The 72089-nt window shown below is 33.9% G+C and overlaps 2 protein-coding genes and 3 non-coding genes across 6 annotated transcripts in view; 2 read left to right on the plus strand and 3 right to left on the minus strand.

The window, feature by feature from the left end:
• Positions 1–10544: 10544 nt before the first annotated feature.
• LOC140044457 (uncharacterized) lies at positions 10545–38595 on the plus strand. The gene is made up of 5 exons (XM_072088979.1): positions 10545–10815; positions 16236–16493; positions 17703–17963; positions 36231–36351; positions 38251–38595. The coding sequence occupies exons 1-5, from the start codon at positions 10545–10547 to the stop codon at positions 38291–38293; spliced, it is 954 nt and encodes a 317-aa protein (XP_071945080.1). The 3' UTR covers positions 38294–38595.
• Positions 38596–42544: 3949 nt separating this feature from the next.
• Positions 42545–42616, minus strand: Trnat-ugu (transfer RNA threonine (anticodon UGU)). The gene has a single exon. It is a non-coding gene; the product is annotated as a tRNA-Thr (tRNA).
• Positions 42617–43268: 652 nt separating this feature from the next.
• On the minus strand, positions 43269–43340 carry Trnat-ugu (transfer RNA threonine (anticodon UGU)). The gene has a single exon. It is a non-coding gene; the product is annotated as a tRNA-Thr (tRNA).
• A 7661-nt stretch (positions 43341–51001) lies between these two features.
• Trnat-ugu (transfer RNA threonine (anticodon UGU)) lies at positions 51002–51073 on the plus strand. The gene has a single exon. It is a non-coding gene; the product is annotated as a tRNA-Thr (tRNA).
• Positions 51074–59875: 8802 nt separating this feature from the next.
• LOC140051067 (solute carrier organic anion transporter family member 3A1-like) overlaps positions 59876–72089 on the minus strand; it is a 14899-nt gene continuing 2685 nt past the window's right edge. The window contains exons 2-9 of one of the 2 annotated variants that reach the window (XM_072097300.1): positions 70309–70623; positions 69237–69401; positions 66132–66339; positions 65485–65653; positions 64748–64941; positions 63626–63690; positions 62840–63063; positions 59876–62406 (exon numbers count right to left, since the gene is read on the minus strand). In XM_072097300.1, the coding sequence (XP_071953401.1) occupies positions 62347–62406; positions 62840–63063; positions 63626–63690; positions 64748–64941; positions 65485–65653; positions 66132–66339; positions 69237–69401; positions 70309–70623 (1400 nt within the window). In that variant the 3' untranslated portion in view covers positions 59876–62346. Of the gene's footprint in view, positions 62407–62839; positions 63064–63625; positions 63691–64747; positions 64951–65484; positions 65654–66131; positions 66340–69236; positions 69402–70308; positions 70624–72089 lie in introns of both variants that reach the window. The other variant, XM_072096538.1, reaches the window with a different exon arrangement.

Below are 72089 nucleotides of genomic sequence, written 5' to 3' on the forward strand. Positions count from 1 at the left end.
ATAACGAAGTTTCCTGCACATCTACAGCTACAGGTCAATCTTATGACAAAGTTATGTCTACAAACATTTGAGATATAGCTGCAACAAAAATCCGGGAAAGAAAGAAGAATAAAGATGAAGAAAAAGAAACGTGACAATAACAAGGGTTATCCGCAACTTACTAAGTTGCGGATAACCAACTAGATTTGAACTCGTCACTTTGACGAGTTCGGATTATCCGCACAAACGCAACATGCACATACTTTAAACTATATGAACTTCGACAATTATTATGCCATCCTATGACATGAATTAAGAATGTTTACAGTGCTGAATTGTACCTATTTTGTAGCATACAGCATATTACAGTGTTTACATAATACACTGTATGTTATACAGTGTAGCATAGACAAAATTACGAGACCCATCTTTTAAATCCAATTATTAACACGATGACGTCATCAAATCGGCATATAAAAATAACAATTTTAGAAGATAATTATCTAAATAATTACATTAATACAAATTTGAAGAATTTTGGTCACGTGAAAGTGAGATGCGCTCTCGTTTAAACGCAATGAACTTTTACGCAAGAGATGAAAATATGACTTTTTTAATTTAACTGGCCATATGATGACATCACAACATCTGATTGGCAAAATGTTTACATGAATTCGTATCTACAATCCAATAGCTTCCAGAAAACGTTTTAATCATGATTATCAATTTTTCTTCTGACGAGCTATAACAGATTGAAATTTTCTGTAAAAATGAAGTGACCCACGTTATTTACATATTTAGATATGATGACGTCATAAAAATTAAAATATTTTTAACTCGTTTGAAAGATAGTTGATTGACGTAGACAATACTAAAATCTCGGGGGAAATGGAATACGTATAAGCAAGATGCGCTCTGTTGAATGTGATGAGCAATAACGAAAGAGAATTGAATTTCCTTGTTGAGGATCAATAAAAGTTATCTTATCTTATCTTATCTTATCTTATCATATATTTTACATTCGTGTGGCCATACGATGACGTCATAACATCCGAGAGGTAAAAATTTTGTATGAATTCATCTATATATAAATTTACGTAAGGGCAAAATTCGGTAAATCGCACCTTACTTCTAGAATTTTTACTCGATGGTATATAAAGTTGGTTCGTACTTTCGGTACTGATTTTAACCACCTGATGTAACCCTTTTACTAATTAAATTAAGTTAGACAATTTCAATATTTAAGGCTGCTTTAACAAAACACTATATTTCATGTTATGTATAGTTTATTTGTATTTTTCTTGGATATGGTTTTATCTTAACTGTTTGTATTGTATGGAGTGAGTGCAGAATCTGTTTGGGCTTTAGCCTATTCTCATTCCTGGTTATTTTTTACATTGATGACCGAATAAATATTATTATTATTATTATTATTAGTTATTGACGATTAAAACGAATTTAGGTTCAACGATTTGCCCCAAATAGGGGTGTTTTTCGATCGTGGTATACACTGTCTAATGGATGTCCATCTTGAAAATTACCCGCCACAAAAAATGCGAGGAGGCTTCGCATTTTCCTATCTCCTCCTACGATAATTATTTTTAATAGCTGAAAACTGGTTGAACAGCTAGAGTACAGCATCATAATGTTGAAGACAGGCCGATTTTCTTTAAAAAATACTATTTTGATAGATTTAATATACGATTATACAAATGTATTGATTTGCAATGAATGGAACATCCCAATCTCTCAGTCTGCCAGAGTTTGGTTTAACACAAGTAGGTAAATGTATGAGCCCTTGGTTTAACACATACGGTAGGTAAATATATGGGCCCTTTGAGAATAAACTTGCAATACTTTGACAATACTGTAAATACCTATTAACTATTTTTGATCCTCATTTGAATCGAACATTTCTTACTGTGAATGTTCGTACTGTTAGATGTAATATAAAAATATATACAAATAAACTTTATTACTGAGATTGTGGTTAGGCTCTACTGTTAGATATATAAACACATTATTATATACAAATAAACTTTATACTGACAGTTCCTTCTCAACGTTTGTATTAATTAATAATTACCAATAATATAAACGTCGTAGTGGTGTATAGTGACATGTACTTTAATATTTCAATCGATTATGACAGTGACAGTTTTAACAAAGTATTAAATCGCAAATGTTTTACTGTATTTAGAGGTATATTATTTATAGGCCTATAAAACATGAACAAAATATTTCGTTACTGAGTGGATAAAGAATATATTTAAAAATTGTTCCTCTTTTTACCTATCCGCTTTCCCATCTCTCAACCCTAATGTTACATACAAAACACAAATTGAGTTTTTTTAAATGAGTCCAAATCAAAAATTTGGACTCATTTTGTGATAAGTTTCTCCTTCGGAAGTTAAGACCGATTTAAAGTGTCTGCGACCATTAGTTACCTAAATTAACCCTAGATTGGGTCAAAGGTCAATAATGGTATTTCTGGTTAGTTTTGTAAAATAAGTTCTATTAAGGTAAATATAAACATGTACATGCTGAATAAATTGAGACCAGTTTGAGGTATCTGTGACCAGTAGTTACTGAGATATTGATAAGGTCAGGTCAAGGGTCAATTGGTCATAAAACGGTATTTCCGGTCATTTTTTGGAAAAAATATTTCATTAGAGTAAATATAAATATCTATATTATGAACATTTAGAGACCAAACATAAGCCTCTACCTTCATTAGTTACCGATATATAAGAAAATTTGGTGTTATAGGCGGCCATTTTGAAAAATGAGAATGGGCTCAAAATGTTAAGAAAATAAATCTAATATTTAGTCTAATAGAAACTTTTTTCCAAAAATTACCATAAATTAAGCTTTTTTGACCCTTGACCTCTAATGTTTGAATATGTCGATATCTCGGTAACTATTTGTCCTAAAAAGTTCAGTTTGGTGTTCAGAATATACACATTTATACTTGCTCTAACAAAATATTTTGTCAGAATTCAATTGAAAATGTCAATTTGAGCTATGACACATTGTTTTGCATATATTTAGCAATTAATAATCTATAAAAAAAAAAGAGGGGAGGGGGTTGGGGTGGATGGAGAGACATTATTTGACATGTTACACAAATGTTAAACTCTGTCTACACTATAAAAAATGTGATGTGCCCATATATGGACACGATGACATGATATCACTACCATATTTGGACACATCACACCTTTTTTGTTAAACTAGTTTATAGTGTAGACAAATATGTAAAAAAATATGTGTTTCTCCATCACCCCAACCACCTCCCCTTCTCTCGCGTTTCCAATGCTACTGCATGCATCTATACACATCAAAATAGCTGGAATTGTACTGGAAAGTTTTTAGCTACATTTGAAAATAAGTCCCAGAGGATGGGTGTATTGTAATGTTATCAGAATTATGGCAATTGTTTGTAATGGGAAAGTTTCAAAACTACATTTTGAAATATTTGCTAATAATATCACATGCTATTATAGATATACTTATTTCCCCTGACAAAGTAATTTTGACAAATATTTCATATGCAATTTTAATGTCACACATAATAGTTATTCACTATTTCACCAAAAATTGGATTGAAAAAAAATTATATAGGCCTAGTGCATACCCAAAAAAACTGTAATTCAAAGCAAAAAATAGGCTGGAAGTCAATGTGGTTTGGTTAAATTAACTGTTTATTTTATCTTTAAAGTGATATTTACTCTATTTTTTAGATTAGCCCTTTGATTAAACACCTCTTCAAATGCAGTGAAGATCTTAAGTGTCGCCTTGTCTTACTAATCTTCCTTAACTACTCTTTTAACGATCGTAATCAATATTTGTTGAGGTATAATTATTCCCTCTAATAATGGTAATGCCTGTTTTATTGAGTCAAATGCTTTCCGATAATCTCTAATTCAAAGATTTGGTGATATTCATTTCTTTTTTATTAGTTGCGTGGAAGCGACTCTATAGTTCACTATGTCGGTAGGTTGGTCGGTCTGTCGGTCTGTCGGTCTGTCGGTCCGGTATCACTATGCGTTTTATCGCTTTCTGACCTTATCTTGATATCAGTTTAATCTAGCTAAGTAATTTTTTCAAAGTATATTCCTTATGGCCAGGAATCGATGTGGTTATGTTTTCACGGTGCGCAATAAAAAATTACGCGGTCTACGCACGATTTAACGAAATCACGTTTGTAATCATATCTTCACAACCATGAATCACAATTAAATAAAATTTGGTACTCATAAATTTCAGGGCATAAATCATCATATGGCAATACAATTACGTGCGTAGCGCATGTAACGCATGCGTACGCGCGCTTAAAATTTTCAAAAATTTATTTTCGACGAAATAAGAGTACGTTTCAAGCAATTTTAAGCGTTTACAAAATTGCCATGAGTGCGCAGATTTTTGCGCGCGCACTGCGTGTTAAATGTTGTAGTGCACTCTTTTTGCCCGATTTCTGTTTTCTTGACTTACTTTTCAACTTGAAATTACGTTATACGAGCACGTCAAAAGTGACAGGCTACGCACGTGTAAATTAAAAAAATATAACTGTTTTTAAACATTTCAACATTTTTAAACATGTTCAGTATTTTCGGTCAGTTGGTAGGTTGGTCAGTCGGTCGGTAAACACTAAGCACGCGACTGCAGCCATCTATTCTGCATAATTTGTATTTGAGTAAGTGTCCTTTTTGACCTCTACTGACCTTAAACATGGTTCAATTAATTTTATTAAAAGTCTATATGATTAAAAAAACACAAATGCTACACAACGTCACCAAGATCATACTAATTAGATGTTTGATTCTTGGGTTATTGCTATTAATGTTCCACCCTACCCCAAAAGATGTATTTTTATTGCAATTTTTAACAATAAAATATGATAATTTGTGTATAATGAACTGCAATTTTAATCTTGTTAACATATATTTTCTTATTCAATATGTCAGTAAGCACAAGAAAAACACAATTAAGATAAAACATATTGAAAATTGTAGATACTACTGTATGTTGAAATTTATCTATATTTCGGCAAAAATGTGCATTTTTGTAAAAGGTCAATGACTTTTGACCTCTACTGACCCTACTAATCGTCCGATTAATTTTATTTAAATTTTATAAGATTTTAAAAGATGTATGCTACACAATGGTACCAAGATAATACTAATTAGGTGTTGGATTCTTGGGTTTTTAGGATAAATGTTACCCCCTACCCCAAAAATGTCTTTTTATTGTAATTTTGAAGAATAACAAAATTACATGACAATGGTAATAATGCAGTGCAATTGTTTTCCTGTTAACACATATTTTGTTATTCAATATGTCAGTAAACACAAGTAAAACACAATTAAAATAAAAAATATTGAAAATTGGAGATTTGATATTGAAATGTATCTCATTATGGCAAATATTTGAAATTTTGCAAAATGTCAGTGACCTTTTGACCTTTACTGACCTTAAAAATGGTTCGATTAATTTTATTCAAAGTTTATATGATTAAAAAACATGAATGCTACACAACGACACCAAGATCATACTAATTAGATGTTTGATTCTTGGGTTATTGCTATTATTGTTACCCCCTACCCCAAAAAATGTATTTTTATTGCAATTTTTAACAATAAAAAATAACAATTTGTATATAATGAACTGCAATTTTTATCTTGTTAACATATATTTTCTTATTCAATATGTCAGTAAGCACAAATAAAACACAATTAAGATAAAAAATATTGAAAATTGTATATACGATATTGAAATTTATCTATATTTTGGGAAAAATTTGCATTTTGCGAAAGGTCAATGACCTTTTGACCTCTACTGACCTTAATAATCTTCCGATTAATTTTATTTAAATTTAAAAAAATTTTAAAAGATGTATGCTACACAATGTTACTAAGATAATACTAATTAGATGTTGGATTCTTGGGTTATTAGGATAAATGTTACCCCTACCCCAAAAAATATTTGGTGATAAAACACTGATGATCATTACAAATGACGCAAGTACATACAATGCATCCCTATATTTTTCTTGTTAACATCGATTTTTTCACTCTATATGTCCGTGGGAAGAAAATGATACCAAAGAAGTTTAACTGTGTGGGGGGTGCACGGTAACCCCCTCCAGCCCATGGACTATATATCATTGCTTCTCTTCATTTCTTCTGGTTTCAAAGATGTTGTTGTATAGTGTTATGAGCTGGATGTGTTATTGCCTCATCAAGCTTCATCGTCAGTGTTGGAGCTTTGTTTTCTTGCATTTGCCTTAAAGCCTCTTTCATTTTCTCTACAAGAATAGATGGTAATTTTTTTGACTGCTCACTGGTTCGTTTTCCTTTTATATTCCACTACAGTATGTTCTTGAAAAGAAATCAGCTTTGTAATTAATTTGTCTTTGATCCTTTTCAGATTTCTAATATTTCAAACATATGTTTTTATTTTTCATTCTTTTCTTAGCTTTTTCCTCACTGTTTTCGACATTTCATTTGTTCAGCATACTTCAAACAATGAATTGATAATTAGGTTATGTGTTTTATGAGTATCAAATCGCATTGGTTAATTCTTCTTTTCTCTCTTTAAGATCTTGATTTTTTTTTTATGTTATTCAACTTTAAGTTTATCTAATTTTATGTTGATATTAAGTGTTGCTCTTACGGTGTAGGCCTACCATGCAATTGAATTATATATTGAAATTAAATTAAACATTAAGTTTTAAGAAAATTGTAAAAGTTAAACTAAATAGGATATTGAATGTAGTTCTGGTCCATTAAATCTATATTTGAGGTATATTATTATAAGTATGACACATGCACGCTTAACAGTATATTCTGATCATACCTCAAACTGGCATTTCCAGTAAAAATATGATAAAATCTTCTATTAGAGCTAATATAAATGTTTACATTCTGAACAATTTGACACCAAATTAAACTTTTTATGACATTGGGTTACAGAGATACAGACATATTTATACATTAAAGGTCAAAGGTCAGTAAATGACATTTCCTGTGAATTTGGAAGAACATGTTTAATTAGAGTATAAATATGTATGCTCTTAACAATTTGAAAGAAATTTCAAGAAATTTTGACCAGTAGTTTTTGAGATATAGTAAGCCGAGGTCAAAGGTCAAAACGTTGAGAAATTACATTTCCGGTCGTTTTTTAAAAAAAAGTTCTATTAGAGCGAATATAAATATGTACCCTCTGATCTATTTGACACAAATATCATTTTAATTGTCAAACCCGTTGCGGAGATATGGCTGTTTAAGATAGAAATATAAAAATTGAGGTCAGAGGTCACAGAGGTCAAATCAGATTTCCAGTAACTTTGTTTTGGTATCTCCATATCATGTTCTATCAACATGCAAAAGGGCACACTTGTATTATACTTCATTAACATCAATCATATCAAACTCAATGCATATTATCAATATGACGTCATACATTTTAGTGCATAAATAATCCAAGGCATTATAATTTTAAGTCTGATACTCATACAATAAAGTAACAATATTCCTCAGCAGACAGCCAACTTACAGACTAGTGGACATCTGCCCTCACATAACTCATAGACATCTTAATCTCGAGATAGAATATCAGATATACTGTATCCCTGTCACATAAGAACAAAATAACATCCATAATTAACTTAATATACCGTTTTTCACCGTGTTTGTTAACACAACACCATAACATCATAGACTATTTCCGTGTACGTAAATGGAACGCATCGTCTATATACCCAAACTCGCTCAAGCGGAACTAGCACCGGCGACTATCAACTCGCACACGTGTATCATCATCTTTAACAATATAATTTCAATATAAATCTAGCAACTAACTAAACCCATAACGAACTGTGCCTAGTTTAATTTCAACCTTGGCCTATGTAATCATCACTAACATCAATTACAAACATTAACAAAACTAACCTGTAAACAAACATTATTTTGAGAAGTAGCGGTATGTTACTGAAAAATAAGCGCTACTGCAGTTTCGCACCACACCGTTATATCTTCGATTTATCACCTAAATGTTTTTTTTTCACACTCACAACATAATAATATGTAACATGTTTATACGATTCGACCACTTACGAAGTAATTTTTTTTAAATAACAATACTTTTCAAAACATTTTAAACAATACTGAACTCGATGTCAACACACTGCGAAATGTTCGCCATCTTATATTTATCACTTAATTGCCAGAATGTATGCTTCATTTTCCCCAAAAAATGTAGAAACTATAGAGGCCAGTGTTATAAAATCCGATTACACATAATATGCCTAGGCCTATTTAGTTTTGAAAGGCAAGAAATATTTTCAGCTGGCAAAAGGGAGGTTTAATTAATATTTCATTATTAATATTAGTATTATTATTCATATTAATAGGTCCTATCAATGTTTTATGTACAGACTCATATCGTCGCCGTTTTGATATGTACAACTAGCTGGTTCTTTATAAAAACCACTCTTTGCAGTTTAAAAATAAAAACAGAAAATAAAACATACATTGATTTCTGGAAATTTTCTGATTCTAAAATGGCCACAGTTCGATCGAGGTATTCGCGGAAATAGAGCTGTTTTGAAAGGCATTTTTTATTGTGATAAAGGTAAATATAACGGTGGCTAAATCATGGAAACATGTTACATAATGGCCCAAAATTGTATGATGTGGGTGTGAGAAAAAAATTAAGCGATAAATCGAAGATTTAACAGTGTGGTGCGAAACTGCAGTAGCGCCGAAAAATACACAGCTAGGCCGCAGGCGCCATTCTATTAGGCTACCCGATAATCTATGACCAAATCACACTCTGTATTATGATATTCTGCATCAAGATGCAAATGTAATCACTATTTCACAACCTTAAAATCATCTACAATGACCTCATCGGGTAACATTGATATGCAACATAAAGTGTAATGATTTATTAAATAAAACTTACAGATAACTTTCATGATACAACCTGTTGTTGTACCGTGACTAATTCTGCTCATCTACTCTACGCAGTATGTACCGTCTACAGGGCCAAAACAACAATGTTTATATAAAAAAGGATCATTTAATTCATTCTCGGACATTTTCTTTAAAAATTCTTTATTACTAACATTGAATACATAATTTATACATTGTAAAATTGTTTAAAATGGACCTGAAATGGAATTTCGATTTTCAAGAAATTCACACATGTTATTTAAATGTATCAAATTAACACAAACCCATACAAATAAAAACAAAATTTATAGTATTTTGAGTAAAAACGAAATTTTAAGATACCATGGTAAATTAGCGAAAATTACTCACGCCATTGCAATATTCTATTTCAACGGCCGTCGGAAGCCTCTATATTCACGACGTCACATATACACACGATGATATCGAGAGCGTGTATGCCGCCCGATAGTCAGTGAATGATCGACGGCCTGGAAAAAGATACGCGAAGCGTTGACACTAGTACTAATTTATTCAATATCTAATGTTGTTGAAATATAGGTCCCTAAAATGTACTTCGTTTGTTCTAAAACCCGAATTTAGAAGGCCTACCTCCTTTTACTAGGCCTAGGCCCCCAATCCAGCGCGCGGAGTCGATCCACCACCCACATCATGCGGCGAGGCTCAGTTTCATGTGCATCCAAGGACCAAAGCGATATCAACAACTTGCGGCGCTCATTGTCAAGCCAAAGTAAAATATGAATAAAATTCGTTTTCGAACTGCCTGATTCGTGACAAATAAATTATCATCTCATATTACTAATTTAATTCTGCTAAACTAAAAACTAAAGAAACTAACACATTTTAGCAGTATAAATTACGAACGATATACAAAATACACGAACGGAAAATATGGATACGCATCATTGCGCACGGAGCTGTATCCCGGACAACGTTGCCAGGCCAACTTCGGTATTGCCAGAAAAAAACGTTGATTTTAAGATTTTAAATCGTCATTTACTCGATGAATAACCGTTTATACGGTAATAATTTTATCTAAAAAAATTTTAAATACGTTTCTGCATATGCACAAGCATTTTTTAGAAAATACTCCATAGATTTCAAGAGTTATAGCCAAAAAACTGCAAATTGTCCATTGGAGGGATAGGAATATATTCGCAAAGTGACGTCACCCGCGAATATTTTTGATTTTCAAATGGGGCTTTCCCCAAAAGGGCCAATTTATATTTTGTAACAATATACATTCTAGCAACACCTAATAGCCCCCAAAACATCATTCTAAAATGAAAAAAATCGAAAATCCATTTCAGGTCCATTTTAATGCGCACCTCTCAGCAATAATGTTCTCACGCGACGCTATTATTAAACGCTTGTAATTTACAGCCGTACAGAATAAACGGTAATAACAAAATATCACGAAGCATAAACAATTCACAGAAAGAGAATTACAGCAAAGCCCTGCTGTTTTGGGGTAATCATACACACTGTTTATCACAGTGACTCATAAAAGTGCATACATTAATGCAGTAGAAAATGTAGTTACTGCAGTAATTGCAGTAGAATGATATTGACATGATTCCTTACGGCACAATGTTTCCTTCTCTTTCAGTCACGTTTGATTATTGTCAAGAAGATGAGATAATAAATAACACTGGTGCATTTCCATATTCATACACTATCCCAATGATGACAGCAATCCATTCAAACGGAATGACTGCAGACGTTCAGGTGACATCATCACCTGCCTATACTCCAGGTAGTGTTGTGAATTTTGGAGTAAATGCTGTTCTTAATCTGCAGTACACAGCATCAGCCACCGGTCGGGTTGATGTAATTTGTGAATTCTCTGTGACATTTTTGGGTAAGTACAGCTTAAAAATTCATCTTTTCGCCTTAATGTAATGTTCCATGTATTCACAAAAAAAATATATTGGCAAGGACACAAACTCTTAGGACAGCTTATGTATCACAAAGACCAGCCATGAATAACGTTATGTCTAAAGATACGGTACCGTATCTTTAGCAACGGTGCATGAATAAACGCCCACCCGCCAATCAAAGGTCAATACAGGTAGGCCTAAGTTCCAAATACACGGTGTAATATGCGTTGTCACATTGATATACCGTGTGAAGCTGATTGTAAATGTTCATCTGGTTAGTAATTATCAACAATGTGTAAAACATTCTCTTTGTCAAACCAATGATACGAATTGCGAAATTAGATGGTAAATACCTTACCAACCCAATTTGCCGACAAAATTAGTGTCATTACCTGTACATGGTGGTAGTCATGTTGTCTTATAGTGATAACGATGCAAAATATAAACCAAATTAAACATTATCTGTTAGTATTTTGTATTATTATTACAAAAAAGAAAGAATTACAAAAATCTGACTTGTAGCTTTTGAAATATAGGGTCTAAAACATCGCCAAAAATTATCGTTCTTAGCCACGAAGAATCAATTTGTGGCCTCATAGTCGACAATTGTATTAACTACGCCATTATTGGTTAAAATTAATTACATATAATTACGTCATCTCGTCCGTACGTGCTAGATGATGATAAGATATTGTTTAACTACATTTTTTACTTGTTTGGTTATATGTAAGAAAATAAAAAATAGTTAATCTGAATGGAATGATATGTAAAAAAACAAACAATCAAAAGAATTATGTTTACAGTTCAATTATTGTCAGAATAATAGTTTATTCTTATTTGCCTAACTTTATTTTTTTCTCGGCACCTTTGTTTGCCGATGGACCGCGATTATGTGCCGACGGACACCAGAGCCGGCATGGAAGGAGGGAGGTCCCCTCGCCACGCCACTGCCTTTCTAAACGGTTTGATTGTTGTTCCTTTCACCATGGAGAAATAAGTTAATTACTATTAATTCTCCATGCTTTCGCGAACAATTTCTTCAGAAGAATGACAACCTGTAATAAGACAGACTGACCTCTAGAGGGCCAATTCTGTCTACTTAGAAGGTCATAATGTGACTCAATTGGCCTCCATGTTTATGAAAATAGCGGCCATTTTGTTTATGCTAATTATGCAAATTGCTCAATGCTGCACAGCCGTCCAGTAAAGTTAAACCGCTTGGCTGCCGGTGTAAGATTGAAATGTGTCCAGCATTCAAAAGTGTCCGGGCGGACACTTTTCAGCATTGGATAGTAACCAGTTGCATGTTTCAGCGGGTTCGCGAGCGTTTTTCAACAATTTAATGCTGTCCAGGGCGTTTAATAATGTCTGACTACTATTAAAAACTGTACGGGGAAATATTAGCGGCCAAGTAGGAACCCGGCCGTTTTAGGATAGGTGGTTGGGATTTGAGATTCAGGTTTTGATCGCGCATGCACTTGTCTTCTTTTAACGACCAATAATACTTAATGATTAATTAAACACCTCCAATTAGGGACCAATATATTATTTGGTATGGGTAAAGACAAGAAGAATAAATAATTTTTAATTATGTGACAAAACAAGTAAATGAAGTGGTCCTCTTCCAATTAAAAATCACTTTACCTAAAACACCTCCAATTAGCAACCATTTATTAATTGGTAAGAGTAAAGACAAGAATAATAAAATAAGTTTTATTTATGTGACAAAATTAAGTAACTGTACTGGTCCTCTTCCAATTAAAGATTACTTTACTTATAGATACTTCCAATTAGTGAGCATTTTATTAATTGGTAGGAGTAAAGACAAGAATGATAAATAGTTTTAATTATGTGACAAAATACAAGTAATTGTACTGGTCTTCTTCCAATTAAAGATCACTTTACTTTTAGGCACCTCAAATTAGCGACCATTTATTAATTGGTAGGAGTAAAGACAAGAATATTAAATAGTTTTAATTATGTAACAAAATCCAAGTAATTGTACTGGTCCCCTTCCAATTAAAGACCACTTTACTTAAAACACCTTCGATTAGCGACCATTTGAATATTTGGTAGGGTAACTGTTCTGGTCCTCTTCCATTTAAAGATCATTTTACTTAAAGACACCTCCAATTAGCAACGATTATATTTTTTTTTTAAATTACGACGATTTACTTTAAATTGATATGTCTGTTCTGTAAATAACAGGTCGTATAATTTAAGACTATGGCTCCTTATATAACAATATTAATAATAATTATCTGGATCTACATATCCTTTTGTTTTGTTTTGCGATTCAAGTTGGTATTCTAAGGAACTATAATTACCCTATTGCAGTCGGAAAGCCGCGTTGGTAACGCATCACTGATTTCATTCATTGTGAGGGCGCGCTTCGTGGAAAATGTTGGAATTTTTGCTATTTTAGTACACTTTGAAAATTGTATAATTTTGATATTAGATGAAATCAATAAACATATTTCAATAGTTGAACTACAAGCGTAAATAATGATAAAAACTGTGATCTAAATTCCACAGTTTTTTTGTTTCGAGAAATATCATTATTTTGTGTATAAACTTTTTTATTTATATTTTTTTTTAAATGATGGTAAAAAATCATTAAATTTCATATTTTCTAGATAAGGTTTCAAAGCGAATTTAAAATCCTTTCAAGATAAACTATTAAGCTATCTATTAAAATAAAAATCTAATTTTTAGCTTTCTTGGGATGCAACTCCCACTAATCAAACCAAACCTACTACATTTCTGTTCAGTTACGATCGAAAAACCGCCATTTTGAAACTTTGTTTACGTTTTACGAAGCTGGTACGAATCGACCCGGACCGAATCGTGTCCCTGTTTAATCCGGTTGTTCATGCAGGCGTACTGCGTCACAGGCCTAAGGTTTCAATCTGCTGCCCGATTATTGTTCTATTTGGTTTCTGAGCTAGGAAAGGCCTACTTAGACTAGCTACTATAATTACTTACTTAACTTCTAGCCTAGCTAGGCCTAAAAATAGTATTTTCTAGGCCTAGTTAGACAGTAATTCTGATAGTAGTTTGTGTTATAGGGCCTATAGTAGCTGGAGTAGAAGTAGACATAATCTGGGTATTCCATAATCTAGGCTGGTAGGTCTATCCCAGCTCATATATACCAAGCAAGAAGAAGCCGGAAGAAGAACCTAGGCCCAGAAAAAATTACAAAAACTGTTAAAAAACAATAAATTGAAAAACAAAGTGCCAAAAAATAACCCATTTTCAATTTATATATAAATATGGTGGGGAATGTTATTTATAAAATTAGGCATCTTTTGTTTGAGAGACTCAACCATGTATTTTTATATGGTCATGTTTTAAAAAAAGATAATTATTAGCCCATCATTTACTTGAGTATTGTTAATTGGTTGGTACTTATAAGTATATCAATATCTGTCAGTAAATGTCACACTTTTATACAGAAATATTCTATTACTTTATTATATACAACTTACATTTCACACAAGCAATCAATTTTTTCTTTTTATGTATACATATACAGAATGTGAACAAATACAACCTTTCAAACAATACTGATACAAATAGTAAATACAACTACTGTATATAAAAACTTGCTTCTAATAGCACCTTGTTCATCAGACATAACAAACTAGCTAGGCCTAATACTGTAAATATAAAATATGCCACCATATGTACTTTTTGAGATATCATTTTTACTTGAGTCTTACTGTTGTACTGATTTTATGATTGTTTTATGTTTATATTGTATGCATCTGTGCGACTCTGGTTAATAAAGTAAATCAATCAATCAATTGCAACTTAATTTATATCTTTATAAAAATTTACTGATCTGAAACACTTCTACAACTTAAATGAATATAAATTTATATGTTATATTAGCGAATAAAATGAAAAACTATCAGCAATGATATTGAAATCGAGAAAACCACTTTACAGCTTCCACCGTCCAACCTCATATTGAAGAACGAGATAGAAAATCTTTATACCAACAAAAAACCTGAAATGAAAATGAATAGCTGAAATGTAAAGAACTATTTAAATAATTGTCACTATGACGAAAACATTTTCTTAAATACTGTAATTATATAATTATTCCACAACCTGAAAACATATTCAGATAATATGACTGTACTGTAGGCCTACCATAAAAAAGCACTAAAAACAAAACTTCCTTGTGTCTGTATATTTATTGTATAATTATTAATACAGTAAATAAATTGTACCCATCAGTTGCCAATAATGAGGATATTTAACTATATGTCAGGCTGCGATTGGATTAATTATCTTTTTAAAACCTTCCCAACACATCTTCAATATAGAGTAGGATTGTAACGAAACTTTAATAATACTAAATTGTAACTAAAGTATTTTAATTATCAACATGTTACTAAGGCTAAGCCTCTAGGCCGATATTACGACAACGATCCACCAGGTCGTGCACACACCACACCTGCAACAACCCCAATCAACACACCATGCACCACACACGACGGAAATAGTGCCGCGAGACGTAACAATTATGTGAAATGAGGACCTTTTTTAAAATGTTCGCTGTAAGAAGCTTAAATAGGGTTTCAAGCCAATTTTAACGTAAAACAGACTATTGATACTTACTCTATCCATATACGCCGATTTTTTGGTAATTCACTGTATGGGATGCAAATCCCACTAATGGAAAATTTGTAAACAAACACAAGTTAGAAAACTTCAGCTTTGACGGCTGCACACGAACTTTGGAAAGAAACTGTCACTGACAACAAATCCAACAAATTATTCCGAAAATTAGGTGACCTGCGACATCTTAAACATATAAGGAACTGATTTTACCATATATGGTTAATTTTTTGCCTATTAATGTTTATTAAACAGCTATAAAATGACGTATACTTTATGCTAATGTTTTCGCGCGAAACGTTGATGCCTCTGTGCCGAGAGAGGGCTTCTAAAATTAATGACGTCATGCGAAGTCGAAAATTTTGCGATAACGGTCATATTTCCCAACGCGGCTCTCCGACTGAATGGGAGTTGGTAAAGTCCAGCGGCCTAGTTTTTACAGGGTTAAGGTGATGTGACAGTCGATGGTCCTATTTTGATATCGATAAAAACTGCCCGGGTGGTTGCAACCATTTTCAACAGCTGGTGTTACACTATTCAATGCTGAAAATTGTCTCCACTTTTAAACACCGGACACATTTCAATCTTACACCTGTACCGGACTATTCGACTGATTGGTTGCTTTACCTTACCATGCACAAACCTAAACGTGGTTCGATTATGTACATGGTTATTATTGTCCCTGTTGCCTGTCAGCAGACACGATACTGCATAGTGGTTTTTATTATCATAAAATAATCTGGTATGTTTATTCAATGTATTTTTGAAATAGATACTGGTGATCCCTACTACCCTGATTGTCCATCTGAACCATTGGTTTTTAATACAAGTGACTCTGACATGGCTGAGACAACGTGGAATGAACAAACGCCAACTGATGCATCTTCTGTTACAATATCCGAGTCAAGGCAGACTAAACCAGCTGAGACATCACCAGCTAACTTCCCAATAGGAGAGACTAACCTCACATACACTGCTACTGATGGCAGTGGTAACATGGGATCTTGTATTATAACTATTAGAGTAATTGGTAAGTAAATCGTTTGGGTAGTACTTAAAGGGTTAGCTCCGGGTATAAAGTATATATTTATTAGAAATTGAAATCATTTGCCAACAACATTTTGTTAACACCAGTTATTTTTCTTCAACGGAAAGTTAGAATGGGCATCGTGAAATAAGCTACTTCTTCAAAAGGTGGTGTTTTTCCACAAGATACAGCATGAAATCGGTGCTTTCAAAATAATAACATTCCTAAAGCTAGTGAACAATATGCCTGAGAAAATCAAAATGAGATGAGAATTTTTAGCGCAACATTTGAATATGCTACTAGTTGCAGAGAACAACTCTTTTCTCAAATCTTGGCCAGTATGACTGGTACAACATAAAAAAATGGTTGTAAATTGTTGGTATTTAAAACTTCAGTCAAAGGTCAAAACATTTCTCTGACTGGGTTCATGTTCTATTGGACGTACAAGATCTAGTTCTTTCTTCATTTCTGAAAACGTTTTAATAGGCTACTCAAACTTTTTTTCCAAACTCGGTGAGTATGACTGGTACAAGTCTACACCCCATTTATGTGCTACAAAAAATACTAGAGGGTACTCCGAGAGTACAAACCTCCGCCTACTGTAAAATTCCACTACATAAAATTCCCCCTGAATATTTTTTTTTTACATTTTTTTTAATTAGTTCTAAGTTTAAATATGTTAACTGCACACTACAAAGTTGTGGATGACAGTGTGGTGTAATGGTTATGTATCCAGCCTCTCACAGTTGAGATCGCTGGTTCAAGCCCTACTGAGAGGTTTTTTTTTTTTATTATTTTTTTATTTGTTTTTTTTTTTGTTTTTTGTGGACCTTGATCTTTGACCCTGACCCTTCAAAATTTAACCACAATTATATGATGTGTCATTGATCATTGTGGCTAAGTTTGGTGAGAATCGGATCAAAACTGTGGTCTCTAGGCAGTAAAATAGTTTTTTGTTAGTTGTGACCTTGACCTATGACCTTTCCCTCTCAAATTCGAACTCGTCCGAGCTTTTTGGGCATGGATCATTGTGTCCAAATTTGGTTAGAATCGGATAAAAACTGTGGCCTCCAGGCTGTTCACAGACACACACACACACACACACACACACACACAAACACACACACACACACAAACATACAGGGGTGAAAACATAACCTCCTTGGCGGAGGTAATAATATCGGGTTTTTTTTATACATTCTCTCCGTTTAGATACTGGAGACCCTATTGTTACGGAGTATCCTAGGGACACAACAATTGATATAGAGTCTGGACAGCCAAAAGCTTTATACAACTGGACAGCTCCAGTTGCTACAGATAATTCTGGTACTGTCATAGTCTTTTATGAAATCAACGGAATGACCTTTAGCAGTCCATCTTACGAATTTCCTATAGAACCCACCGTAGTAACAGTAAATGTGTCAGACCCATCTGGAAACAGCGTCGCAGACATCTTTACAGTCACTGTTCAAGGTAATATACAAGATACATAATATTTGTATGCACAAGTAACTTTTTTTCCCTGATACTTACAAGCAATATAGACGTATACAGAGGTTAGAACAAACAAGAAAAAATGAAGTTACATTTCAATGTCAACTTACACGCATGGGAAATGATCAAATAGCTATAATGAATTGGCTTTTCTAAATTTCGCTACTGTAGTTTTGCTTTTATAACCTCTTGATCCACATTTCTTGTATTGTTGTTTAGTAGTACAAGTGAAATAAGGTATTTAAGGGTAGATTACTGTCGAACAAAAACTAGATGCTTACAGCATTTAGACTCCACCTAATGTAATTGAATACATTGTTTGTGGCTGCAATGATTATTGACAATAAAGGTATGCGGATGAGAAATCACATTACATGTTATAACCACGAATACTTGCAAATTGTTAAACTGTGCTACGTAAATAAAGTTGTTTTACATCAACAGAAAGTGAAACTTGTTTGTAGGAGTAGGCCTACACCGACAAGTAGAGAAAATTAAAGCTTATTTTATTGAAAATCATCATTATTGTGTAAATATCTATATTAAATTTACGTAAGGGCAAAATTCGGTAAATCGCGCCTTACTTCTACAATTTTTACTCGATGGTATATAAAGTTGGTTCGTACTTTCGGTACTGATTTTAACCACCTGATGTAACCCTGTTTACTAATTAAATTGAGTTAGATAATTAGTTATTGACGATTAAAACGAATTTAGGTTCAACGATTTGCCCCAAATAGGGGTGTTTTCCGATCGGGGTATACACTGTCTAATGGATGTCCAACTTGAAAAATACCCGCACACAATAATACGAGGACGCTTCGCATTTTCCTATCTCCTCCTACGATAATTGTTTTTAATAGCTGAAAACCGGTTGAACTGCTCGAGTACAGCATCATAATGTTGAAGACAGGCCGATTTTCTTTAAAAAATACTATTTTGATAGATTTAATTTACGATTTTACAAATGTATTGATTTGCGATGAATGGAACATTTCAATCTCTCAAGCTCCAGTCCCACCATCGGGTTTGTTCTTCATTCTTCCAAAGGGACTTGTATTGATTGATATGATGTCAGGAGAAGAGTGTCCTGTTCCCACAGTTATTTCTTTACTTGGTTACTAATGACCTACTTTTTGAATAGAATGCCAATATGCTTGCAATTTAGGAACAATCTTTTTTTTAATAGGTATTCAAGGATTTGCCAGAAAATGTACATTAGTGTTGACCAAAGCAATGTTTTATTGTATTGTATATCAACCCTTGTGTTGAAATACTTTCTCTGCTTTGCTGTTCATTTATCATTCAGAATTCAAGTGTGATATTGTGTATCGTTTATAAAAATTAAAATGGATTTAGTGTTACTTTCGAAAGTTTTGATTATTTTGTATATGGTTGTTAAGTATCTAAATAAAAGCAATCAGAAGAAAAACAACTGAAGAAACACAGTGTGGTTTAACGTATTATTCCATAACACTTCCCGATAATAATCGATTCTATAGACAATTTTAGTTTTGTCATTCTGACCTGTATACATAGCCTTTCAATATTTTAACTGAACTGTGCTAAAAGCAAATGTATTCACTGGTCACCAAACCAAGAATGTTAATTGTTCTGTGGATGTACTGCACAGTACCCCCATGTAGGTCACTAGTAGCCCCAATGGGATTAATAATAATGAATAAACAACCTGTTTCTCTATACAGTAATTAATATATAATTTATTTTTATTGATTATGACTTTTATTAACACTTTATAATCTTTGTATTCCATTCAACTCCTAACTAAAATTGTTTCAGGTATCTATAATCAAAATATATATAGTGAACTATATTACATCTCTCTGCTACAATATTCAGATGATGATCCCTACCAAGCAAAATTCCTGCCCATCTGATTGGCTACTGGTGTAAAAAACTGGTGTCAGTTTTGTTAATAATAGGACACAATAGGACATGCAGTAAAACGTAAGTCACTATTTTCTCTCTTTTATACACAAGGGAGCAGTTAAAATAATAGATTTGACCCTAAAGGTGACTGGAAACAGGCACTTTCCATCAATCAATTAATACAGTGTCCCAGAAAAACCCGATGGTGGGACTGGAACTTTGAGTCTGCCAGTTTGGTTTAACACAAGTAGGTAAATTTATGAGCCCTTGGAGAATAAACTTGCAATACTTTGACAATACAGTACTGCAAATACTAAACCATTTTTGGTCGTCATTTGAATCGAACATTTCTTAAGCTCAGTTCCCACGATCGGTTTTTTTCTTCCGTCTTCCAAAGGAACACTGTATTGATTGATGGAAAGTGCCTGTTTCCAGTCACCTTTATGGTCAAATCTATTATTTTAACTGCTCCCTTGTGTATAAAAGAGAGAAAATAGTGACTTATAAGTTTTAGTGCATGTCCTATTATTGACGAAACTGACACCAGTTTTTTACACCAATAGCCAATCAGATGGGCAGGAATTTGGCTTGGTAGGGATCAACATCTGAATATTGTAGCAGAGAGATATAATATAGTTCACTATATATCTTTTGATAAAAAATACCTGAAATAACTTTAGTTAGGAGTTGAATGGAATACAAAGATTATAAAGTGTTATTAAAAGTCATAATATATTATATATTTATATATAATTATAGATAAAATTATTATATTTTTCTATGTCTTCTACTTCCAGTTCCTTTATTAAATCATGGTATGCTCCATGGGATTTTCGCCGCTGTATCCATGGTTTCACCCACACACTGCGTTTCTTTTGCAATCGTTTTTTTCTTCTGCTTGCGTTTATTTAGTTCTCTTACCATATACAAAATGATCAAAACTTTTGAAAGTAACACTAAATCCATTTCGATTTGTATTAAGAATATACAATATCACAATTGAATTCTAAATGATAAATAGAATAGCAAAGCAGAGATCAGAGAAAGTATTTACACAATGGTTGACAAGGTCAATCCTTGAATACCTACAATATACAAAGATTGTCCCTAAATTGCAAGCTTATGACATTCTATTCAAAAAGTAGGTCATTAGTGACCAAATGAAGAAATGACTGTGGGATTGCAACACTCTTCTCCTGATGTCCTATCAATCAATACAAGTCCCTTTGGAAGACGGAAGAACAAACCCGATGGTGGGACTGCAGCTTTACTGTGAATACTGTTAGATGTAAAAAAATATATACAAACATTTCTTACTGTGAATACTGTTAGATGTAAAAAAATATATACAAACTAGAGGGTACTCCGAGAGTACAAACCTCCACCTACTGTAAAATTCCCCTACATAAAATGCCCCCTGAATATTTTTTGTTTTACATTTTTTTTAATTAGTTCTAAGTGTAAATATGTTAACTGCACACTACAAGGTTGTGGATGACAGTGTGGTGTAATGGTTATGTATCCAGCCTCTCACAGTTGAGATCGCTGGTTCAAGCCCCACTGAGGGGTTTTTTTTTATTATTATTATTTTATTTCTTTTTTTTTTGTTTTTTTGTGGACCTTGATCTTTGACCCTGACCCTTCAAAATTTAACCACAATTATATGATGTGTCATTGATCATTGTGGCTAAGTTTGGTGAGAATCGGATCAAAACTGTGGTCTCTAGGCAGTAAAACAGTTTTTTGTTAGTTGTGACCTTGACCTATGACCTTCCCCCTCAAATTCGAACTCGTCCGAGCTTTTTAGGCATAGATCATTGTGTCCAAATTTGGTTAGAATCGGATAAAAACTGTGGCCTCCAGGCTGTTCACAGACACACACACAAACACAAACACACACACACACACAAACATACAGGGGTATAAACATAACCTCCTTGGCGGAGGTAATAATAGGCTAAAGTTTTAAGATTAAAATTTATATTTCAACCTGGAAATTAGGACTCTACGTCTAAAGGATTAAACATTGAAGGATAAACAGACAAACGTTGTCTGTATTAACAATAAAACGAAAAAGATTTTAGTAAAGTTTAATTTTAGTTAAATTTAACACCATTTATCCATTTAAAAATAGCAGTTAAAAAATAGAGAGTTAACAGACAAACAGACAGAACTACATTCTTAGGTTTCCAACTTAAAAATATTACATAAAGTTTTTAAAGTCTAAACTTTCTTAACATTCTGTTGTTAGTACGTTAGTGGTTACATTGTGTTACGTTGTTACACGATAGTGGTTAAGCTAGGACGTAAAGCTTGGTTCCCACTAGAACGTAACACAAGGACGTAAACGCAACTCAAGCATTTTAACCAATGACAAGCGAAGTTATAGACAGTTAGCAATCACAAGCGAATAAGCCATCGCTTGTGACTGGCGTTTCGTTACGTCCTTGTGTTGCGTCGCTAGTGAGAACCACTTTTTTTGGTGAAAGTTATTAACTATTATGATACTTCAAAATGACCCACTTTTTTTCGAAATAAAAAAAAAATTTTGTTGGAATTAGTCAAAGGGACAATACATCTTTAAGTAAACGTGATTGGTAGTTGAAGATGTTCATAGGAGAAAGACCAACTAACAAACGGGCCAATCAGAATAAACTCTGGTAACCAAGATTGCCTTGCTGTGATGTATTCACAGTAGGTTAAGTTATTAGTCGACTGTACTTGGCAAAATTCGTCACGCTATTCGTCGACAAAACATTCTGTATCTAATTTTATTTAGTAGGTCTACTGAGCAACAGCCGGTTTAGAGGACTAAACCAGACCTTCTATATATAGGCCTAGTGTTTTGCTAAATAGGCCTTTTTTACTGTTTATCCGAAGTCAATTGCAATGGTTTTATGGAAGAACATCGCACATATGTTCTGTTTGTTGGTGATAATGATATCCCACAAAGCTACTGGTATTTCTGGTAAGTTTTGTATTTTTATTTTTCCACAGTGGTTCATGTTACATGGGATTTTTTTCTCTTTCGTGGGGGAAAGCCACTTTTAATTCATATTGTATGATCTTTCAATTTTACATGTAAAATCAAAATTTAAGAATGTAATATAGCAGATCTATAAAATATCATTTACAATTTATACGTCAATGTTGAGAGATCCAATTATGTTATGTTTTAAAAAGATATCTCTTTAAACCATATTATTGTACATATATGTTATAAACACATTTTTTAAATATGTAATCTTTGTATATCTTTGTCTTGGAATAGACTAATGAATAAAAGTGGGCTAAAACCACGAAAGAGAAAAAAAAATATTAAAAAAAATATTAAGATGATTGTTTGAATATTTTCAGTACAAACAATAATAGTAATAATAAACAATTATTACGTGTGATTTTAATAACTAATTTTCGTTCGCGTTACCCCATTTATTTTTAGCATTGTTTATGTTACAAACATATTGATTATAGATTTTAGTTCAAATCGGAAAATATAATAATAATAATTTAATTTCAACACATGCTTCTATAAAACATTCTTTAAAGGGTTGAAGGGTTGACACAATTTGAAAAAAAAAATAAACATTTTTTTTTATTCATTTAAAAAAGTACAATCATAACACAAAATCACTGTAAAGGCTAGGTTCGGGCAAAAAATTTCTATTGATCATACATTCCAATAATTATTGATCTATAGTTTCCCCTATGTTTCATAATTTTTGGGATTTTATTTGTGTTACACGAGCTTGTTGAAAATAAGCACTTTCTTATCAGTGGGGGGATAGTTCAAATTACACAGTAAAATCTCTATTCTTTTGTACACAAATTTTGTAAATAGAGAGGCATTTTAAAAAGCTATGAAAAATAAACGGTGTGGTAAAAAATGTTATCAGATGACTAAATATAGTTAATATAACTTGAATATTACATTTCTGATATTTTTATTCAACTTCAGATTTTTATTTTCATGCTTTAGCAAAAAATATCCACCGTAAATCCACCATCTTTTTTCACCGTCTAGGGAGTCACCAGACATGTTATTACATTAGGTTAACTACCTAACTACTGAAAAAAAGTCTTCTTGGTTTTTATGGAAGAATTTTGCCAAATTTTGTATTTGACCATATTGAGGGAAATTCATGTTTTTTGTCTTGATTTCTGTTACAAATATTTGATTTATGTACAATTAACCAAATATTATATTTAAAATTCATGCCTGTACCTGAGCTTTAAAATAAAGTAATAGATATCAAAGAAATATAAACGTTTAAATAAAGTAACTTACAGTGATCAAACAATATTAAAAACTATAAATTATTAATTCAATTTTTTTAAAGTAAATAATAATTAATTATTAATTATTAATTATTAATCAATAATTCATTTGGTAAATGCTGACCAATCTAACTGAATATAAGTAACTTTCAGTGGTCAAACAATTATAGATTATTAATCCTTTTTTTTTTATTTAAAATAATATATAGGCCTATATACATATATTTTAATTATCTGTATTGTAACCAAGGAACTAATGGTATAATAAATAATTAAAAATATCTAATAAGTGCCAATAATAATTTCTTGTTTTCAATGTAATTAAATACAATAAATAGCAGACATAATAATATTACACAAAAAAAGTCATATCCTCGAGTAAAAGTATCAGAAAATTATTAAATTTAATCTTCTATTAATCTCCACTTTTGTCTAAAATTATACAATTTACTTCTTTTAGAAGCAATTTTTTTTCTATATTATTATTAAATTTTAACAAATTGAAGAAAACCTGGAAGACTGGCTTTTTTGGCTAAATATAATTTTCTTAATCAACAAAATACATAAATGTAATAGCATATCATGATTTTCTGTATTGTAACCAAATAATATGGATGTCTTATCAAGGTTAATCTTTGTTTTTTGAAATATTTTCCCACCAAGTCGTGAATTCATCCCATAGTTGGGTTGCAATGATACATTCAACCAAAAATAGTTTCAATATTTGATTCACAATAGGAACACATACTACTCGTTACAATAATCATTTTATGTATAGTCTACTATTAGTTGACAAGCAATTCATATAAATTTTATACTGAAATATTCTGGTTCTTACCTCCTGAGAACATTAAAACGGTAATACATAGATATTTTCCCATTTATCGCTATCTACACCTAATTCACCCTGCAATTTATTTTGAGATGTTGGTATTTAAAAAAATTGTTTCAATTAAGGCTTTGTATATATTTTTTTTTTTTCGTAAAAACCCTAGCTTCATGTTTGCTTTCCACTGTGGGGGTATTGCAGATATCGTCATTCTACATTGCATGAAATTGCTTGTCGATAAGCCTCTCTCTATCCACGTATTAAAGGGAATGATATTACCGTTTTCATAAAAAGGGTCGCTTACTAAACACATCCCGAACATCTCTAAGGCTCTTGTAATAAAATGGCTTGCCATGTATATGCATGTGCCTATTAAACCATATATATTGGGACCCTTTGTTTACTGTATCAGGATGTATTAATTCGAAGTAAGCGTTTAACATATCCTTATAAAACAAAGGAATATTTTTCAACGGCGGCCAAAGTCCGCGCTTACATTACATTAAAAAATAATGTCGCCTCCTTGCTTATTCAAAAAACTATGTAGTAGAGATCTCCATGCTGCATTAAAATTTATGTTATAACGTTGTATCCATGTTATCTTTACTGCCTTAAACATACTTTTGATATCTGCCATTTTTAAACCGCCTTCTTCAAAATTCCCAATTAATGTTGTTCTTTTTATCATACCTTTACCACCGTTCCATAAGAAATTTAATAGAATTGTTTCAATTGATTTAAGTACTGTACATGCGGCGGTATATATGTATGACAGATGCTAAATATATAAATTGGGATATTGCGAATGTTTTAATTCTTCCTGCTAAAGTTAGTTGTCTGGTTCTCCATTATGTTTAATATTAATTTTAGTTGTTTAATTTTCGTTTCGAAATTACATTGTTCCCGTTGTCTTTCATTATAAGAAAAATAAACTCTTAATGCTTTTACTGGTTGTTGTGGCCATTGCATATGTATTGGTTTGTTTTTACATCGCCTATTTGAACCAAGCCATATAGCCTGCGATTTGCTTATATTTAATTTTAGAAAATTTCTCATTTTGAATGTTATCCAGGGAATATGTTGAAATTATCTTACGACCATTTAATATCGCCTATAACAATGTTTACTCTCTTTTTTGCCACTTCTTAAAAATGTATAGGGTATTGTCAGCTTTAAAAAATATATATATTTATAGGTATCAAGGCTAAAACAAAGTCTGTACAGACATTTTAGTTGCATTATATGCAAATATTAAATAGGGTCGAGGGTCAAATGTCATACTTCTGATAATTTTTGGGTACAATGTTTCATTATAGCGAATATAAATATGTACATTCTGAATAATGCTTTGAAAAATCAACTCTCTAGCATTAATGGTTTTCGAGATATAGAAAGACTGTAATTTCACCCCCTTATTTGCATATTTCATGTAATTTGTACTACTAATTTGCATACTTTCGAGGTGTGTGGCAATGATGTGATTGTGGGAATTACAAAGCGGTCCCATGCCGACTATAAGAAACCTGTATCCGATTCATTTGAGTCTCTACAGACATGTTAGTCGCATTATGTATGCAAACATTGATAAATGGGGTCGAGGGTAAAAAAAAATCTTAGCAAAGACCGGCGTCAGTGATATTGGACGAAGATCATCAAAAGAGCGGATCTTGTTTTGTTTTGGAACTGGAACTATTGAAGCAGTTTTCCACTGACGTGGAAAGTGTCCCTCATTGAGACACGTATCAAATAATTTAGTTAGCGGGTTAGCAAGTTCAATAGCAAATTCCTTAATTATTTTAATTGGTAAGTGTGATGGGTGGCTTGATTTATTACAGTTCACTTTAGTCAAAGCCTTACGAACTTCCCATTCATGTATAAGTGGTGGTTCACTTGCTGGGAGGAAGGCTGGTAGCTTGTTGATATTCAAAGCCGGAAGCTGATTACATACAAGTGCAAAATGGCTATTGATGCATTCAACGGTGTTTATAGTCAGTGGCGGATCTAGCGGGAGGCGTGTGGGGCGTACGCCCCCACCTATTTTTTAAAGATTTTTTTTTTTTTTTGAAAAAAATTTAATAGATTTTAAAAACACGTATCGTTTCGACGGTCATTTTCATAGTGAAAATAGTACGTCGGAGCACATCGTCAGCTTGATCGCATTTCACCAAGCATGTACGTCGACATCCTTTGTGTACTATCAATCTCTAGCGTTACCAACGATCATTCACAGTTAAGTGTAAAAGGAGCAAGTTGATAAAAGCCACGTGGTGAGCTTGGTCGCGTTCTACTAAGCAGGTCGGCATCCTTTGTGATCGTCACTCCCGTATTGTAGAGTAGCGGTACGTAGGCCTACCTCCGACGATCAATAGAGTTTATGAAGTCACATGGTCAGTGCTACTATACTACGCGCCCATTTATTAAGTACAATAAAAACAAAGGCTAGGACTGTATAGTGCCTAGGAAAATTATCCCGTTAGGCCTATATTTTATTAAAACATATTACTATTAACATATTAACAATGCTGCAGCATTTCATGACCCTTGTTGTTTTATTTGCTTTTCCGTCGATGATTCTCATAAACAAATCGCGATGACAAAAGAGGTGTTTTGTTTTTTTCAAATCACTAAATATAATGTAATGATGATCGAGCCAGACCGATAATTTTTAAACGATCGTTTAAACCAGGTCGTTGAATATGCCGATGATTTTAATGGCTCGGCGTTTCGATAAATCTCGCGTCGCATGTGTTGCGTGGTGGTGGTGGAAAACACTCTCAGCAAGTTTGCTTCATTAATATGCATGAGACTCTGTGACGACCCGCTTTAACGTGACGTCATTTTACTTTAGCTGCATGGATGATGGATGCGAAGAAGTAGTCACCACGATAGACCCGGCGCGCGTGTAAGAAAATAATACCGGTCTAGGCTAGGACAAGTTTATGCTTATATAAAAGCTGAAAAACATCGTCGCGTTGTAAAAATTTAGATGTAAAGTACAGGCAAGTTGTTAGCTTGCTTTGGTACCCTAGGTAAGTATCAGCTGCATGTTCCACATGTCGTAATTTGCGAGCTTTAGAGTGTTTGGTAAATGACATTATGAATTGTTTGTAAATCGTTTTAAACGACTTACAATGCGCTAGAACGCCAAAATTTCCAGGGGCCGTCGGCTCCTGGACCCCGACCGGGGGCCCTTGGCGGCCCCCTGGCCCCACCCAATGTTTGCTCGCTTCGCTCGCAAACCTACGCCACCCCTATTTCAAAATCCTGGATCCGCCCCTGTAGGGTCAACATCAGAGCCAGGAATACGACTTCTTCCTCATATTACAGAGCTTCTGGACACTGCGGTGCCATTTCCCAGGTCGGTTCCCTTTCAAGGTAGCAATAGACTTTTCATAGAATGAAGCTTTCGCTCGTTTGACTTCCTGCTGTACCTTACAACGTAAGATTTTCCACTGAATATCCTGTCCATTTCGGTAAGCCACCTGGCGTTTCAAAATTAATTTTCTTAATTTAGTTGTAAACCAGGGCTTGTCATTCCATCTCTTGTTAGTGAAAATTTGAGGAAAATGCTCTTCAAAAGCACTGTTGAGCTCCTGATTAAAAATTTCCAAAAAATCTGAAGAGTTTTCATAAGCACTAAGATGATTCCAATCATGCAAAGTCATCCATTGTCCAAATGATCTGATCGAGGAGTCTCTTAGTGGGCGAAACAGCAAATGTGCTGGCTTGTGATTTAAATCTGCAAGATTGGTTGATGGTTCCAACAAAATACAACAATGGTCACTTCGACCAACTGGTGGTAGTTCCATAGGTTCATTAAAGATATTAGGAATGTTAACAAATATCTTATCGAGGTGCGCATTTTGTTTAGTAGGAAAGTTAACCACCAGTTTAAAAAACAACTTAGACTCTCATTCTGATGTATTGAGATCATTGAAATCACCACATGCCATAATTCCTGCTGAAAAATCACTAGTTCTAATGCTATCAACGGTAGGCCTACTCGTAATGTGACTGAGAAGCTCAGTGGCATTAGCCGAATTGGGAGGGTAATAAATGACGCCAACGAACATAGTTTTAATTGCTACACCAACACTACGGAAGTCAAATTTTTTCCACAAACATTCAAATTCACAATTATCATGGATATCCATAGAAACATCACTTACTTTAATATTAACTTCATTATGTATATAAAAGGCTACACCACCACCTCGACGTCCATTTATCAGATCTGCATTGGCGTGCTAGACCATGGGCTGAACATCAAAATTGTTACTTTTCGTGGTGCCCCCTCTGGCAACTACATATTCTTTACATTTAAAGTTTGAAAATAATATTTACAACATTAATCATAAACTTGCCATCGCCAATAAGGCACTGTTTTTGTAAAAAATGACAAATTAGGAACAAATTATGAATTGTTGAATATAAATTATAAGCCAATCACAAATAAGCTTTCATAGGCGTTTGGAGAGTTTTATTAAATGTTGACCAATGAAGCCTTCTGATATAGCTATTCGGGACGCGATATTTTTTTACGCTCAACGAAACTGCCAGCTAGCCAGAATACTGTTTTCTGATTGGATGCTGATGTCACGTGAGATGTTCAAATCACTCACGCATGCAGTTCGCCTCAGTAGGTAATTCCCCCTCCCACTCTCCGACCGGTTGCGACTCGCACTGCTCTAGGCTAGCAATTTACGTGTTGTAGGAATCGTACATTTCAATAGCTCGCTGCCTGAGAGCACGTTGCCTGAAACAACTACTAGCTCCTTGCACAACAGACAGAGGCTTACAATTTCCCGCATTTTATCGTTTCGCCATCGTTGAAATGTTTTTTCGTAACATTTATTGCTCTTTTATATGTACAATGTTTGAGATAAAATAATTATAAATAAGAGCGGCTAAACCCAAAAAGCGGAAACTTGTGAAGGGTTTCTTGAAAATATTTACTTTCTCTCGCCATGGAGTAATCTATTAATTAATTAATTAAATTTCCATGGAGGAATTCGCCTCTCTCTCAATTTCGCGTACGTTTCATGCATTAATTTCAATTTGACGTGGAAAAATATGATTTTTATGCGAAGCGATAAGAAAGTCGCGCCGCGGTAATCTTTTTAGGGCCTTCATGACGGCAACATCGGGTTGGCACGGTCAAAATACACTTTTGTCATCGTCATCCTTTTATATATTGACAACAAAAGGCTCTAGTATTCCTTTGTCTAGTTTCATTCATTTTATTTATTTATTTGACCAACAAAACATAATATACAATGTACAAAGATGAATCAGGGACTGCTAAAGTAATATAATTACTGAACTACAAGAGTCAGCACTAGTCAAGATTTATTAGATTTTTGTAAAGTTACAGGTCTACGAATAACAAATGGCAGAATTACAAGCAACAACTCATCTAAATATATATTTATAAGTCACAGGGAAATATTGTTTGTGATTATTTATTATCATTTTTTGAAAATTTCAAACAAATTTACACCATCCAGACCAACATTTTATCGCCAATGCGTGATTTCTTTATTATACTGCAACGATCAACGGTACGCGAACAGTAGCCTACACGCTCCCCACGTTAATTATATCCACGTTACGGTATTATCCACAACGATAATCTCTCTTTGAGTCTTATTTATAATTATTTTATCTCAAACATTGTACATAGAAAAGAGCAATAAATGTTACGAAAAAACATTTCAACGATGGCGACACGATAAAAATGCGGGAAATTGTAAGCCTCTGTCTGTTGTGCAAGGAGCTAGTACTGTAGTTAAAACGTACGATTCCTACAACACGTAAATTGCTAGCCTAGAGCAGTGCGAGTCGCAACCGGTCGTCGGAGAGTGCGAGGAGGAATTACCTACTGAGGCAAACTGCATGCGTAAGTGATTTGAACATCTCACGTGAGATCAACATCCAATCAGAAAACAGTATTCTGGCTAGCTGGCAGTTTCGTTGAGCGTAAAAAAATATTGCATTCGGGACTAGCTTGGTATCAACAAAAAAACACTAGTAGACGGTCACACACATGTTGTATGGCATTGGCCTTGGGTAGGCCTAGAATCAATCACAATAATGCCATGGTGTTAATAGTTATAATACAGCTGAGTTGGTGGTCATCATGTCATTCAACATTGACTGATTGAGACTAGCTTAAAATGGATATGAAAGGATTTTAAAATTTCACAAAAATGACTTTGTATGAATCCTTTTAATGTTAATAAACAGCACACAAAAAAATAGATTCAAATACCTAGTAGAACTTGAGAAATAAATAAATTAAATTTTGGTATAATATAAAACGTCCGCAAAATGGCCGACCAACTGGCACGCCATCTTAATTTTTATGAACGTTCTATACGCACGTACGAAATCGTCAAATTTAGAGTTTGAAACACCCGGGGTTGTAGCCACGGCAGCAGTCGTTTTGTGATTGGTTAATGAATTTTAATACAGTCCAATCACCGCCTTGTTTCGTTCGCGGTCTGTGTGGTGTAAACAAAATAAACAAACCCATCCTACACGAGACTCACACGTGTTGCAAGCTCCCTGTTGCTGCAGTCGTAGAAAATATCGATATTTCACAAATCAATAAAAAGTTATGTCTGCAAAGATTGTACGTGAAAAGAAGAAAGGGTGTATTTGTACATCTCACACTAAACCACTCACGCAGACTACAAATTAGGCTAGGTCTAGTAGACTATATTTTCTTCTAAATTCGCTAGTACTATACTAGGCTAGGCCTACACATGGAGTTACTCCGTGGCCTACCAGTACAAGAGAGTAGTCTAGTAGTCGCCAGGCACAATTGTGCCTACCATTAACACCTTCAACGATACATCAAGGAGCATACGCTCTCAGCTCACCTCTGGCCGGGCGACTAAACACCGTATCCAGCAGTCATCGCTACTAAAAAGGCCTAGCTAGCTCCAGGCCATGGCATTGTCAAACACCATTTACTCGTCCAACCGTTTCTTCAAAACGATGTTAACACCCGTCTTAACAAGACGATGTGGACGAATTTCCATCAATTTCAGTTAATTACCACGAAATAATAATAAAATGAATGTTTCAATAATAAGTGTATAATAAATAGCGAAATAAACATCGCTCGTGCGAGAGGAGGAGGGTCGAGAGAGAGGCCAAGGAGATCGACTCTGTGATTCTCACGCATGCGCAAAATAACTCCGTGTACCCAGAAAGATAGGCATTTGGCTATGAATTTCGTAAAAGGTGGCCTTGAAAAACGAAATTAAAATCCGTTTAAAAAAAAACATGGTTGATAATATGAATTAATTTTATTCGATTAGGCTAACATACTTATCCAAGAATAAAAATATCAAAGCGATAAGTAATTACTACCATGCTTTTGCATCAATCAATGATTTACTGCTAAATTCCTATCTCTGTAATACAAAAATAACTTTTAGTGACGTCACAAAAAGTTTTTCACAGGTTTCTCAGGGGCGTTTTGAGGGCGTTGTCGTCCTCCAAAACATTAAGTATGACTATGGCAAGCTTAAAACTGATTGATCTACACGTTGAGCCAATAAAATGATATTGCTAGGAACCCTTTCATATCAGTGGTGGCGCCAGCGGGGGGGGGGCTACGGGGGGCTCTATCCCCCTCGTCGGGGAGCCTAGCCCTCCCCCCCCCCCCCCCCCGTCGGGGAACACGGGTACTTTTTGTCGGGGAATATAATATACAGTAAAAAATGTTTGCGTTCACTTCATAGCTTCAGCGCCTAGAAAACCACGACGTTCCATTGACCGTGAGAGTACGTCAGAGGGCTATTATGCACTTTTATGCATTCATTTATTGCCAGCGATCTAACTTACTACTAAACATTAGCTAGGTACGCACTTGTCTGGCGGTATCCCTTTGTACGAATCGTTCAACGTTGGGTCGACACGCGTGGTATCAAGTTCCATCCAGGGACCAAAATGTGTAATGTAGTTATTTTCCAGGCGAAGTTTACCGGCGGTTACCGAAGGGAACACGGGTACTTTTTGTCGGGGAATATAATATACAGTAAAAAGCGTTCGCGTTCACTTCGTAGCTAGCTTCAGCGCCTAGAAAACCGCGACGTTTCATTGACCGTGAGAGTACATCTCAGAGTGATATTATGCACTTTATATGCATTCATTATTGCCAGCGATCTAACTTACTACTAAACAATAGCTAGGTTCGCACTTGTCTGTCGGTATCCCTTTGTACGAATCGTTCAACGTTGGGTCAAGACGCGTGATACCATGTTCCATCCAGGGACCAAAATGTGTACTGTAGTTATTTTCCAGGCGAAGTTTACTGACGGTTACGTCGTGTACTGCGTCGACGTACGCTACACTACAGCAGCAAAAACAAATTATGTTAATTGTTCGTATGTTCACCAATTTTTTAATTTACAAGTAACCTTCTCTGTACCGTGGGGCACCTAAAATAAATTTTTCATCCATTACTAAACAAAAAAACATGCCATTTTTGCTTAGCCAACATCTTATAGCTAAGTTATTACATTTTCAATGTCCTGTATGTCATGAATTTCTCACCACTCGGAAGTCCAGATGGTACGTACGCATACACTTGGGAGGAATAAACTTATTTCCCCGACTGAAAAAGGTCTACGCTTGCGTTTTTTAAGCCTCTAGGCCTGATGTTTCCAAAGTATAAAATGCAATTTTTTGAAGACCTGCAGCTCTAGTTTTAAACAGTTTCTTAGCTCAGCCCCAACAATAAAGCTGGTCATATTTCGAAGTACAAGAAGTGCATTTTCCGGGACCTAACATCTCTTAGCTCAGTCACAACCATGATAGGGACTTATATATTTTGTTTCATGTTTTGAAGTATAATAAGTCCAATTTCCGGGACCTCCAACTCTATTTTTCTAAATTTTCTTTGAAACTTTATTTTTTAAATTAAAAAATATGGATTGAAACAGTCATCGCGCATCGTTTTTTTGCACGCAGTATTTTATTTATGCATTATAAAAAATGGAAAAAAATGGCTACCCTAAATCTGATTAAAATGACCTCAAATGACGCTAGAACGCGTTGCTTCCGGGGGCTTCGCCCCCTGGACCCCACCGGGGGCCCTTGGCGGCCCCCAGGCCCCCAGCCTAGTGATGCTCGCTTCGCTCGCATAGCCCCCTCGTCGGGGAATGTAGCCCCCGCGTCGGGAAGATCCTGGCGCCACCCCTGTTTCATATCCATTTTAAGTGCCTGTTCAGACCTACGGAGTTATGTTTTCGTATTGTACGCGGCGTACAACTCCAAGACCTGAACAAGGAAAAGATTAGAATAGAAACCTTTATTGTTAATACAGCTAACTAACCTTCAACTTTTATTGTAAAATTGCAGCTCTCTCTGTTGTCATAAGAGTCGGTAACATTGAATACAAACAGGTGCCTTCCAATCGCAAGAATAGCGGGAAATACATCTGCTGGATTCGAAGAGATTTTTTTTTAGTTGTCGGCTGAATAGTCAATGGTGTTCGTAGGTGTATTGTAATCAGTTACTATCAAATTGTCAGGCGGACATTTCAAAACAAGCCTTCCAATATCTATCAATATCTATATCTATTTAATCAGTCTATAACTTTGTAACCGCAATTGTCATAGAGTACGGTATTGGTTTTGGTGTCAAATAGTTCACAGTATTGTTGAGCGGAAATCCGTTCAGGATAGAACTAGATTCAATTTTGTGAAAATACCGCGCGGTAATTATGGATTCTGGCCAACCAACGACATTGATTGACGTCATCAATTAACACTTTTTTTTTGCGTGAGTCCGTCGAGTCAAAAAGTTGTTGAATCTCATTAATGTGTATACTAAAATTATTCAACAAATACATTCTTTACCGAAGTTGAAAAAAAAATTTGTTTTTAATCTTTAATTAGATGTTTGTGTTGCTTGAGTATAATGGTCTACCAAAAAAACAGAAGGAAGTATTACATCAAAGCTGTTATGATGCAATGATTCGTCGAGGAATATCATATTCTTAACATGTCTCACTCGCGTACTACCAAAAATAGAAAAAAATTAGATGAAATAGGATAAAAGAAGAGATGATGTTATGCGTACTAATAATAATACACACATGAACATTCATATGTCATAATCTTAAATATAATAGAAGCTAAAGTATCTCATTGTCTCACTCACACACTATCGAAAAGAGAAAAAAAAATAGAGGAAAATAAGATAAAAGAATAGATTATGTTATTCGTACTAATAATACAAACCTGCGCATTCATATATGTTAATTAATTCTAACTATTCAACGATCGTTAAATATTAATTTTTTTTATTTTTCCGTGTTCGAAGACAAATCTTCTCGCGTACGGTACGAAAAACTCTTAAGAATATTCTGTGAACAACCTCGCGTGAAATCCAACGGCGCATATATTTAAAACGGACGTAACGTTTACTACCTATCCTATCCTACAAACTATTGTTTGTAAAAGACAAACATTGGTTTGTCTATAATAAAAAGACAAACAATGATTTGTCTATAATAAAGAAAAACAATGGTTTGTCTCTAATAAAATGACAAACAATGGTTTGTAAATAATGAAGTTTGGTAAAGAAAAAAAATAGTTTTTAAAAAACAATTATGGTTTGTAAACGAAAAATCATAGTTTGATAAAAAGACACAAAAAAATGGTTTGTGTCTATAATAAAAAGACAAACTGTGATTTGTAACAGACAAACTGTGGTTTGTAAAAGACAAACCATAGTTTGATCAAAAGACAAACCATAGTTTGATCAAAAGACAAACCATAGTTTTTTAACAAATCATAGTTCGTATTTTACATGGTTTGTCTAAAAACCATTATTTTGTCTTTCGATAAAAAGAGAAACCATAATTTTTCTTTACAAACCATGCTTTTTATTTAATGGATAACGTGCATCTAAATCGAGCAATTAGTCTATTTCTTAGATATCGAAAAGCTTGTTATGATCTGTCCGTCTGACAATTTGGCAGTAGTCACTGATTTTAATAATCCCACGGCCACCTATTCTGCCAAAAAGACAAACCTTTATTGTAAGAGACAAACCATGGTTCAGAAATGGAATAATGAAAGAACATACTTATTTTCTATGCAAAAATCAAAAGATATATACATCTAAAGCCTTACATCTAAAGGCTAATCTAGAAATCATCTCTATCACTCGACAACAAATAAAGATAAAGTTTACTCACGCCTGACATTTAATTTTATTAACGGTAGCCAATACATATATACGAAAGGAATCCCAGTGTCAGGTATCAAATGGTGCAAGCAGATTCACTAAGATTGAAATCTTGATCCACGATCCATCAAAGAACCTGCAAGATCGTCAACACAAGAGGTAAGTTTTTAGACCTATGCTTTTTAGTCGCGTGGACGCGACTCTATAGTTCACTATGTCGGTCGGTTGGTTGGTCGGTCAGTCTGGTATAACTATGCTTAGCACGCGACTTATGGCTGTTGGCCTTGTTGTATTATAAATTATATTTTGGAACGTTTTACATGACAATTTCTAGGAGAGTCATTTTAACGTAACTTGTTAGTTTGGACAATTTATATATAAATTTACGTAAGGGCAAAATTCGGTAAATCGCGCCTTACTTTTAGAATTTTTACTCGATGGTATATAAAGTTGGTTCGTACTTTCGGTACTGATTTTAACCACCTGATGTAACCCTGTTTACTAATTAAATTAAGTTAGATAATTAGTTATTGACGATTAAAACTAATTTAGGTTCAACGATTTGCCCCAAATAGGGGTGTTTTCCGATCGTGGTATACACTGTCTAATGGATGTCCATCTTGAAAAATACCCTCCACAAAAATGCGAGGAGGCTTCGCATTTTCCTATCTCCTCCTACGATAATTGTTTTTAATAGCTGAAAACCGGTTGAACAGCTCGAGTACAGTATCATAATGTTGAAGACAGGCCGATTTTCTTAAAAAATACTATTTTTATAGATTTAATATACGTTTATGCAAATGTATTGATTTGAAATGAATGGAACATTCCAATCTCTGTTCCACAAGTGTCTATTCCCTCAGGCGTCGTAAAGGCAAGTACTGTATACTCATAACAGAAATTCGATCCATTTTTTTTTCAATCTGTGCTGCAGAGGTTGGATATAGATTTTTTTTAACGGATAATGAGCTAGCGTTTTCAGTCGCCGTATATTATTTACAAATCTTTATTATTGCAGTTAAACCACCCACGTGACATCATCACCCTTCCCTCACTGGCATGAGTAGCGTTGTAAAGCCAGTAGAGGATAGGCCTACGGTGCATCACATGCCCTAAACGTAGATCAACTTTGGTGGGTAGGGTTAGGAACCAACTTAAGTATGAATTGGCTCTAAGAAACAATTGAAAACCATTAGGCCTACTAATTAAGTTGAGTTAGATAATTTAATATTTATTGACGATTAAATCGAATTTATGATTTGCCACGAATAGGGGTGGTTTTCACAAATTGTTTTACATTATATAAACATATTATCGGGCATATTATACACGTCGTAGTGATGTATCGTTACATGTACTATACTATTTCAATCGACTAGGACGGTGATAGTTTCAACAAAGTATTACATCGCAATGTTTTACTGTGTTTAGTGGTATATTATTTGTAAAACATGAAAACAATTAATATTTCGTTACTACATGGATAAAGAATATATTTAAAAATTGTTCCTCTTTGCACCCATCCTCTTTCCCATCCCTCAACCCTAATGTTACATACAAAAAACAAATTAAGTTTGTTTAAATTTGACTTAAACAATTGGTCTCATTTTGTGACAAGTTTCTCTTTAGGAAGTAATTCCCAGGGTGCTAATTTTAGTTCAGTACATAAATCACAGTGTCTATTTATTCGTTCCTGTAAACGACATGTATTATTGTCCTGCGGTACGTACATTTGAAATCGCCAGTTTTTTAACGCTGAAATTATTATGTATTCAAGAACCATCTGTGGGCACGACCTAGATGGTACGCGAGTGAAGCGAGCGTACCATCTAGTTTGAATAATTACTAATAACTGTAAATCGACTGCTTGAAAATATTAGATTTTTGAATAAATAAAAATAAATAAGAGAAAAGGTAAATAACATGAATTTATTTTCTTTTTCTCTAACAATGTAAACAAAAATACAAATTTAAATCTAATAAAAAAACTTGTGACAGCTAGCCAGTTAAGAAAAAAAGATATTTTGTAATAATATTGATATTTGATTTAACATACAGAAACAAAAGAGGACAGCAAAGCACAAAAAGACAAGATGATTAATACCATGGAAGAACAGAAAACCAAAATAAATTAAAAGCGTTTATTCATTTTGTTTACGATATTGTTAGTGGAGTATATTATTGTATGAGTATATTGTATTTCAAAAAAAAAAAGGAATTCGGCTGTGGTCTGACAAAAGTCCAGGCAATCTGTGGATTGACCCAAAACAAATTGCAATAGTTTCAAAACTTGTTTTTTTCTGATTTTGCAGTTATTGGAGTATTTTATTTTAAAAATCTACTAAAATCGGTTTAGTGGAACATATATTTTAGAGGTCATTTAAGTCATAACGTAATTTTCTACAGTTTACACGCTTATTAGATGATCTTTAAGAAAGAAGATCAACTATTGATATTGTACAAAATCTGTATCATTTGTTATCCGTAACTTTTGAGTTACGGATAACCATTTTGTTATTCTACTTTCTTTCCTCAATTGGTGTTGTCAGCGTATCTAAAAAATTTGTAGGTATAACATTTTGTAAGTTAACTAATTTAAACCTTAAACAGTTTTAAATGAAACTTGACAAGTATTTTTTTTATTTGAATGGTCAGCTTTCTGTAATGGTTACATGCGTGAACAAATTTAAAAAACGCTAAAAAAATCAATCTGTAATCATACATTTCAGGTAATTTTAAGTATTGCGCACACATAGCATAAAAAATCCGTTTTTTAAATAGATTTTGTTCTTTATTTTTGTTACTGCACAATACACGCACGTACACGTTAAATGATAATAAGCTTTGAAATAATGTAAAGCTTGTACAATTTGACCCATTATTTCAAAAGTTTGATTAAGTTAAGTAAGCCATTCAAGCATGAATTTATTTTCATTTAATCAAGTAGCTGAATTGAACAAGATTAACCAATTATGATGTTTACAATTTTAATATCTCAAGATCTAAGATGCTTCTGGACCCAAGGCATTCTAACAGGATACTGAGCTCCGGAGATCATCGTATTTATCTGTGGCTAAGACAGGATCAGATACACGCTCCTCCATTGCACAATACTATTTGTCACAGCCAAAGACTGTTACTATCTTGGCAAGGCGAGCTCAATGTCCTGTTGTTAGATTGTCTTGCTAGAACTTCAAATAGAGTATTAATTCACATTTATTTGCAATATGTCGACATTAAATAAATATAAAAAAATGTTTTAAAATCCCTCGTTATCGGCAGAACCAGTGGTTTCGTTAAACACAGAATCACAGTTTGTAGTTGTGCAATGTTCAAATGAATTAACCAGCAATGTTTTGACTGATTTTTAAATACATTTTTTGACTGCTGTAACTAAATTTCATCAGTTTTTTAACTGTAACAATTTTTAACAATGTTTAAAACTTACTTTATCACGTTTTTATTACTGAAAGTTATTAATTTGTATATTGAATTTTGTCAATTGCTGAATTTCATATCAGTAACTAAATAACGGTTTTATATTTCTGTATTTAACAGAATTTCATTAATGTTTTCTTATTATTATCTACCGCTTTCCAATCAGCTTTTGACATTTTGTATATTACTACTCAATTGAGATATGGTATTCAATGTATTCAGTAAATAAAATACACGTATCTTTGCATATGGTTGCCTTGTTATTGTTTTAATGGTATGAAATAATAATTATATAATCTTTAATAATTGTTCATCAAATCAGTATTCATAATTTACGTAAAACCACGGTAATGCGGAGATACATTGTACAATATGTAAGTTATTTCTTGCAAGGTACGAGAATATTAGTGTATTTCAATCAAATTAATTGGCGTGTATTTCATGTTTATCATTTTGTGTGATCCATTCTGGTAGGTATTTACCTATTTTAGAATATGTATACATCGTAGTAATATTCCATCAAGTGTAGTAGTTTGTTGTATGCTTACACAGTACTATTGGAACCATTTCATCAATGTGTAATTTTTATTTCTATGGTTCGATACATTACTATACTGTCAATGTTGGTTATTATATATATATATATATATATTATATACGCATTTCATCATCTGTGATGCTTGTAAGTTTCTATTTGAGTTTCTGTACTGTCCATATTTTGTTATTCCTTGTTATGTTATTATGTTTTCCATAATTGTTGGGTGGTTTGCATGTAAAATGTCTTCTAGCGTAGTGTACACATACTATATACTCTAAACCAGTCGGTTTAGAATTCATTTTGTTCCGGTTACTTCGTTCTTGTATATAAATTTACGAAATAAATGGTATTATATTAGTTGTATCTTAGCATTAGAGTAAAGCTCGAAGTAATTGATATCATAAATTATTTCGAATACAAATGTAAAGGTTGATGTAAACACCAACCGTCAATTCTCATTATATATACAAGATCTACGGATTATTGTGGCAGCTCTCAACAACAAAAAACTAGACAATTAACAATAATAACATGACATTTTTAGTTAGTTGCCAGGTAAAAAAGAAACGACTTTTATTATTAGCAATCCAATTCGTCACAATCATGGTTCATTTTAAATTGTAATCAAACTCAAAGTCTCTGTCAGTATATAATGGTTACAAAAAATCAATTGTGCAGTGACAATTGTATCAGTCGTCGGTTTCCAGTAACATTGACAGTTACAACAAGCAAGATTTCAAACACTCACACACCCTCTATATCAGCATATCCAGCAGGCGCTTAAACATACAGTAGTAGTTGTAATTCATTAATTTAATCTTTTATTTATGATTCTCTTTCTCCATAGAAATTAAAATTACATCTAGGTCTATATATACATTTATGTAAGGGCAAAATTCGGTAAATCGCGCGTTATTTCTAGGATTTTTACTCGATGGTATATAAAGTTGGTTCATACGTTCCGTACTGATTTTAACCACCTAATGTAACCATGTTTACTGATTATTGTTCAGTTAGATAATTCTTTATTGACGATTAAAACGAATTGAGGTTCAATGATTTGCCCTAAATAGAGGTGTTTTCCAATCGTTGTATATACACTGCTTAATGGATGTCGATGCTGAAAAATACGCGCACACAATAATACGAAGATTCTTCGCATTTACCTATTTCCTTCTACAATAATTGTTTTCATAGCCGAAAATTGGTTAAACAGCTCAAGTAGGCCTACATCATAATGTACAAGACAAGCCGATTTTGTTTAAAAAAAACTCCTTTGATAGATTTAATATACGTTTATACAACGTATTGCTTAGTGATAAATGAAATATTTCAATCTCTCAGTCTCCCAGTATGAATATTTGGTATAACACAAGTAGGTAAATATATGAACTCTTAGGGATAAACTTTAGGTATATTTTTGATCGCCATTTGAAGCGCAAATTTCTTACTGTGAGTGTGGGTACTGTTAGAAAAATACACTTTATTTCTGACAGTAGCTCCTCAACGTTTGTATTAATTAATAATTACAAAAAAAATATAAACGTCGTAGTGGTGTATCGTTACATGTACTTTACTATTTCAGTCGACTATGAAAGTGACAGTTCCAACAAATTATGTTTTATTGTGTTTAACGGTATATTATTTCAGGGAAGAGTTAATTTAACTCTTCCCTGATTATTTATAAAACATAAAAAGAAATTTTGTGTTACTGACAGTTGCTTCTCAACGTTTGTATTAATTAATGATTACAACAAATATAAACGTCGTAGTGGTGTATCGTTACATGTACTTTACTATTTTAATCGAATATGACAGTGACAGTTTCAAAAAATTATGTTTACTGTGTTTAGAGTGATATATATAGAGAGAGAGATCCCGCCTCGTGAACAAAAATACTGAAAGATGAGGGCGTATCAATTTGATCTCTGGTGCGCGTGCGTACAACCGATGACTAGTGCTGTTCCGCCGTACCACGCCGAGAATGTTAAAGAGTCGCTATCCAATCGAGTTTGAACAATACCATGAAAGCCCGAGTGGTCTAATGGTTAGGACATCTGCATATCAAGCAGGCGGTCCGAGTTGGAGTCTCATTCTCACAGATTTCCTCATCTTTATCGTTTCAAATTTCAGTATATCACCGGGCGGTTTAGAATTAATGTTCTGTGCCTGATTTGTTTATATATATATACAGTATATATATATATATATATATATATATATATATATATATATATATACACGTATATATATATATATATATAAATCATACTGTAAATTATAGAAACAGTGCTCATATTCGGAACATGATCTCATAATCGCGTCGAGCATAGCTCATTGGCGAAAGTTCCGTATTTTTTTAGTTGTATGAAAAAATGTCTCTGGCGGGATTCGAACCTGCAACCTCTCGCTTACAGGGCGAGTATCATACCACTAGACCACAGAGCCATGTATGGTATTATCACAGATTTTCACCCACCAGATACATTCTCTCATACAACAAACGCCCTCACAATCAGTGGAGGCTTAACAAGTCAGAATAAATTCCAACTTTATTTCGCAACGGTTTTTTAAATAATATTGTGTATATGTAAATCAATGATGTTGCGTAGCACTGTGTAAATTATATATAAATCATACTGTAAATTATAGAAACAGTGCTCATATTCGGAACATGATCTCATAATCGCGTCGAGCATAGCTCATTGGCGAAAGTTCCGTATTTTTTTAGTTGTATGAAAAAATGTCTCTGGCCGAATTCGAACCTGCAACCTCTCGCTTACAGGGCGAGTATCATACCACTAGACTACAGAGCCATGTATGGTATTATCACAGATTTTTACCCACCAGATACATTCTCTCATACAACAAACGCCCTCACAATCAGTGGAGGCTTAACAAGTCAGAATAAATTCCAACTTTAATTCGCAACGGTTTTTTAAATAATATTGTGTATATGTAAATCAATGATGTTGCGTAGCACTGTGTAAATTATATATAAATCATACTAACAGTGCTCATATTCGGAACATGATCTCATAATCGCGTCGAGCATAGCTCATTGGCGAAAGTTCCGTATTTTTTTAGTTGTATGAAAAAATGTCTCTGGCGGGATTCGAACCTGCAACCTCTCGCTTACAGGGCGAGTATCATACCACTAGACCACAGAGCCATGTATGGTATTATCACAGATTTTCACCCACCAGATACATTCTCTCATACAACAAACGCCCTCACAATCAGTGGAGGCTTAACAAGTCAGAATAAATTCCAACTTTAATTCGCAACGGTTTTTTACATAATATTGTGTATATGTAAATCAATGATGTTGCGTAGCACTGTGTAAATTATATATAAATCATACTGTAAATTATAGAAACAGTGCTCATATTCGAAACAATTGTTAGCTTGAGGTTGTTCTCCTGGAAAACCTTACAAATATCTTTCTTGATTAGCTCAATCGTTTTGGCTGATTCGCGAAACGCGGCTAGGCCATCGTCGCGGTATAGACCAATTTGGTTGCCATATTTGTTAGACAGTTGCGACAAAAGATATGTACCTACGATTTCACAGGTTTCAGCACCATCAAAGCTTCCCATTGTGACGTCAAACACAGGTTGGTTTTCAGTTCCTTTTTTGCACCATGTAGCGTTATCATGGAAAAGGAGTGACTTTTTCATTTCATTTCATTTATTCCACATTTATTTAGTCATCAATTACAGTACATCATAATTACAGTACAACTGAGAACAGGGATCCTGCATAAAAAAGCTATAGCTTCGTTTTTTTGTAGGACCCTTTTACATAAGAACAAGTATATAGAACTTAAATAAACAAAGGTGTTGTTAATCAGCATATAGTGATAAAAAGTATTTTTTAACCTGTTTTTTTATACATTTATTTTGTTTCTTTAAGATAACCGGTTTATTACCACCATTACAAGTGAATTCTTTCCACAATTTTGGTCCATATATGTGTATAAACTGTTGACTGCAAGTTAGTCTTGTGAAGGGAATTTCGAATTCAGTTTCTGTTCTGAGGTTATGAGTAGGCCTAATACTGTCACAGTAATTAAAAATATTTAAAATGGGATGTGGTAATTCATTGAATTTTACGTTTGCCATAAATCCTATGACGTTTACTTTGTAAATATCATAAACGTTTAATATTTTTAGTTTCTTAAACAGTGGCTCTGAGGCTTGTCTGGATTTAGAGAAGGTAATGCATTTTACAGCTCTCTTTTGGAGTTTTAGTATTACTTCTAACGTGCTCTTGTATGTATTTCCCCATATTAAGTTACCATACTGAAGGTGAGGTAATACTAAGGTGTTATAAAGACTAATACGGACTTTATGAGGAAAGAATTTTCTTACTTTTAAAAGTATACCAATTGCCCTAGACATTTTTTTCCTAATAAGCTGTATGTGATGTTTCCAGGTAAGATTTTTGTTTAACATTACACCTAGAAATGTCACATTTTCTTTTCTATGTAATAACACATTATTCATTTTTATTTTAAACTGGTTTTTGTCAAAGTTCTTTTGGCTAGTTCTAAAAACAACGTAATTAGTTTTGCTGACATTCAGTAACAGCTTATTTGCTTTAAGCCATACGTTTATTTTTTCTAGTTCAATATTCATAGTATGGTTTAACATTGTAGGGTCATCTCCCCTTGTTATACAAGTTGTGTCGTCAGCAAAACTAATTATATCTATTTTACTACTTGCTCGACTTATATCATTGATGTAAATTAAAAACAAAAGTGGTCCTAAAACAGAACCCTGTGGCACCCCTATATTGGTGTCTTTTAAACATGATGATCTACCGTTGGCATAAACATATTGTTTGCGGCCACTTAAATAGTTTCTAAACCACATTAAAACGATGCCTCTTATACCATAATGCGCCAATTTGCTCAACAGAATACTGTGATCGATAATGTCAAACGCTTTTGACAAATCCATAAAGGTAGTAAGTGCTTATTCCTTTTTTTCAAATGCATTTAATATTTTATGGACCAAGTCGATCATAGCATGAGAAGTTGAGTGTTTGTTTCTAAATCCATATTGATTGTTGCTTAACACTTTACATTTTGTAAGATAATTGTATAATTGATTATGGATAATCTTTTCAAAAACTTTCGAAAAAATGGGCAACAGCGATATGGGACGATAGTTTGAGGCCAAATGGCGGTCTCCTTTTTTATGTATGGGAACTACTTTGGAAATTTTCAACTTCCCTGGTATTAGTCCAGTTTGAAGTGATAAATTAAAAATATATGTCAGCGGCTTTAAAATATTGTATTTTACTTCCTTTACAACTTTAGCTGAAATTTCATCAAATCCGGGGGCTTTGTTTGAATCGAGAGATTCAATAACTTTTAGTACCTCCTCCTCATCAACATAGCAAAAAAACATTGAGTTGCGTTGTTTGTTTGTGAGGTATTCCGAATATTTTGTCGTAGTAGACTCAATATTGTCTCGAACCTTACAACCTACATTAATAAAATAATCATTAATATGATTTACAACATTTTCGCAACCATGTATAGTTTCATTGCTATGTGTAAAAGAAGATGGAACTTTAGTTTTTCCTTTATTCGGATCAATTACATCATTTATAACATTCCATGTTTTTTTAATATTACCATTTGTTTGATTGAAAAGATTTTCATAATACATCTTTTTGGCGATTTTGCACGTGCGTGCAAAAGCTTTTTTAAATTCTTTATACGTATTTTTGTTTTTTACAGTAGGGTGTTTTATGACCCTTTTATACAGTACATGCTTTCTTTTACTTGACCTTAGTAACCCAAAACTCATCCAGGGCTGCTTGAATTTGTCATACTGTTTTGATGACTTTACAGTTTTTTTAAGGTGTTTGTTATATAGAAACTTAAAATTATCCAGAAAATCATTATAAGCGATTTCTGGATCAGTCGCTTCATATACTCCAAGCCACTCTGCACTTAATAAATCACTATTTAGTTTCATAATATTTCTATTGTTAACTATAGGCCTATACGTGTCACATGAGACTGAGGTGCCTTTATTCATGTGCGTGTTTACGTGGGAATACGAAGCAGAGTGAGTTATTTGATATACTGGTAAATGGTCGGAAATGTCCGAGATTAGTATACCAGATAGAACTTTTTCGGAAATTGTATTTGAAAATATGTTGTCAATTAGTGTTACTGACTGATCTTGTATTCTAGTTGGTCTAGATATAGATGGATAAAACGAGTGAGACATCATTATCTATATATAAATTTACGTAAGGGCAAAATTCGGTAAATCACGCCTTACTTCTAGAATTTTTACTCGATGGTATATAAAGTTGGTTCGTACTTTTGGTACTGATTTTAACCACCTGATGTAACCCTGTTTACTAATTAAATTAAGTTAGATAATTAGTTATTGACGATTAAAACGAATTTAGGTTCAACGATTTGCCCCAAATAGGGGTGTTTTCCGATCGTGGTATACACTGTCTAATGGATGTCCATCTTGAAAAATACCCGCCACAAAAATGCGAGGAGGCTTCGCATTTTCCTATCTCCTCCTACGATAATTGTTTTTAATAGCTGAAAACCGGTTGAACAGTTCGAGTACAGCATCATAATGTTGAAGACAGGCCGATTTTCTTTAAAAAATACTATTTTGATACATTTAATATACGTTTTTACAAATGTATTGATTTGTGATGAATGGAAGATTCCAAATTATTTGGTTTAACCATACAGGTATAGATTTAGATTTATGGGCCCCCTTGGAGAATAAACATAAATAGTATTGCAATGCTGTACAATACTGTTAAGGTATTAACCACTTTTGATCGCAATTTGAATCGCAAATTTCTTACTGTGAGTGTTGGTACTGTTAGATGTAATATAAAAATATATACAAATAAACTTTATTACTGTGAGTGTGGGTAGGCCCTACTGTTAGATTATAAACATATAATATACAAATAAACATTCCAAATTATTTGGTTTAACCATGAGGTATAGATTTAGATTTAGATTTATGGGCCCCCTTGGAGAATAAACATGAATAGTATTGCAATGCTGTACAATACTGTTAAGGTATTAACCACTTTTGATCGCAATTTGAATCGCAAATTTCTTACTGTGAGTGTTGGTACTGTTAGATGTAATATAAAAATATATAAAAATAAACTTTATTACTGTGAGTGTGGGTAGGCCCTACTGTTAGATTATAAACATATAATATACAAATAAATAAACGTTAATACTGACAGTTGCTTCTCAACGTTTGTATTAATTAATAATTTAAAAATATATAAACGTCGTAGTGGTGTATTGTTACATGTACTTTACTATTTCAATCGACTATGACAGTGAGAGTTTTAACAAAGTACCGTATTAAATCGTAAATGTTTTACTGTATTTAGTGGTATATTATTTATAGGCCTATAAAACATTAAAAACAATATTTCGTTACTGAGTGGATAAGAATATATTTTAAAATGTTTCCTCTTTGTACCTATCTTCTTCCCCCATCCCTCAACCCTTAATGTTACATACAAAACACAAATTGGGTTTGTTTAAATGAGTCCAAATAAAAAAATTTGACTCATTTTGTTTCTCTCTCGGAAGTAATTCCCAGGGTGCTAATTTTGGTTGACTACATAAATCATTGTGTATATTTATTCGTTTCTGTAAACGACAATGTGTTATAGTCCTGCGGTACGTACATTTGAAATCTCCATTTTTTTCTCGCTGGAAATACTGTGTATTCGAGAACCATCTGTGGGCACGACCTAGATGGTACGCGAGCGAAGCGAGCGTGCCATCTAGTTTCAATAAAATCATTTACATCACTGCATGTTACATGTTTAAGCAGATTGATATTAAAATCTCTCATGATATAACATGGTTTACCTTCTTTGTCTATAGCAGTGAGGACATCTTCAAGTGAATCATTAAAAACATCTATTTTCATGTCTGGTGGTCTGTAGACAGTACCAACAATTGCATTTTTACACTTTTTTTCAATTATCTCAATAAACAGACATTCACAGAAATTAATTTTCAAATCGGTTCTTGTTTTGACCTCTATAGTATTTGAAATAAACAAGCCAACACCACCTCCTTTTCGATTTTCCCTGTCTAGAGCATGGAAATCGTAGTTTGGTAAGTATGGTCTAGGTGATGTTTCTTTAAGCCATGTTTCTGATAAGCCAATTACAGTGAATGGGTGTTTAATGCCGTTTAAACAAGTAATTAATTCATCTAAGTGTTTGTTAATACTTCTGATATTATAGTGTAAAAATGAGTAGCTGATATTATTTATTTTATTAACCGAGTCATTTAACTGGTCTGTGCTCATATACGAGCATGTCTCTATCGTACATATTTTATTGCTAAGACTATGATCAGTTAGTTCATCTTGTTCGTCAAAGTTGTTACATAGAGTAATAGGATTGAATAATATATCAGTTTGATTTGATAGATTGTCATTGTTTATACTTGTTGCGCTTTCAGGGTTTGCTTGAGTAGACTTTTCCATGTTACTTTGGTTATTTCGGTTTTAACTTCTGTCTCTTGTACGATGTACTCGGGCGTTGTAACTTGAGGGTTAACTGGACTTTGCATCGAATGTTGCTAGCAAGTAGACTTGTTCCATTTTGAGATAGGTGATATCCGTCTTGGATAATAATATTTGTTTCTTCATCGGAGATTGCTTCAAACTCGGAGGCGAATTCAAAGGCTTTTTTAAGTAGGTCACTGGTTATTTATGCTAACAAGAAAATAGTCAATTATTTGGATGTAACGTTCGACCTAAGGACAGGGATCTTCCGACCTTTCACTAAGCCTAATAACAAACCAACCTACGTGCACCATGACAGCAACCATCTTCCATCTATTATCCGAAACATCCCACTTGCTATAAATAGACGCCTTTCTGACATCTCATCAGACAAAGATACATTTCATGCATCTGCACCCCTATACCAGGAAGTCCTCAAAGAAAGTGGATACAATCATCAACTTGAGTTCAATGCTGAACAGCAGAAGCCCAAAAAATCACGTACCAGAAACATAATTTGGTTTAACCCACCATTCGGCAAAAACGTAGCAACCAACATCGGCCACAAGTTTTTAGCTATAGTAGAAGATTGTTTTCCTGCCGGCAACAAGCTCAGAAAAATTCAAAAAAAAACATTTCGCCAATGAGCTATGCTCGACGCGATTATGAGATCATGTTCCGAATATGAGCACTGTTTCTATAATTTACAGTATGATTTATATATAATTTACACAGTGCTACGCAACATCATTGATTTACATATACACAATATTATTTAAAAAACCGTTGCGAATTAAAGTTGGAATTTATTCACATAATAGTTCATTCCGTAATGTTAAATACAAAAACAGCACAACACTTAGCCAGTATATCTGGAAGCTAAAAGATGATAACATACAGTATAACATTATATGGCGAATAATAAAGAAGTGTAAACCATATTCCAATGTTAACAAACGGTGTAATCTATGCTTAAAAGAGAAGTATTATATCATATGCAAGCCTGAAATCTGCTCACTTAACCATAGGAACGAATAGTCAGTGCATGTAGACATAGGAGAAAGTTTCTATTAAGGTATCAGTAATTTAGATAATAGGAATTTGGTTAACAATAGACTGTCCAGGAAATAGAGATGTGTTGTACTTGCTAATTAACATACTATTGTAAACAGTTTGCCTTATAACTTCATTATAGCTTTTTGTATTCACTTGTGACTATCATTCAGAGCCAAGCACCTGAAGATTGAGTTCATACTCATGAAACAGCCTGTAGTGCAATAAAATGTTCAGTTGGTAATTTACTAGCGTCATTTATATATATATATATATATATATATATATATATATATATATATATATATATCAATAATGTTGCGTAGCACTGTGTAAATTATATATATAAATCATACTGTAAATTATAGAAACAGTGCTCATATTCGGAACATGATCTCATAATCGCGTCGAGCATAGCTCATTGGCGAAAGTTCCGTATTTTTTAGTTGTATGAAAAAATGTCTCTGGCTGGATTCGAACCTGCAACCTCTCGTTTACAGGGCGAGTATCATACCACTAGACCACAGAGCCATGTATGGTATTATCAAAGATTTTCACCCACCAGATACATTCTCTCATACAACTAAAAAATACGGAAGTTTCGGCAATGAGCTATGCTCGATGCGATTATGAGATCATGTTCCGAATATGAGCACTGTTTCTATAATTTACAGTATTATTTATATATAATTTACACAGTGCTACGCAACATTATTGATTTACATATACACAATATTATTTAAAAAACCGTTGCGAATTAAAGTTGGAATTTATTCTGACTTGTCAAGCCTCCACTGATTGTGAGGGCGTTTGTTGTATGAGAGAATGTATCTGGTGGATGAAAATCTTTGATAATACCATACATGGCTCTGTGGTCTAGTGGTATGATACTCGCCCTGTAAGCGAGAGGTTGCAGGTTCGAATCCAGCCAGAGACATTTTTTCATACAACTAAAAAATACGGAACTTTCGCCAATGAGCTATGCTCGACGCGATTATGAGATCATGTTCCGAATATGAGCACTGTTTCTATAATTTACAGTATGATTTATATATAATTTACACAGTGCTACGCAACATCATTGATTTACATATACACAATATTATTTAAAAAACCGTTGCGAATTAAAGTTGGAATTTATTCTGACTTGTCAATCCTCCACTGATTGTGAGGGCGTTTGTTGTATGAGAGAATGTATCTGGTGAAAATCTTTGATAATACCATACATGGCTCTGTGGTCTAGTGGTATGATACTCGCCTTGTAAGCGAGAGGTTGCAGGTTCGAATCCAGCCAGAGACATTTTTTCATACAACTAAAAAATACGGAACTTTCGCCAATGAGCTATGCTCGACGCGATTATGAGATCATGTTCCGAATATGAGCACTGTTTCTATAATTTACAGTATTATATATATATATATATATATATATATATATATATATAATAATAATAATAATAATATTTATTTGGAACAACACTTTTTTAACAGTGGCACACATGCGTAGATGGTGCGTCCATACCAATTACAAAATTCAATACAAAAACAATGAAAAATAAAAACTGAAATGAAAATAAAACATATTTGAGATAGACATAAAATTTGACTCGACGCTATTACAAAACTTATTTACAAACTAAAACTACACTAATATACAACTACTAATTTTGCAACAGCAATGGAAAAGAAAACGCTTTTTTTTTTAAAATAAAACAGTTCAAATTTCTAATACAATTGCATTTCTTAATTTCCAAGCACGGCTTGTGTACATTTTACAATAACTGTCAAATACAGCATAAATGTCGTGAGAGTTATTTTTATGGAATAACGTGCTTCCTAGGACATATTGAACCTTAATAGATAGGTCACCAGAAATAAAATTTACCCAAGTATCTACACAATTTATTGCAATAAGTTTATGTTGAAGTGTTTGTAATTCTTCCATTCTAATACAATGTAACTTATTACAAATAAACAGGAAATGTTTAACATCTTCTTCACCTGACCCACAAACCTTACACTTGTCATTTAGATTATCAATGTTCCACTTATTTGTAATTTTTCCAAACATAACAGGCATAGAAATAAATTCAGGCATAGAAATAAATTCCAAACCGCCCGGTGATACACTGAAAATTATTTAATTAATTTTTTGAAACGATAAAGATGAGGAAATCTGTGAGAATGAGAAAAAGTCGCCCCAATGAAAATTAATTAATTAATTAAATTTCAGTATATCACCGGGCGGTTTAGAATTAATGTTCTTTACCTGATTTGTTTATATATATAAAAGTATCTCTTCGGAGATCCCGCCTCATGAATAAAAATACTGTAAGATGAGGGCGTATCAATTTGATCTCTGGTGCGCGTGCGTACAACTGAGGACTAGTGCTGTTCCGCCGTACCACGCCGAGAATGTTAAAGAGTCGCTATCCAATTGAGTTCGAACAATACCCTGAAAGCCCCAGTGGTCTAATGGTTAGGACATCTGCATATCAAGCAGGCGGTCCGAGTTCGTGTCTCGGTTGGGGCGACTTTTTCTCATTCTCACAGATTTCCTCATTTTTTACGTTTCAAATTAATTAATTAAATTTCAGTATATTGTAATATAATGTTGCGTTGTTGAGGTACTAATGAAAGACTCTAACTCGCTTGACTGTCGTAACACATATATTGTTTATTCAGTATAATACTTCAGTACAATATACAACTATAAGTATAGATAAGGAACGGAGGGTCAATGATTGATGCTGTCGGTGAGGTGTGAAGTGTGTAGGTCTGCTTCTGGAGAAGTGGCTGTGAGGTGTAGATGTTCTTCTGAAGAAGTGGCTGTGAGGTGTGTGCTCCGTGAAGTGGCTGTAAGGTGTGTGCTCCGTGAAGTGGCTGTAAGGTGTGTCTGGGCTCTTCTGAAACTTGGGAGTATATTGGCCCTCGGTTCATTTACATATGTCACTACGTAATCTTAGAGGTTACTGATTGGTCCTAAGTTGGTCCAGGGGTGTTTAAGTGGGAATGATTGATCTTATCTGGGGAGGTTACAATGATGAATTGGCCCTGTCGAATCTCTGCTAAAAACTGTCAATATCTAATTGTTTTACGATGGGAACAGTCCCAAAGTTATTCTTTAGGGATTCTATTATAAACTAAATGGTCATTAAAACATCTGGACAAACTCTCCTCTGGACTTTCTGGGTCAAGTTTGTGAACCTATTTGAATTCTGATACAAAGGTCAATTTCTTAAATATAACAGTATATCGTTATATTACAATATCACCGGGCGGTTTAGAATTAATGTTCTTTGCCTGATTTGTGTATATATATATATCCAACCGTACCACGCCGAGAATGTTAAAGGGTCGTTATCCGATCGAGTTAAAGAACAATACCATAAAAGCCCCAGTGGTCTAATGGTTAGGGCAACTGCATATCAAGCAGACGGTCCGAGTTCGAGTCTCGGTTGGGGCGACTTTTTCTCATTCTCCCAGATTTCCTCATCTTTATCGTTTCAAAAATTAATTAAATAATTTTCAGTGTATCACCGGGCGTTTGGAATTTATTTCTATGCCTGTTGTGTTTATATATATATATATATATATATATATTCTCATTCTCACAGATTTCCTCATCTTTTTTATTTATTTATTTATTACCATATTTACTGAGGGTAGCCTATCCAGTTCCTAATAGAACTGATCATTCAGGGCCCTCGATAAAACAAACATACAGTACAACACATAAAATATTAAATATTCAAATGACATAAAATATATTAAAGGCTTAAAAATTTACAATGATTATATAAAATTCATATAAAAGTTAAAATCGTTGACTGAAAAAAAATATATATATATATACATAGAACGAACAATATTAACTGGAAATAAATTGTTTAAGTTCACGTTTAAAGGAAATAACATTTTCAGATTGTCGAATGATTTTAGGAATCATATTAAAATACATAGGCGCTTTATAACTGAAACATTGTTTAAAAATCTCTAAAGAAGGTCGAGGAATAAAATAATTACAATTAGAGATTGATCTGGTAGTAGGCTGAGTCCTGGTTAACATGCGACTGATGTAATCCGGAACGGTATTGATGGAAGCCCGATAGGCGAGACAACCAAGTTGAAACTGATAACGTTGAGAAACGGATGAGATAGAAATGGTGTTATCAATAAGGTGGGATGGGGTATGAGGGTGAACTTTATCGTTTCAAATTAATTAATTAAATTTCAGTATATCACCGGGCGGTTTAGAATTAATGTTCTTTGCCTCTTGTGTTTATATATATATATAAATAAATATATGTATGAAAAAATATATATATATGGCAGCCCCAGCATCTAGTATCTGTCTCAGACGTATTGGCTTATGCCTCTCCTCTGGTTAAGGTGGGCACTGGACGAGAGACACCCTTGTTGTCTACGACAGAAGTCGGTCATATAAAAAAATTACGCAAAACTCACTGTACTGGTCCACTTAGGTATAACTACATGTAGTTTCTGTATTCTGGGGTATTAAATGAAAACGATAGGCCTATTAGGGTAAGTAAGGTCTCTTACTATACTCCTCCTCTTTCTCCTATCAACTGCTCGTCTCATTCAGGTCTAGCAGCATCCTTAGGAGTCATTTTTCTTTATTAATATTTTTTTTTGTTATCGACATAATTTTTATTTTCTGTTATCACGGTGAAGTATTGTTTATAAATCATGACTTTGTTCAATTTATTTAATATTAGAATCAACTGGGATTTATACACGTCACGGACAGAACGGTCTGCTGTCGGATATGATGGTCCATAACGAGAAAGTCAACACTGATTTACGAATTGCTCGTGTTGTTAATTCTCGGTCTGCTATTCGGTGCACCGCCTTCTGCCTTTTGGATCCAGCCTGCGTGTCTATTCGTGTTGATGAAATGGGTACATGTGAGATGTTCAGCCTCGCTGGGAGCGGTAGTTATATCGGTAATGAAGACCCTAACAAGAAGTACTACGAAAGTAGCAAACATTATCGGGTTACAGTTTAAATCAATCTTCGCGTAACGCTTACACTCAATACTGTAGCTACATTGGCAACGAAAGGTCGCTATTACGCAAGCATTACATCGGCAGTTTTGAACAAATCATTACCTTTATTATTAATAGGCCTATCAACCATACATTTAAATTAAACAGCTGTAAATGTCCTCAATGGTAAGTTATAGGCCGTGTTTTTTTTTTGTCACTTCTACACAGTTGCTTATATTTATTGTTTTTATTTAGATCAGTATTCATGGACACATCGGTTGCAAATGATAATCATTACCGAAAGGTTTTTAAAAATTCGTGAATAAGAGAATTTAGTAAGTTCTACTACTACTGAATGTAATTTTTGTCTAGCATATTTGTTGATGTTGTTTAATTAATGGGAATTTAAGACGACCCCTAATGGTTTGAATTGGTTTCAATTATCCAGCTGGAAGAAAAAATAGTAAAAGAAATACTAAAAATACTAATACAGTACTCTTAAACTGATCTCTTATCTTAAAACTGTATGACTGTGTTGTTGTATAAAGCTTTGATTGTTACTGTTTATTATTTGTATTTAAATTCATATGTTATTAATGTTATGTTGATTGAAGACAAATGGGGATATGTAGAGGCTGGATTGTGGGTGAGGGTGGTGTGGGTTTGTAAATAGCAGGGTACTGTTTGGTTTTCATTGGTTATCCGCACTTGGCGGATAACCTCTTGTTATTGTCAGGATCTTTTTTTTTTTTTTTTTTTTTGGTTATCCGCAACTTTTTAAGTTGCGGATAATTGGTTATCCGCAACTTTTTAAGTTGCGGATAACCCTTGTTATTGTAAATATCTTTTTCTTCATCTTCTTTGTTATTCTTCTTTCTTTCCCGGATTTTTGTGACCAGCATATCTCTATTGCTTGTTAACATAACTTTGTATAACTTGGTAAAAAGATTGACATTGAAGTGTAGATGTGCAGCCAACTTTTTGGACGATGTCAGATCCGCGTTGCGTAAGTTACGCGCGATTTTATGAATTTCGCGTATTTAACATAGACTAAAAACCAAATGTCATTTTGTAATAACACTTGAAGAAAATTTAAGTCATATCAAGGGCAAACTTTCTATGGATTAAAAATGGAATGTTTCAAAGAAAGTTACGCGCGCACGCGCGTTCAAAATTTCAAAATGCGCAAAATTCATTTCTAATCAACTTTCTACGCGTTTCATGTCATTTTGAGCATTTCAAAAATTCCCACGCGTGCGCAATATTTTTACGCGCGCGTGCGCACGTAAGGCAAAAACATTTTTTTTTTGCTTGATTTTTGTTTTTTCAGCCTTCTCTAGTAATTTTACCAACTTTCAAACAATTTCGACTTAAAATCACGTCATACGAGCACGTAGAATTGAACAATTTGCGCGCGTTTTTGATGAAAAAGTTCAAAAATTCGTCAAAATTATGCCTTTTTTAAAACAGTCATAGATTGTAAACTACGAGGTGAACTTCTTTTAAATTACATATTCTGAAAGTTGATGAGTTGTAGATATCGAATCATGCATCGATATGGCTAACAGGACATAGTGACGTCATCGTATGGCCACTCAAATATAAAATATAGGATTTTTGTCTCTTTCGTCATAGCTCATCACATTTAATAGAGCGCATCTCCACTTATCCAAATTTCATTTCCCCCCATTTTTTTATATTGTCTATGCCAATCAATTATCTTTCGCATAATATACCGTTTTTAAAATTGTGATGACTTCATCATGTCCAAAAGCGTCAATAACTTGGGCCACTTATTTTCACATATTCTTCACTGTATGTAGTACGTATACAGTATATAGTGTATACCATATATACTTAGACGTGACACAAAATAGAGGGCTCACTAACATTTTTTTCAATGTCATAATCGTTTTTCTGCGCGCAATATTCTAACTTATGTGTCATGCGCGTGGCTTTTGCGCTGCGGATAACCTAACTCGTCCGTAGTGACGAGTTCAAATCTAGTTTTTTAGGCTATCACTCTCTGTAGAGCGATAGCCTATTGTTATTGTCAGAGATTTCATTTTTTCTGCTCATTTTTTGTTGGTCGCATATCTCAAAAATGGCAATAGCAGTTATGTTGTAACTTGGCCAGCAGATGCACGTATATATGTAGTTGTGCAACAAACTTTGGTTTAATGAAAATATGGTCGCGTAGCGTAACTACGCGCGATTTTCTGAAATTCTTAGATTGACTATAGCTTGAAAACCAATAGCTATTTTTAAATACCACTTGACACACGTATGCTTCATATCAAGGGTCATCTTCCTGTATCATCAGCAAAATTTTGAACATTGGTCAAATCGCGCGTACGCGCGCTTTGAAAGTTAAAAATGCTCAAAATCAATTTCTAATCAACTCTACACGTTTCAGGACATTTTAAGCATTTCACATTTTTCAAAAAAAATTGCGTTGCGCGCGCGCTATTGCGCACTTCGCTCGTACGCAGCCTAGAAAGCCCGTTTTTGCGCTTGATTATTGTTTTTCATAGTTTTATGATATATTTCTTTCATATTTGATGAATTATGAATGCAAAATAATGACACACGTGCACGTCAAACTTTAAAAATCGTGCGCTTGAAAATTGGTAATTTTATGCAAATTTGTGTAAAAATATGCCTATTTTGAATCGATTATAGCTCTCCGGGATGTCTGGTGACCCCCAATTTTTTTAACCTAATATGTAAGCAGATATATTGTAGATATGAATTCATGCAAAATGTTTACCTCTGGGCTGTTGTGACGTCATCGTATGGCCACACAAATGTAAAATATAGGGATTTTGTCTCTTTCGACACAGTTCGTCACATTCAATAGAGCGCATACAGCGTAAACGTTATCAATTTTCTTCCAATTTTCAATATTTTATTACTAAAATAATTCCTTTTTAGACTTATGAACTTTTTTTTTTAATTTGAAAAGGTCATCATTTTCAAACAATTGAATAAACGTGAGTGGTGTAAAATAAAAAATAACCGTCAACTAAACCGTTTACAATGCTAATACCGTCAACTGTTGACACTTATTAAACGATTTTGATGTATTCCAGCTGTTCTTTACAATCGTCGTAGTGCAGCCTATTGTAGACTAAGCATAATAAATAACATGTGCGTGTTACGATGCGTTGGGCGATAGCCTAACTCGTCAACGTGACGAGTTCAAATCTAGTCTATCTTATTCTTCTTTCTTTCCACAAATTTTGTTGGGAGCGTATCTCTAATTCTGGCCAACATAAGATTGTATAACTTTGTCATAAGATTGACCTATAGCTGTAGATGTGCAGCCAAGCTTTTGGACGATTTCGGATTTGCGCAGCGCGTAAGTTACGCGCGATTTTATGAATTTCAATGATGGATCATAGATTAAAAACCAAAAGTCATTTTCTATTGAAACTTGGTGAAAATTTAAGTCATATCATGCGAAAACTTTCTATGGATTAAAAATGGCATGTTTTACATAAAGTTTGGCCACTCGAATATGAAATATAGGATTTTTTTCTCTTTCGTCATAGCTCGTCACATTTAATAGAGCGCATCTCCACTTATCCGTATTCCATTTCCCTCAATTTTTTTATTTTGTCTAGGTCAATCAATTATCTTTCGCATGATTTACCATTTTTAAAATTGTTATGACGTCATCATGTTCAAAAACGTCAATAACTTTGGTCACTTCTTTTCACCTATTCTGCACTGTATGTAGTACGTATACAGTATATAGTGTATACCGTATACACTTAGACGCGACGCAAAATAGAGGGCGCACTAACATTTTTTTCAATGGCATAATCGTTTTTCTGCGCGCAATATTCTAACGTATGACGTGCACGTGGCTTTTGCGCTGCGGATAACCTAACTCGTCCGTAGTGACGAGTTCAAATCTAGTTATTATTACATTTGTATTATTATTGTTGTAAATTTTATAGGTAGCACTGTAATGTGGTTTTAGTAAATTTTTATTGTAGAACGCACCTTCATAACGATGTTACAAAGTGTATGTTCAAATACATTATTATTATTATTATAATTATTACTAAAAAAAAGCGTTTCGCGCTCAAACAAACAGACGTGACTGATTATATTCAAAAATGTTTTGTTAAGTTTTAAAATAAAATTTGTTGGGAAATTTTGTTCAATGAAAACAGAGAAACAGTCAACGCACGTGGCCACAAAATTCATAAAATAAAGCCCTATTGTTAAACATTGTTTATCGTCCTATTTTTTCAAAAGCGTCGGTAGGGGGCGGTTCTTTTTTCTAAGGTAGGTGTGAATATATCAACACAGCCAAAAATACAATATAACAGAAGAAACAAATATTATTATTATTATTAGGATCAACCAACATTATTGTATTACTTTTGACTACCATTATTCAATTCATTTGTCAGGTCTGATTTTTGGTAGTATATTCATTATTGCAAAAGTATACGGTATGTTGGGCCAATTTTCTGGGTTGAGAGGGGAAAATAAACAATTAATTTTTTCTTTTAAAGAAGATTTTTTATGTTTGTACGCGAACGTGTTGCATCATTTATTGATGTCATTGAACTTGACAAGACTGGAATTATAATGGAAAGAACAAATCTACATTCTGTGTTAATAAAAATAAATACTACATGATATATTATTTCTTTTCATTAAGACAATAAAATGATCCAGTTATACGGTTGTGTTTTTTTTTCGAATGTTTGCAGAATAAACCACCTAAAGTCTTCTCGGATAAGGACTATAAACCGTAGGTCCAGTGTACATCTGGCTCATGTGCACTTTAAAGAACCTAGTACATCCTTCGAGACAAGTAGGGGGTTACCCCGGTGTACTAGTTCATTTATTCATACACACACACTGTCGTGGACAGACGTATTGGCGCCGTAGTTGGCTGCCGATGTCACAATGGGACCCTTAGTGGAGCAGTAGCCTTCAACTATGAAGTTTGCTCCTTAAAATAGAAGAAGAAGGTATCCTGTATTTGAAGCAATGGCAGTGTCGTTGATGTATTGGCAAAAACAACTCAACAGTAAAACACAATTCCGAAACTAATAATAGTCTGTTATACTTAAGTATAAACATTTATTTTATTAGTCAAGCTATCTAATACTAATTTTAATCTAACTAAGCGTCTTTGTAAAGTCTGTGTAATTCAAGGTTTGGGGAGCTTAACAAATTGCAATTATAAATTATAATTTACAAAAACTATTAAGTGTAAATAAATATAATAATAAAGTATATAGTAAATAAGAATAACAAAACTATGAATGTTAACAAGTTATTAGAAAATAAGGTTGAAATAACTGTGCTATAAGCTCTCTACATGTGAACCTTAACCCTGGTATAAGCATTCAATATAACAATTAATTAATTTATTGTTTTTTACATGTTTTGTTCAATATGCCATTTTAATTTCACCTAATACTTTGACCAAAAATTGGATGGGAAAAAAAAATAATTTACCTGAAAAAATGTAATTTCATGCAAAAAAATAGTCAAATTTGCTGCCAGCCAATGGGGTTTTTGGTTGAGTTTATTTTGTCATATTATAAGTGAAAACATTATTTCTACGGAAGTAATCAAATTTATTGAAACTAAAAAATGGCATATTCAAAGTCTGATTTTATTAATCTTCATTTTTCAAGTTTTTTGGGGACAATACATCTTTAATAATGTAATAAACTTTGTCAATTAAAGATTTCCTTTCGAAGTAGAGACAACAAAATGTCAGGCAAAAATGCATAGAATAGGATACAGTGTACGCCTATAAACAAAAGTAATTAATTGATAATATATAATTATTTTATTTCGGTATTACGAGTCTTAAGCACTGTATACACTTCACCTTAATATAACATTTACATATCTATACTTTAAATAACAATAAATTAACGCACTTTAAAAGTGTTATTATATAACACATACTATAACTGTTGACGCATGCGTACAAAAGGCGTATCATAATGCATCAATGCATATTCTTTTTAAGCGTCACACTGACGACAATATTTTCTATGACGTAATACCATTTTTTTTTTAAAGCTACGTTAGTTACACTAAACCTAACATCTTCTAAATAAAATATTTATTACAATTATTACATTCTATAAAATATTAAAGTAAGCATTTTAAAAAACAATTTTACGGTATGTATTAGTAGTAAATGTATGTTTTGTATAAAATGTTATGTAACCGCCACAACCTTTTATTATTCACTATTCTGTGTAAAAAGAAATATAAATCAGTTGATAAATTAATTCGACACCGTACGTGTCACGTGCTCATTTTACGTAGTATATAAATTTACATTGTCAAGCCTGTACAGTTTATAATTGAGGTTTGGCTTTAAATCGTTGATTTCGCAGTTTGATCGTTTAAATGCTGGAATGTGATATTCTACACAAGAATGGTCCTTCATATGTTCCCTGAATACAACCTTTATGGTGTTTTTTTAATGATATGGTGACCACTATATCTTATACATTGAGTATTAAATATGCTATTTAGACATCAAAGTTTTACATCTTTTTGTACTTATTCAATTTAAATGTTGATAAATAAACGTAATTCTTACATCCATGTTAATCGGTCCTGTCATGTGTTTCATTTCAATAAAAACGTAGAAATTATTGTATAGGCCTATTGTTTGAAGGTTTGCACGGCGAAATCAAATGTGGATATACATTTGCGGTGCACCACGTATTTTAGTTCTGAAATAAAACTGTTGAGTTTCTCGACGTTTCGATCAATATGCTTTGATCGTCCTCCAGGAGTGAGAACATTTATATCAACAATAATATTGTACTTGTCAATAAATACATATTACGTTCGAATTTACCTCGATTGTTTTATCAAAAACATCTACTCATCCCGAGGTAATTAATTTCATATTTTACAACCTGTACGAACTGCATCAGAAAAAGAGCGGAATGAGTTGTGTTCGATGTTGTGAGAGAAATGCTCCTGTCACTCGGCCGCAACATAAGTTGGGGACCCTTCATGAACGCTTTCTGTCAAGCCGTCTGTTTAGTCGAATGTATGGACTTTACATACGATGTATGGGGGTTCGATTCCCATGGGCAACTGTTTTTACCTTATAGTGAGAGAGATTATTTAGAGGGTTAGGTTTAATTATGTTTAAGAAGTAGGTCGGTTTCATATAAGGTCCCCAACTTATGTAAGAAAAAATCGCCACCCAACACTCTTGGAAGGCCTTTGTGGAAGCTCAGCACATAAAATATCAGTTTGGATTCAATGGAATAAACTCAAATGACAACACTACAAATTCATATCTGAGAGGATGTCCCTTGCAATGGATATGTTAACCAAGCGGCTGATATATTTGGCAGTAATAGGGGACGGGCTTTAGCGGGGAGGTGTTGTATAAGGGCTTTTAAATAATAACGGTGTATGGCGTCTGTCTTCTATTTCCCGGAACCATTAAAAGTAGGCCTAACATTGACTGGCGATCTGAAGTCAGCGTAATAACCGGAGATAAAACGCATGCGTTTTGATACCAGACGTAGAACGGATACGATCAGACATCAGTGCCCATGAGATCTTCCGAATGACTGTCGCTGATGTGTGTCATGGGAATCTAAACACGAAGAAACACAATGTTTATAATATTTAATAATAGTAAATTGACAATCTGCTACAACTTAAGCTCTGTCTACACTATAAAACTTTATGTGACAACAAAATGTTATGTGCCCATAATATGGATATGATGATGTCATATCACTACCACATTTGGGCATATCACTACCATATTTGTGCACATCACACTTTTTTGTAAAACTAGTTTAATAGTGTAAGACCAGATATTCTGAGCTTTACAAAATGTTTTCCATTAACGAATATATTCGTGCGAATCGAACATTCTTGAGTTGTGATTGGTTGCGCATTTGTCCACGTCACAAAAAGTAGATTAAAATGTTAATACGTATGCTCATTAGTGAACACTCGATTCGAGCGAATAAATTCGCCTAGTGGAAAACCGGCTTAAGATAATGACCTTTTAACCTTACCTTTTCGTAACGCTCTTCGTCCGATTCCTTTCGCACAACGCAGTTGGTGATGGTATATGCAAGAAGGGCTAAGAACTTCAAACACAGAAACATACCAATGAATATATACCGATATCGTTCAGCATCGTACAGCAGACAATCGCCTTCTTTCTCGCACGAGAAATCACGAATCCAACAACCAAATTTGAGAACTGCTTCTAAATAAAACGGTGCTGGTATAAAGCCTGAAAGCGAAACATGACAATTCGAATTTTGAAGTAACACAGCATAGAAAACTAAAATTTTGAGCATTAAGAAAATAATAGAAGGCAACGTTGTTAGTGGAAGTCGTACAATACCAGACCTATCCGCTTTACTTTACTATATCAAACAAATAAAGTTGGACAAGAGTGCAACAGAACTTCAACCAAAACAAATCCCACATGTTTAGCATTCAATGAGCAAACGGCAAAGGTTATATCATTACCCCAATTACACATAAACAAATTGTACATTGTATCTCAATGAGTTACAACGCTTTCACACGCTAGTTTTTTATGTGTGTAGCGACGTCGAGTAAACAAAAATAATCAGAAATATACTCATGCGTAAATACAACTTTGTTAAGATTACTGTCTTGTTTTGAGATTTACATCAATGTTACATTTTGTAAGGATTCTGTATGTGTGAATCTAGCATATGAGTGCAAAAAAATAAGATTACTTAAAACTGGGGTTTTATGAGAATTTCCTGTCAAATTGGATCATCGGCAATTCATTTTAACTTCGATCTGATAGTTTCACTTACCGAATACTCTTAACATGAGCGACGTTACACCTACAGCCATTGCTCGATCGTATTGATGTACAGACCTATAAAACATAATATAGTAGGCCTAAGTAAGATATAGTTAAAGGGGAGTTTGCGACGACCGACGACCGACGACCAAACTAAGCCATGTTAATACATACGTGGGTGGTAACGGGACGATTCGGCCCTGATACGATTCGGCCCGGGACGATTCGGCCCTGGGACGATTCGGCCCGGGACGATTCGGCCCTGAGACGATTCGGCACACTTAAATTTATCGGCTTTGATATGCATTTTATAAGCATAAAATAAGCTTTTTTCCCCAAACTTTATTTTCAGAGAGACTATGGGGTAGTACTACTAGGAATAAAGATGCAATAAAGCAAACATTTTGAAAACATTGTCGAAAATGATCATTTTTTAATCACGCGAACGATGTAAATAAGTTACGCCCTCTGTTGGCCGCTTGGCGAATGCACGAAATAAACAAGGTTTTCGAAGTAATAAATTGAATATAAAATTACTTTTTTTTAGTAATTTATTATAATTATATTATATCAACATTGTCAATATCAATAAAATACGGATTGTTAAACACCTTTAAAAACTTGATAAATACCAAAAAAAATTAATATGAATTTGGTCTAAAGTGAGACGTTTCGGCACACAAAGTGGGATGTTTCGGCCCAAAGGTGGGCGTACGTGGATCCTCGTTCCCGACTTCGACACAGTTTTGATGGTTTCTAAGTATCGTCCAGATCGTATGTCTGGTTGCGACAAAGACAGTAATCATGCACTATGGACATATTTTCCGCAGCGCACGGTGTCTGTAATGCTGGGTTCCCACTAGGACGCAACGCAAGGACGTTAACGTGTTGACCAATGACAAGCGACAGTTCGAATAATCCATCGCCTGTGATTGGTCAAATCACTTTCGTCTCGTTACGTCCTTGTGTTGCGTCTCTAGTGACAACCAAGCATTAAGGGGCGTGGAACTGATCGTGTCGCAGCCACAGATGAACCCATGAGCTCAGCATTTTTCAGTGATGGGGGGGTTGTTATTTTAAAAGTGGTTCATTATTACAGACAGAAGAAAATAATAGTAGGCCTGTGACTTACCTGACAACAACTACAAAAGCAGGATTTCCCAAGATTGAGGTAATAAGGGAGAGCGCTACATACGCCCCGACAAACAGATATATTTTCTGGTCGCAAACTGGTTCAGGCTGACACGGGCCTTCGAATGCGTAACCACCAGAGGGGTTAATGCCATACGCCGGTTCCCAGTGTACACACTGACACGCTGTGTAGATCTGAGAAAACTAACATCAAATTCAATTTAGTATGTACAGCAGTCTCATTTTTTAAATATATGATACAATTGAACCGACATAGTTTTCCATCGCTCTGTAGAAACAGTTAACAATGAAAAGATAGAAGTTAATGTATAAAACGATTTCTAAATATCATTTACGTCGAATAAACCCAGTACCCGCCGTTCACCGGGACTTCATGCATTGGTCGATTTAACGTTCGTGCCTCTCTACAGCCTCCAAACGAAATCTCGCAGATACTGTAAATTAAACTAGAGTAGGCCTACGGTAGAGGCTTCTCGAGAAGCTAATATTTTGCCAAAAGAAATAAGATCATTATGGTATAATGTTCGTGCCCTATTCTATGGATAAATGCAGGCTCTCTACATCGCATAAAGCCTGGTTCCCACTAGGACGTAAAGCAACGACGTAAGCAATTTATCCGAATTTTTGCTTGTGAGTGGTCAACACGCTTGCGTTGCGCTTATGTCCTTGTGTTGCGTCCTAGTGGGAACCAAGCTTTAATATCAATAAACATCTTACCGTTCGATTTTGAAGTTGAAAGACGTATTTGTACATTGACTCATGCAGTATACTCCGGCAACCCGCATGACACGGACTTACGTACGTGATGCCATTACCGTCACACACTGGTTCGTACACGTGATCATCACACCCACAGCCTTCGTTGCAATTGTTGGCCGTAGAAAAACTAAAATTATGAGTGTAAAACATCGTAATGATTACAACTGTGACGTCAACGTATAGTGTTTATCATGGAATTGTGTTTCCATTGAAATGATTTACAAACGAAAGGACACAATGGGTCTTTATACTTGGTTACCACTAGAGACGCAACACAACGACGTAATACAACGTAAAGCTTGGTTCCCACTAGGACGCAACGCCGTAACTTGACCAATCGCAAGCGATGTATTATCCGAACTGTCGTTTGTCATTGGTCAATTCGGTTGCGTTGTGTTTACGTCCTTGCGTTGCGTCTTAGTGGGACACAATCTTTAGGGATTTGACCAATCATAAGCGATGGATTTATTCGACTGTCGCCTGCCATTGGTCAACTCGTTTGCGTTTACGTCGCTAGGACACAGCGCGGGCCGTACGTCCTTGCGTTGTGTCGTGGGAACCAACTTTTACGCTAACAGCACCGTTTTAAATATGACATCACTTACTTTCCCAATGGTGCTGGGTATTCCGTCGTATAGCCAGCTATCTTCGGATTTCCACAACCAATCAGAATTAACAGTGGCGTACAGCAGACAGACACTACGCACATAAAAAATACCATCCGCGCACAACACTTTGCATCTAGCCTCCATTTTCTGACAATGTATCCTCCGATTATTTGACCAAATATGATGCCTGGTAATGATATGGTGACTAAAATATAAGGAGAACATTCAAGTTCAAGTTTTATTGTTTACACATAATACAATATAATACATAAATTATAATATATAATAATCAATAAATATAATTGTATGAGGAGGACGCATTAAGCCAAGGCTTTAAGTTTGGTCCTCCAGATAAATATATATTAAATTATTTATTTAGGCCTAAGTGAGAGAAAAAAAATCTTCTTTCATTCCTCTAATTGACAAATAAAATTAAACGAAAAGGCACAATAAAGAGAAGAAAAAAAAATTCTTCAGGCAATTGTAAATACTTAATGTTCTAAATAGTTTAGCTTAGAAATAAGTATTTGTTTTAAATTAATTTATGATGGGTATTGCTTTTAGATTGAGTTGTAAGTTATTCCATATAAGGTCCATTGTAAATAAAAGATGTTCTTCTAAGTAAAATGGTATGTTTTTCGTATATTAGGTTTTTTCAGTTGAATTCAAGTATTCTTATGATATCCGCCAAACCATGTTTTCATATGTTTCTGGTACACACTACGGCACTGATTAAGTACGATTCTAATACAGCAGCCTAACCATGTTTTCATATGTTTCTGGTACACACTACGGCACTGATTCAGTACGATTCTAATACAGCAGCCTAACCATGTTTTCATATGTTTCTGGTACACACTACGGCACTGATTCAGTACGATTCTAATACAGCAGCCTAACCATGTTTTCATATGTTTCTGGTACACACTACGGCACTGATTCAGTACGATTCTAATACAGCAGACTAGACTTAAAAAACAAAGACGTTCGCTAAGATGACGTAAGCATTATGTAAATTGAATTAAAACCTCAATCCGTTGGTAATTTAATGTAATTGACTATAGTTTTTCGATTGCATAGACATACACATAGCGTGTGTTTTACTGTCTTCCTCTTTGTTATTCTTTGTTTAGCTAGTAACAAATATTTTTAATATAAATGATGATGTGTTTATGATATTGCTGCTGACGACGATGACGATGATAATTATGATGACGATGATATGATGATGATGACGATGATAATAATGACGGTTCTGATGATGGTGATAATGATTATGATAATGATTATGATGATGATACCAATGATGATACCAATGCTGATTGGAGATGATAATGATAACATGGCGAGCGATTCAACGGATAGGCCTACATATTTTAAACGTATGACAGCTTAGCTCTTGGCGGCGAATGACGACGATTAGGTGTTAGGATATTAATAAGGTTATGGCTATAATAAAGATCACAACGTTAATAATATATTAAAGACGCCTATTATCATTTTACTGATTATACAGTACATAATATATAATTATGCCATTTCAATAATTATACCGACCAAAATATAAATCAACTAATGAATAGCATGTCGTTATAGAAGCGTCATCAATTCAAATCCCAACCACAATAACTAAGTCACGTGATACCATTAATTTATATTACGCTGAGCTGTATAATCCGCAAGTAGATAAACGACTTTTGGAAGGAGGAAGATCAACTCGTAAGAAAATGGAAAAATATGAAAGCTAAAACGTCAAAACGAAGCATCGGTAACACAGGTGATAATTTCTATACGACAGGCTGGCTATTAAAGTATACGAAACAATATACATATGCCTTTTATAACGTCACAATAATGTTTTATTTTCTGATTATTATATTGAGTAACATAATCATTTCTCTAGAGATTTCATACACATTTGTTTATATGCAGATAGTACCATAATACATCTCATTTTAAATTCGCAATTTTTCTGCGAATTTAATTTGAATAACGCTTCCTGGAATTGCAAGCATCTGAAAACACATTTGGCTGCATTAGTGCAATTTATTATTACAATTTAATGCGAAAAATATATTTTATATATACAGACACATACTGTTGTAAACAAATGTTTCCTCTCAGTAACCAGTACAGTAATAATTGAAACTAATTGTGACCTTTCTTTATTTTAGAATGTTTATACATGTTAAAACTTCAATTCAAAATTGATATTCCCAAAATCAGCCCAAACAAAGCAATATTGATATTTGAACCGACGGTAATATCGTAGCTGTGTGTGCACATCCGTGTTAAAACTATTGAAGTGTTTCCTTCAAACAAGGCAGTCTTGGATACTGAGCTCGCCTTGCCAAGATGGGAACTCGTAACAGTCCTTTAATCTTATGACTGGCAAATACCAACATTACTGTACTATTTACTTAATATCGGCGGCGCGTGGTGTGTCTGTTAAGGGGCGAGGAATTGATTGTGTCGCAGCCACAGATAAACCATATGATCTCCGGAGTTGGATTGCCTTTAACTCCTCAGCTTACAGCTACTATTGCAACGAATATATTATATTCCTCATATTAATATTCATAATAAATGCAAATAACTCAATACTTAATTAATAACTTGATTAATTTTAACCATGGGCAAATAAATCAATTTGTTCGTAGCTAAATCAAACACTTCAGGTTATTTACTGTAACTGTGAGCATCGTTATCATTTAGGCTTAGCAAACGTGAAAAGCAATTAATACAAGGAACTCATTTTAGATAAATCATTAAAACGAAAATATATTTGTTATTCTTATCATCATAAGTTTCGTATCATGTTCCAATACTGTACAGGTTTATTAATGGTGGGAGGGCCTAACTTAATTTCAGACTAAAATAAACTGCCTTGCAGCAACTTTCTGAGATACATCCAACAGCTTTTAGGGGATGAAGGAGGCACGATTACAACTGATAAGCTGTCAGAGTTAGCCAATGACCGTTGTGGCTGGAGAAAGCTAGTAGTCGACTGATTATGATGATGATGCAGTAAAAGAAAGTACCTTGCGCTAATTTTGTTATCTAAACTGTTGTTTTTGCAACAACTTAAGGATTTATACATACCAACTATTACTGCCGTTGCGTTCAAGTCGGTTTCAAACTGCTTTAACATATACTTTCCCGACAGAAAGAAAAAGCCAGAAATGATTGCCACCTCACACGTCAGACCAACCACCATTGACGTAAATGCTGCGTTCTTAAGCAGCCTGCCCAAGGAAAAGCAAAGGCCTACAAAATGAAAAACACAACACGTTATAAGGAGAAATAAACCACAAGAAGGCATTACTTGCGTAATTGTATCACGTTTGTTTAGATTCATATACCTTCAACAAAAGTATAATGCATGAGAACATATTCAGTATGAACGCGTGCTTAACACCAGTATATAATAGTAAGCACGTGTGTATAAATAACATTTACACACGAACGTCATAATAGTATTACGATCTGTCGATTAAATAAATAAGAAACTCGAAGTACACGTTTTCAATGACAATGGGTATAAAGAAATCAATAAATTACACTGTCTGAACGCGTGTGTAGTTAATGCGTTTAAGGATGTGTTTCCACATAGAACAATTTAAACACGTTATAGTAATAATAAAATAGATGAATAGAAAACTGCTGTAAGCTATAAGTGTTAATTTTTATTTAATGAAGCAATTTCTGAAATTAATGACATTTTAATACGATGTGATAAGACAATTATTGGAAAATTTGAAAAGGAATCGCTGTAGGCACACGTGGTTAATGGTTATTAATATAATACGTTTTACGCCAGTAGGTCATTGAAAAATAGTACTGTACTTTTCTGACGGTGTGGCTTATTGAATTTTCAATTTATTTGGTATTGGATACTGCTTAAATAAATGTCAAAATTATGAGATGACAAATGTTAAAGAAATCTACAATTAATATTGTAAATCTATAAGGTTGCGTATCATTATTATATATATATATATATATATTATATAAATCATTATTTTCATTTAGGCCTGGATATTGGGGCCTAGAGATGGGTTCAGAATGTTCGCCAGGGTCTACTGCTGGTGGACCAATCTCCATACCTCACATGATGAACAAGACCTATAGAGCGCGGCGTGACAGACGAAATACACGATACTTGTTTACAGACCTTTGAGACATCCCTTTTCTCCGGCGTTGTCTCGTTTCTTTACAATTAGCCGGTAAGCAACATCTTCTTCCCCATCAATATCGTCATCGTGTGCGTTGGGTAGCAGGCTCTTTGGGAAGAACATTAGCGGGAAACTTAACAAGATAATGAAACCACCGCCTGCCACGAACCCTAGCCACCAGGCTCCAACAGAATCGGTGTCACGTTCGTCACCTGCTTCTCTTGGCATATAAAATTCAACTGGAATGTCGAGGCAGAATTGCCAAGCGAAGTACCCTGCCATAGGTCCAACCACCAAAGCAATGATAAAGACACCTGTAATTAAACAAATTGTTTATTTTTATATACTTTATAACACTGAGCCAGTGAGACATGGTACATTATTATTATTATTATTCATAAATTCAAAATTAATGTAAATGCGCGTCAGCCTCGGTGTGTTTGAAATTACGAACAATACTGTGTTATATCAATATTAATTATACGGATTTGTTGAATTTACAAATTTATGGTATTTTCATTGTTTATTGTCAAACATGCTATCATCGCCTTTGCCAGAGTGTACAATACATATGGCATCAACATAGGTATATCAAGGCTGAATACGTTTTTTTAACAAAGTTACCATGGACATTAATAAGCTAATTATACAATTCACGAGTAAGCCACGGCTGAAAATTAAATTAGTATTGTTCATTTTTAACAGATGGGTAAATAACACATTCTTAGGACTTCTTAAATGTTTACCAATCATGTGTTTACTTATTTCATTCAAGCCTAGAGAGATAGGCTACAGATAATTTATTTTCGATTGAAATTCTCAGTGCGCTGTTGTTACACTAATTAGTGCCTAAATAAAAAGTGGCTTTTTAAATCATGTCGCATATTACGCGAGTACCACTCGCGTTCCTCGGCGTTTTTGCTTCAAATATCACACGATACCACTCGTGTTCTTGCGTTCATTCAATAACACGTGTATATAGGCTACTATTATACTCGTGTCACGTTTCCCCACCTTGACTTGCATTTTGTGTATTGTTTACTTTGTTATTATGGAAAAGAAGAGAACGTTCCTTTAGATCACTCACGTTTCCTGTCAAATATCACACGCGTACCACTCGTGTCTTCGCTAACATTCAAAGTGTAGGCCTATACGAGTCTCATTTTGTAAGCAACACCGTTGGGAATTTATGTAGTCTAGATTCCAGACGGAGTTTGGACTTAATATCATTAGTTAAAAGATAAATATTTTGACATATATGACGTTTCATACGTGAACTAGATCAAAAATCATCGAAATAACTACAGACTTGGGACAAGCCTATCTTGAATTGTGTATTGTTTATTTTGTTAAATGAAAACGAATGTTTTATTTAAATCACACGCGTATTGTCGCGTTTCCTGCCAAATATCACACGCGTACCAGTCGTGTCCTCGCTATCATTCAAAGTGTATTACAGTAGGCCTTCACGTCACGTCTCGTTTTGTAAGCTGTTGGCCTATGGTTTATGTTATTATGAAGCTAATACACTAATAACATTTTTATATTAGGCATAAAAGAAAAACATCTGTTTTATATTACCATGTTTATGAATACATAATTTTATTGGCTAAACGTAGGCGAGATTAACGAACGTTTATATTTCGTACCGGTAGGCCTTCTATATAATCATGCGTGTTTATAGACGTACGTCCATACACAAGACTGCAAAAGGTTAACACGCTTATTTTCATAATTATGTAAGATTTAATCAGATTTCTACTGTTGTATGCAAAAAAGC

This window comes from Antedon mediterranea, chromosome 1 (assembly GCF_964355755.1).
Source record: "Antedon mediterranea chromosome 1, ecAntMedi1.1, whole genome shotgun sequence".
Classification (NCBI taxonomy): domain Eukaryota; kingdom Metazoa; phylum Echinodermata; class Crinoidea; order Comatulida; family Antedonidae; genus Antedon; species Antedon mediterranea.

Excerpts from the sequence above, each read along its gene's own strand:
- LOC140044457 (XM_072088979.1), top strand. The coding sequence starts at position 10,545 with ATGTTTCCTTCTCTTTCAGTCACGTTTGATTATTGTCAAGAAGATGAG. Across the intron at positions 10,816-16,235 it reads ATTCTCTGTGACATTTTTGG|ATACTGGTGATCCCTACTAC; the intron begins GTAAGTACAGCT and ends TTTTTGAAATAG. Across the intron at positions 36,352-38,250 it reads CAAGATCGTCAACACAAGAG|AAACAAAAGAGGACAGCAAA; the intron begins GTAAGTTTTTAG and ends TTTAACATACAG.